Below are 60,106 nucleotides of genomic sequence, written 5' to 3'. Positions count from 1 at the left end.
GATGGAGAAACCAACATATTCTGTGGCAAAACTAAATTTACACAATATCTTCACATAAATCCAGCCCTATAATGGATAATAGACAGAAAACTCCAACACAAGAAGGTAAACTATACCCTAAAAAAGCAAGAAAGTAATCTTGCAACAAATCCAAAAGAAAATAGCCAACAAACATAATTCCAACTCTAAAATAACAGAAATCAACAATCATTTTTCCTTAATAACTCTTAATATCAATGGACACAATTCCCCCAATAAAAAGACATAGACTAACTGATTGGATACATAAACAGGACATAGCATTTTGCTGCACTCAGGAAACCCACCTCAGTGGCAAAGACAGACAGTACCTCAGAGTTAAAGGCTAGAAAAAAAATTTCAGGTAAATGGTCCCAAGAAACAAGCTGGAGTAGTCATTCTAATACCAAATAAAATCAAAATTCAAACAAAAGTTATAAAAAGATAAGGAAGGACACTTCATACTCATCAAAGGAAAAATCTACCAAGGTGAACTCTCAATTCTGAACTCCAAATGCAAGGGTACCTACATTCATAAAGGAAACCTTACTAAAGTTCAAAGCACACAAAGCAACTCACACAAAAGTAGTGGGAGATTTCAACACCCCACTCTCATCAATGGACAGATCATGGAAACAGAAAGTAAACACCCCACTCTCATCAATGGACAGATCATGGAAACAGAAAGTAAACACAAACACAATGAAACTCACAGAGGTTATGAACCAAATGTATTTAACAGATATTTATAAAACATTTCATCCAAAAAACAAAAGAATATATCTTCTTCTCAGCACCTCATCATGCCGTCTACAAAACTGGCATATAATTGATCACAAAACAGGCCTCAGTAGATATAAGAATATAGAAATAATCCCTTGCATCCTATCAGATCACCACAGACTAAGGCTGGTCTTCAATAACAAAAAATAAAATAAAATAAAAGGAAAACGAAGCCCACATACAAATGGAAGCGGAACAAAGCTCTACTCAATGATAAAGTGGTCAAGAAAGAAATTAAAGACTTTTTAGAATTTAATGAAAATGAAGGAACAACATACCCAAACTTATGGGACACAATGAAAGCTGTGCTAAGGGGAAAATGCATAGCTCTGAGTGCCTCCAAAAAGAAACTGGAAAGAGCATACATTAGCAGCTTGACAGCACACCAGAAAGCTCTAGAACAAAAAGAAGCAAACACACCCAAAAGGAGTAGAAGGCAGGAAATAATCAAACTCAGGGCTGAGTCAACCAAGTAGAAACAAAAAGAACTATACAAAATGAAAAAAAATAGGAGTTGGGTCTTTGAGAAAATCAAAGATAGATAAACTCTTAGCCAGACTAACTAGAGGACACAGATAATATCCAAATTAACAAAATCAGAAATGGAAAGGGAGACATAATGACAGAAACTGAGGAAATTCAAAATATCATCGGCTCCTATTACAAAAGCCTATACTCACAAAACTGGACAATCTGGAGGAAATGGACAATTTTCTAGACAGATACCAAGTACCAAAGTTAAATCAAGATTGCAAAAAAAAAATCTAAACTGTCCAATCACACTTAAAAAAGTAAAAGCCGTCATTAAAAGTCCCCCAACCAAAAAAAGCCCAGGACAAGATGGGTTTGGTGCAGAATTCTATAAGACCTTCAAAGAAAACCTCATTGATACACTTCAGATTATTATACAAAATAGAAACAATTGGAAACACTACCCAATCCTATCACCAAAATCAGGGACTAGACAAGGCTACCCACTCTCTCCCTACTTATTCAATATAATCTGGAAGTCCTAGCCAGAGCAATCAGGCAATGAAAGGAGTTCAAAGGGATACAAATTGGAAAGAAAGAAGTAAAAATATCACTATTTGCAGGTGATATGATAGTATACTTAAGTGACCCCAAAAGTTCCACCAGAGAACTACTAAGTCTGATAAACAATTTCAGCAAAGTGACTGGGTATAAAATTAACTCAAACAGATCAATAACCTTCCTCTACTCAAGGGATAAACAGACTGAGAAGGAAATTAGGAAAATAACACCCTTCACAATAGTCCCAAATAATATAAAATACCTCAGTGTGACTCTAACCAAGCAAGTAAAAGATCTGTATGATAAGAACTTCAAGTCTCTGAAGAAAGAAATTGAAAAAGATCTCATCAGATGGAAAGATAGCCCATTCCATTGGATTGGCAGGATTAATATTGTAAAAATGGCCATCTTGCCAAAAGCAATGTACAGATTCAATGCAATCCCCATCAAAATTCCAACTCAATTCTTCATAGCGTTAGAGAGAGTAATTTGCAAATTCATTTGGAATAACAAAAGACCCAGGATAGCAAAAACTACTCAACCATAAAAGAACTTCTGGGGGAATCACCATCCCTGACCTCAAGCTGAATTACAGAGCAATAGTGATTAAAAAAAACTGTATGGTACTGGTACAGGGATAGGCAGGTAGATCAGTGGAATAGAATTGAAGACTGAGAAATGAACCTACACACTTAGGTCACTTGCTCTTTGACAAAAGAGCTAAAACCATCCAGTGGAAAAAAGACAGCATTTTCAACAAATGGTGCTGGTTCAACTGGCAGCCAGCATGTAGAAGAATGCAAATCAATCTATTCTTATCACCCTGTACAAAGGTCAAGTCCTAGTGGATCAAGGACCTCCACATCAAACCAGATACACTCAAACTAATAGAAGAAAAAGTGGGAAGAGCCTAGAACACATGGGCACTGGGGAAAACTCCCTGAACAAAACACCAATGGCTTATGTGCTAAGATCAAGAATCAACAAATGGGACCTCATAAAATTACAAAGCTTCTGTAAGGCAAAGTACACTGTCATTAGGACCAAAATGCAACCAACAGATTGGGAAGAGATTTTTACAAATCCTACATCCAATAGAGGGCTAATATCCAATATATACAATAAGTTAGACTCCAGAAAATCAAATAACCCTATTAAAAATTGGGGTACAGAGCTAAGCAAATTAATCTCAGCTGAGGAATATCAAATGGCTGAAAAATACCTAAAGAAATGTTTACCATCCTAAGTCATCAGAAAAATGCAAATCATAACAACCCTGATATTTCACCTCACACCAGTGAGAATGGCTAAGATCAAAAACTCAGGTGACAGATGCAGGCAAGGATGTGGAGAAAGAGGAACACTCCTCCATTGTTGGTGGGATTGCAGACTGGTACAACCACTCTGGAAATCAGTCTGGAGGTTCCTCAGAAAATTGGACATTGAACTACCTGAGGACCCAGCTATACCTCTCTTGGGCATATATCCAAAAGATGCCCCAACATATAAAAAAGACACGTGCTCCACTATGTTCATCGCAGCCTTATTTATAATAGCCAGAAGCTGGAAAGAACCCAGATGCCCTTCAACAGAGGAATGGATACAGAAAATGTGGTACATCTACACAATGGATTATTACTCAGCTGTCAAAAACAATGACTTTATGAAATTCATAGGCAAATGGATGGAACTGGAAAATATCATCCTGAGTGAGGTAACCCAATCACAGAAACACACATGGTATGCATTCACTGATAAGTGGATATTAGCCCAAAAGCTCAGATTACCCAAGATAAAATTTACAGACCACATAAAGCTCAAGAAGGGTGACTAAAGTACAGATGCTTCACTCCTTCTTAAAGGGAGAACAAAAATATTCATAGGAGGAGATATGGAGTCAAAGTTTGGGGCAGAAACTGAAAAAACAGCCATTCAGAGCCTGCTTCACCTGGAGATCCAGCCCATATACAAACAACCACCCACAAAACCCAGACAACATCACTGATGCCAAGAAGTGCATGCTGACAGGAAACTGATATAGCCAGAGCATGACAAATACAGAGGCAAATGTTCACAGTCAAGCATGGAACTGAAAATGGGGTCTCCATTGGAGGGGTTAGAGAAAGGATTGAAGGAGTTGAAGGGGTTTGCAACCCCATAAGAACAACAATACCAACCAACCAGAGCTCCCAGGCACTAAACCACCATCCAAAGAGTACACATGGACAGACCTGTGTCTCCAGCAGCATATGTAGCATAGGGTGGCCTTGTTAAGCAGCAATGAGAGGAGAAGCCCTTGGTCCTGCCATAGCTGGACCTCCCCAGTTTAGGGGAATGTCTGGGAGGGGAAGCAGGAAGGGATGGGTGGTTAGGTGAGGGAACAACCTCACAGAAGAAGGGAGAAAGGAATGGAATAGGGAGTTTGTGGACAGGAAACTGGGAAAAGGGATAACATTTGAAATGTAATTTTAAAAATGTCCAATAAAAGGAAAAAGAAAAAAGAAATCCGAATCTTGCTTTTCCAGTGTGTTGGGGTATATAGGACTTTCTGTTGTGAGAGAACTGGGTTCTGATGATCCCGAGTAGCCTTGGTGTTTCTGTTGCTTAGGTTCCGGCCTCTCACCATCTGGTTATTTCTGGTGTTAATTGGTCTTGTTGTCTCTGACTGGAGCTTGTCCCTCCTGTGGGCCTTTGACCTTGTGATCTTAGGTATGTCACCACTCCTCGGAAACCAGTTTTCTCTGGGTGAGATTTGGGTATGGAGAGCTGTGGCACGCCTTGGCTCCAGGGTGCAGATGAAGACCCGAAGGATCCTGTCCCCTATTGCTCTCAGTTCCTGTGCCCTGTGTGCTCCTGGCAGAACCCTCTTTGAGCAGTTATTGGAGCAAAAGTGGTAGTCTCATCTGTGAGCTTAGAAGTGGCAGCACTCCTGGAAGACCAACTCTTTCTAGGTGGGATTTGGGTACTGAGGGCTTTGTGAGAGCCTTAACTCCAGGGAGACCGTATCTCCAGATGGAGACCAGAAGGATCCTGTCCCTGGCTGTTTTGTGGTTCCTGTTGAAAGTTGTTTTTAAATAAATAATTTTTACATTCCTATCACAGCCCCACCTCCACTCAGTACCCACATAGACTCTGTGAGAATTGAGGCCCCCTGGGTATCACCCCACCCTGGCAAGTCAAGTCACTGCAGTACTAGGGATATCCTTTCCACTGAGGCTAAACAAGGCAGCTCGATTAAAAGAACATGATCTACAGGCATGCAACAGATTCAGGGACAGTCCCCACTCCAGTTGCTGGCGGATCTACATGAAGACCAAGCTGCACATCTGTAACATATATATAGGGTACCTAGGTCCAGCCCATGCATGCTCTTTGGTTGGTGGTTCAGTCTCTGGGATGCCCAAAAGTCCAGGTTAGTTGACTCTGTTGGTCTTCTTCTGGAGTCCCTATCCCGTCCAGGGCCCTCAATCTTTCCCCAACTCATGCACAAGACTCCCTGAGTTTCATCTGATGTTTGGAAGTGGGTCTTGGCATCTGTTTCCATCGACTGCTGGGTGGAGCTCTCTGGGAATAGTTACGCTTGGCTACTGTTTGCAAGCATAACAATAAATATCATTAGTAGTGTCAGGTATTGGTTTTTGTCCATGGTAGGTCTCAATTTTGGCCAGTCATTGGTTGGCCATTCCCTCCTTCTCTGCTCAATCTTTGTCCCTAAATATCTTGTGCGCAGGACACATTTTAGGACCACGGGTTTGCAAGTGTGTTTGTGTCCTTATCTCTCTACTGGGATCCATATCCCTCACTGCTAGGAGACTCAAGTAGAGTCACTCCCATAGATTCTCTGGGGCATCCCCCTCTCCCAGGTCTCTGGCAAGTGCTAGAGATATGCCACCTTTCCCATGGCCAATTTCCTTTTTCTCTTCTCCACTCTCCCTATACCTGATCCCTTTGGCCCCATTCTTAGCACCATATCCTCTCCCTTCCAGTTCCCTCCATCCATCCACCTCTGGTAATTTATTTTATCTCCCCTTTTGAATAATGGTCAAGCATCCTCCCTGAGCCTTTAATGTTATTTGGCTTCTTTGGGTCTGTGGATTGTAGTGTGGCTATTCTGTACTTTATGGCTACTATCCACTTAAAAGTGAGTACATACCATTTATGTCCTTTTGGGTCTGGGTTACCTCACTCAGAATGATATTTTCTAGTTCCACCCATTTACCTGCAGAATTCATGTGGAGTAGTATTCTGTTGTGTAAGTCAACCCCATTTTTTTCTCCATTCTTCGGTTGAGGGACATCTGGGTTGTTCGATAGACTCTATTAATTTGGTTTATCATTAAATGTCTTTTCCTATCTATCATGATTGAAAGTTTTTCTGGGTAGTAAAGTCTGGATGGCATCTGCGGTCTCTTATAATTCATAAAACATTGGACCATGGCCTTCTGGGTCTCCATTGAGAAGTCAGGGGTTATTCTAAGATGTCTGCCTTTATTTCGTCTTTTCTCCTTGTACCTTTTAATACTCCTTCTTTCTTCTGTGCCTTAACTGTTCTGATTATTATGTGCCATGAGACTTTTTTTCTCATGCAGCCTATTTATTTGTTCTGAATGTCTATTCTACCGTGATAGCCACCTCCTTTTTCAGGGGTGGGGATTTTTCTTCTCTGATTCTCCTTGAAAATGTATTGTGCATCTTTGACCTGAGTGCCTTCTCCTTTCTCTATTTCTGATTCATAGGTTTGGACTTTTCAAAGTGTATTAGATTTTGTGGATGTTATTTGACTGTATCCTTTTACATTTAACATTTTCTTTGACCAAGTTATCCATCTTTTCTATCACATGTTCAATGGCTGAGATTCTTTCTTCCATCTTGTACGCTCTCTTGGGGAAATTTGCCTCTGACTTTCTTGTTTGAGTTACTAAAATTTTCACTTCCAGTTTTCCCTAAGTTGTTGTTGCTTTTATTGATTCTATGTCCACTTGCAAGTCATAGTTGCTTTCTTCATTTCATCTCATTGTTTGTGTTTTTATTGATTTCTTTAAGGGATTTATTCATTTTTTCTTTCAAGACCTCTAACATAGTCATAAAGTCTAATTCGAAGCCCTTGCCCTGTGCATCAGTTAGAGTGCATTTCTTGGAGCTTACTGGAGTTAACTTTCCGGGCTTTAATGGAAATACATCATCCTGACTGTTATTGTTCTTATGCTGGAATCCAAGCATCTGAGTTTGTGATCGTTGTAATCCTCAGTGCTGATATTTTGTCCTGTCTTCATTGGATAAGTGTTCTGTTCCTTGATTTCTATTGTCCTCTCTCATTCTTAGAAGAGTGGGGTGGCTGGGGGTAGGCTGGTAGAGAATGCTTCTGAGATCCTGCTAGAATTCCAGACAGAATGTGGCTTTTTTTCCCATCAGGTACTCCCAACTGGACATGGAGATGGGGGAGAAGAGGTGTGGAATGAGGACATCCACAGTAGGGCAGGAATCATGGTCATCAGGATCAGTCTGGTGCTCTGGGAATAGGGAAAAGAAGGAGGATAGGCCAAGCAGGTAGTCAGCTACAGAGCTGGGGCTAGGACTAGGAGGTGTTGGATTTAGAAGAGAGTCAGGACATTGGAAAACCTGAAGACTGCCAACCTGCTCCAACTTCCCTTTCTCTTTTCTTGAATACCAAAATCCCTTTTTTAGAAATCTTGAGATATGGAAGAGCTGTAATCCTCCGATAACCTGTCCTTCCATTGTATTAGTTAGATATTATCAGGATGAGAAGAGAAACATGGGAAATCCGACAATTGCATATTTGCTCCAGCTTCACTGCTCCTTTCTTTTATACCCATATTCCTTTATCAGAAATTTTGAGATGTGGAAGGGTTATAACCCTCTGATGCCTGTCCTTCCATAGAATTAGTTATCAGAATGATACCTTTCCTGGCATATTTGGCCCTCTGGGAAAAACTTGGGCCAGAGGTGACATGCAGGTGATATGAAGATAGTGGCTTGCATATGGATATGAAGACAACTGACATTGTGTCCACGGATTTCCTGTGAAATCACTGTTACCTCCATTCTAGACTTTCAGTTTTCCCTATAAAAATCCACCTGTGGCAGCTTCTCCATCTTGTTCGGTTCAGACAATTTGTATGATTTTTTTTAATCAACCAGAAAAATACTGTGGCACACAGCGCAGGCTGTGGGGGGAAACTGGGTGACCCAAAAGTAGATAATCAGATTTCAGGCTTCCTTTTGCTTCTCAGAGTTTGTGCTCAGCTCCCCCTGTGGCTTCTGCCACTGTGTCACCCAGAGCACAGTAGTACACGGCTGAGTCTGACGCTTGCACTGAGGCTTTCTGCAAGTGGAAGGACGTGGTTTCTTTATCATACGTAGCTTCGAAACCTCTGCTGCTTCCCTTGTTGTTGGCTGTTGTAACCTTCAAAAGGAGCTGTGGACCTTCTCCAGGGTGTTGGACATACCAGAAAAGAGTCGGATATGTTGTGGTTGAATAAGTGCAGTTTATAAAGAGAAACTTCCCTTCTGAAAGGGTCACTTGACCTTGTGTCTGGGTCACTGAATTTCCATGTGTCCTCTCTGGAGAAATAATAAGATAACTGTATCATATTAAAGACAAAGCTCTTAATTATATCAATTAAATATTTTTAGACATTGGACATTTAGAAGAAAGAGCACAAATTCTCAATCGCTTTACTTACCAAGCATGAGCACCAACATCACAGTCACAAAAGCTGGAGAAATGTTCATATTCAGAGTGATGCTATCAACTCTTCACATGAAGAAATGATGAAATGAAACTAAATGATGAACATATGAAGCTTATAGTTCACACGGATTATGATGTTCTGTTAGGAAACTCCACCCCCTGGTGGACAGAGACTAAACTAAGGTCTCTTCCGTGCCTCCCTCAATCAGAAATCTCCTGTCCTCAACAACAATTTTAAGATACATGTCAATCCATGAGCATGGAAGATCTTTCCATCTTCTGAGATCTTCTTCAATTTCTCTCTTCAGAGACCTGAAGATCTTGTCATACAGATCTTTTACTTGCTTGGTTAAAGTCACACCAAGATATTTTATATTATTTGGGACTATTGTGAAGGGCATCATTTCCTTAATTTCTTTCTCAGCCTGTTTATCCTTTCAGTAGAGGAAGGCTACTGATTTGTTTGAGTTAATTTTATATCCCAACACTTTGCTGAAGTTGTTTATCAGGTTAAGTAGTTCTCTGGTTGAACTTTTGGGGTCACATAAGTACACTATCATAGCATCTGGAACTAGTGATACTTTGATTTCTTCCCTTCCAATCTGTATCCCTTTGATCTCCTTCCCCTCTTTGATGGCTCTAGCTAGGACTTTGAGTACTATATTGAATAGTAGGGAGAGAGTTGGCAGCCTTGTCTAGTCCCTGATTTTAGTGGGATTGCTTCAATTTCCTCTCCATTTAGTTTGATGTTAGCTACTGGTTTGCTGTATATTGCTTTTACTGTTTAGATATGGGCCTTGAATTCCTGATCTTTGCAGGACTTTTATAATGAAGGGGTGTTGAATTTTGTCAAATGCTTTCTCAGCATCTAATGAAATGATCATGTGGTTCTTATCTTTGAGTTTCTTTACATAATGGATTACATTGATGGATTTTCTTTTTTTTCTTTTTTTTAAATTTATTTAATACTTAATAATAATTCTTTGGTTTCCAGGCAAACATCCCCCTTCCCCCTCCCCTTCTTTATGGGTGTTCCCCTCCCAACCCTCCCCCCATTGCTGCCCTCTGCCCAACAGTCTAGTTCACTGGGGGTTCAGTCTTAGCAGGACCCAGGGCTTCCCCTTCCACTGGTGCTCTTACTAGGATATTCATTGCTACCTATGAGGTCAGAGTCCAGGGTCAGTCCCTGTATAGTCTTTAGGTAGTGGCTTAGTCCCTGGAAGCTCTGGTTGCTTGGCATTGTTGTACATATGGGGTCTCGAGCCCCTTCAAGCTCTTCCAGTTCTTTCTCTGATTCCTTCAACGGCGGTCCTATTCTCAGTTCAGTGGTTTGCTGCTGGCATTCGCCTCTGTATTGGCTGTTTTCTGGCTGTGTCTCTCAGGAGCAGTCTACATCCGACTCCTGTCGGTCTGCACTTCTTTGCTTCATCCATCTAGTCTAATTGGGTGGCTGTATATGTATGGGCCACATGTGGGGGAGGCTCTGAATGGTTGTTCCTTCAGTCTCTGTTTTAATCTTTGCCTCTCTCTTCCCTGCCAAGGATATTCTTGTTCCCCTTTTAAAGAAGGAGTGAAGCATTCACATTTTGATCATCTGTCTTGAGTTTCGTTTGTTCTAGGCATCTAGGGTAATTCAAGCATTTGGGCTAATAGCCACTTATCAGTGAGTGCATACCATGTATGTCTTTCTGTGATTGGGTTAGCTCACTCAGGATGATATTTTCCAGTTCCAACCATTTGCCTACGAATTTCATAAACTCGTTGTTTTTGATAGCTGAGTAATATTCCATTGTGTAGATGTACCACATTTTCTGTATCCATTCCTCTGTTGAAGGGCATCTGGGTTCTTTCCAGCTTCTGGCTATTAAAAATAATGCTGAGATGAACAAGGTGGAGCACGTGTCTTTTTTATATGTTGGGGCATCTTTTGGGTATATGCCCAAGAGGGGTATAGCTGGATCCTCAGGCACTTCAATGTCCAATTTCCTGAGGAAACTCCAGACTGATTTCCAGAATGGTTGTACCAGTCTGCAATCCCACCAACAATGGAGGAGTGTTCCTCTTTCTCTGCATTCTCGCCAGCATCTGCTGTCACCTGAGTTTTTGATCTTAGCCATTCTCACTGGTGTGAGGTGAAATCTCAGGGTTGTTTTGATTTGCATTTCCCTTATGACTAAAGATGTTGAACATTTCTTTACATTTTTCTCAGCCATTCGGCATTCCTCAGCTGTGAATTCTTTGTTTAGCTCTGAACCCCATTTTTTAATAGGGTTATTTGTCTCCCTGCGGTCTAACTTCTTGAGTTCTTTGTATATTTTGGATATAAGGACTCTATCTGTTGTAGGATTGGTAAAGATCTTTTCCCAATCTGTTGGTTGCCGTTTTGTCCTAACCACAGTGTCCTTTGCCTTACAGAAGCTTGGCAGTTTTATGAGATCCCATTTGTCGATTCTTGATCTTAGAGCATAAGCCATTGGTGTTTTGTTCAGGAAATTTTTTCCAGTGCCCATGTGTTCCAGATGCTTCCCTAGTTTTTCTTCTATTAGTTTGAGTGTGTCTGGTTTGATGTGGAGGTCCTTGATCCACTTGGACTTAAGCTTTGTACAGGGTGATAAGGATGGATAGATCTGCATTCTTCTACATGTTGACCTCCAGTTGAACCAGCACCATTTGCTGAAAATGCTATCTTTTTTCCATTGGATGGTTTTGGCTCCTTTGTCAAAAATCAAGTGACCATAGGTGTGTGGGTTCATTTCTGGGTCTTCAATTCTATTCCATTGGTCCATCTGTCTGTCTCTGTACCAATACCATGCAGTTTTTATCACTATTGCTCTGTAATACTGCTTGAGTTCAGGGATAGTGATTCCCCCTGAAGTCCTTTTATTGTTGAGGATAGCTTTAGCTATCCTGGGTTTTTTGTTATTCCAGATGAATTTGCAAATTGTTCTGTCTAACTCTTTGAAGAATTGGATTGGTATTTTGATGGGGATTGCATTGAATCTGTAGATCGCTTTTGGTAAAATGGCCATTTTTACTATATTAATCCTGCCAATCCATGAACATGGGAGATCTTTCCATCTTCTGAGGTCTTCTTCAATTTCTTTCCTCAGTGTCTTGAAGTTCTTATTGTACAGATCTTTTACTTGCTTGGTTAAAGTCACACCGAGGTACTTTATATTATTTGGGTCTATTATGAAGGGTGTCGTTTCCCTAATTTCTTTCTCGGCTTGTTTCTCTTTTGTATAGAGGAAGGCAACTTATTTATTTGAGTTAATTTTATACCCAGCCACTTTGCTGAAGTTGTTTATCAGCTTTAGTAGTTCTCTGGTGGAACTTTTGGGATCACTTAAATATACTATCATATCATCTGCAAATAGTGATATTTTGACTTCTTCTTTTCCGATCTGTATCCCCTTGATCTCCTTTTGTTGTCTGATTGCTCTGGCTAGAACTTTAAGAACTATATTGAATAAGTAGGGAGAGAGTGGGCAGCCTTGTCTAGTCCCTGATTTTAGTGGGATTGCTTCAAGTTTCTCTCCATTTAGTTTAATGTTAGCAACTGGTTTGCTGTATATGGCTTTTACTATGTTTAGGTAGGGGCCTTGAATTCCTATTCTTTCCAGGACTTTTATCATGAAGGGGTGTTGAATTTTGTCAAATGCTTTCTCAGCATCTAATGAAATGATCATGTGGTTCTGTTCTTTCAGTTTGTTTAGATAATGGATCACGTTGATGGTTTTCTTTATATTAAACCATCCCTGCATGCCTGGGATGAAGCCTACTTGATCATGGTGGATGATTGTTTTGATGTGCTCTTGGATTCGGTTTGCCAGAATTTTATTGAGTATTTTTGCGTCGATATTCATAAGGGAAATTGGTCTGAAGTTCTCTTTCTTTGTTGTGTCTTTGTGTGGTTTAGGTATAAGAGTAATTGTGGCTTCGGAGAAGGAATTCGGTAGTGCTCCATCTGTTTCAATTTTGTGGAATAGTTTGGATAATATTGGTATGAGGTCTTCTATGAAGGTTTGATAGAATTCTGCACTAAACCCGTCTGGACCTGGGCTCTTTTTGGTTGGGAGACCTTTAATGACTGCTTCTATTTCCTTAGGAGTTATGGGGTTGTTTAACTGGTTTATCTGTTCCTTATTTAACTTCGGTACCTGGTATCTGTCTAGGAAATTGTCCATTTCCTGTAGATTTTCAAGTTTTGTTGAATATAGGTTTTTATAGTAAGACCTGATGATTTTTTGAATTTCCTCTGAATCTGTTGTTATGTCTCCCTTTTCATTTCTGATTTTGTTAATTTGGACACACTCTCTGTGTCCTCTTGTTAGTCTGGCTAAGGGTTTATCTATCTTGTTGATTTTCTCAAAGAACCAACTTTTGGTTCTGTTGATTCTTTCTATGGTCCTTTTTGTTTCTACTTGGTTGATTTCAGCTCTGAGTTTGATTATTTCCTGCCTTCTACTCCTCCTGGGTGTATTTTCTTCTTTTTGTTCTAGAGCTTTTAGGTGTGCTGTCAAGCTGCTGACATATGCTCTTTCCTGTTTCTTTCTGCAGGCACTCAGCGCTATGAGTTTTCCTCTTAGCACAGCTTTCATTGTGTCCCATAAGTTTGGGTATGTTGTATCTTCATTTTCATTAAATTCTAAAAAGTTTTTAATTTCTTTCTTTATTTCTTTCTTGACCAGGTTATCATTGAGTAGAGCATTGTTCAATTTCCACGTATATGTGGGCATTTTTCCCTTATTGTTATTGAAGACCAGTTTTAGGCCGTGGTGGTCCGATAGCACGCATGGGATTATTTCTATCTTTCTGTACCTGTTGAGGCCCGTTTTTTGACCAATTATATGGTCAATTTTGGAGAAAGTACCATGAGGAGCTGAGAAGAAGGTATATCCTTTTGCTTTAGGATAGAATGTTCTATAAACATCTGTTAAGTCCATTTGGCTCATGACTTCTCTTAGTCTGTCGACATCACTGTTTAATTTCTGTTTCCATGATCTGTCCATTGATGAGAGTGGGGTGTTGAAATCTCCCACTATTATTGTGTGAGGTGCAATGTGTGTTTTGAGCTTTAGTAAGGTTTCTTTTACGTATGTAGGTGTCCTTGTATTTGAGGCATAGATATTTAGGATTGAGAGTTCATCTTGGTGGATTTTTCCTTTGATGAATATGAAGTGTCCTTCCTTATCTTTTTTGATGACTTTTAGTTGGAAATTATTTTATTTGATATTAGAATGGCTACTCCAGCTTGCTTCTTCTGACCATTTGCTTGGAAAGTTGTTTTCCAGCCTTTCACTCTGAGGTAGTGTCTGTCTTTTTCTCTGAGGTGTGTTTCCGGTAGGCAGCAGAATGCAGGGTCCTCGTTGCGTATCCAGTTTGTTAATCTATGTCTTTTTATTGGGGAGTCGAGGCCATTGATATTGAGAGATATTAAGGAATAGTGATTATTGCTTCCCGTTATATTCATATTTGGATGTGAGGTTATGTTTGTGTGCTTTCATTCTCTTTGTTTTGTTGCCAAGACGATTAGTTTCTTGCTTCTTCTAGGGTATAGCTTGCCTCCTTATGTTGGGCTTTACCATTTATTATCCTTTGTAGTGCTGGATTTGTAGAAAGATATTGTGTAAATTTGGTTTTGTCATGGAATATCTTGGTTTCTCCATCAATGTTAATTGAGAGTTTTGCTGGATACAGTAACCTGGGCTCGCATTTGTGTTCTCTTAGGGTCTGTATGACATCAGTCCAGGATCTTCTGGCCTTCATAGTTTCTGGCGAGAAGTCTGGTGTGATTCTGATAGGTCTCCCTTTATATGTTACTTGACCTTTTTCCCTTACTGCTTTTAATATTCTTTCTTTATTTTGTGCGTTTGGTGTTTTGACAATTATGTGACGGGAGGTGTTTCTTTTCTGGTCCAATCTATTTGGAGTTCTGTAGGCTTCTTGTATGTCTATGGGTATCTCTTTTTTTAGGTTAGGGAAGTTTTCTTCTATGATTTTGTTGAAGATATTTACTGGTCCTTTGAGCTGGGAGTCCTCACTCTCTTCTATACCTATTATCCTTAGGTTTGATCTTCTCATTGAGTCCTGGATTTCCTGTATGTTTTGGACCAGTAGCTTTTTCCGCTTTACATTATCTTTGACAGTTGAGTCAATGATTTCTATGGAATCTTCTGCTCCTGAGGTTCTCTCTTCTATCTCTTGTATTCTGTTGGTGAAGCTTGTATCTACAGCTCCTTGTCTCTTCTTTTGGTTTTCTATATCCAGGGTTGTTTCCATGTGTTCTTTCTTGATTGCTTCTATTTCCATTTTTAATTCCTTCAACTGTTTGATTGTGTTTTCCTGGAATTCTTTCAGGGATTTTTGTGTCTCCTCTCTATGGGCTTCTACTTGTTTATTTATGTTTTCCTGGAATTCTTTCAGGGATTTTTGTGTCTCCTCTCTATGGGCTTCTACTTGTTTATTTATGTTTTCCTGGAATTCTTTCAGGGATTTTTGCGATTCTTTCAGGCATTTTTGCGATTTCTCCCTGTAGGCTTCTACTTGTTCTCTAAGGGAGTTCTTCACGTCTTTCTTGAAGTCCTCCAGCATCATGATCAAAAATGATTTTGAAACTAGATCTTGCTTTTCTGGTGTGTTTGGATATTCCATGTTTGTTTTGATGGGAGAATTGGGCTCCGATGGTGCCATGTAGTCTTGGTTTCTGTTGCTTGGGTTCCTGTGCTTGCCTTTCGCCATCAGATTATCTCTAGTGTTACTTGTTCTGCTATTTCTGACAGTGGCTAGACTGTCCTATAAGCCTGTGTGTCAGGAGTGCTGTAGACCTGTTTTCCTCTCTTTCAGTCAGTTATGGGGACAGAGTGTTCTTCTTTCGGGCATGTAGTTTTTCCTCTCTACAGGTCTTCAGCTGTTCCTGTGGGCCTGTGTCTTGAGTTCACCAGGCAGCTTTCTTGCAGCAGAAAAGTTGGTCTTACCTGTGGTCCCGAGGCTCAAGTTCGCTCGTGGGGTGCTGCTCACGGGCTCTCTGCAGCGGCAGCAACCAGGAAGACTTGTGCCGCCGTTTCCGGGAGCTTCAGTGCACCAGGGTTCCAGATGGTCTTTGGCTTTTTCCTCTGGCGTCTGAGATGTGTGTGCAGAGAGCAGTCTCTTCTGGTTTCCCAGGCTTGTCTGCCTCTCTGAAGGTTCAGCTCTCCCTCCCACGGGATTTGGGTGCAGAGAACGGTTTATCCGGTCTGTTTCCTTCAGGTTCTGGTGGTGTCTCAGGCAGGGGTCCTGCCGCTCCTGGGCCCTCCCCCACGGGAGCCCAGAGGCCTTATACAGTTTCCTCTTGGGCCAGGGATGTGGGCAGGGGTGAGCAGTGTTGGTGGTCTCTTCCGCTCTGCAGCCTCAGGAGTGCCCACCTGATCAGATGGTTGGGTCTCTCTCTCACAGGGTCTGGGGGCAGAGAGCTGCTGCGGGCCGGGATCCGCGGGTGTGGGACTTCCGGTAAACACAGAGCGTGCCCGGTCCTAGAGGAATTCTGCTTCCCTGTGTCCCAAGCTCACCAGGCAGCTTTCTTGCAGCAGAAAAGTTGGTCTTACCTGTGGTCCCGGGGCTCAAGTTCGCTCGTGGGGTGCTGCCCACGGGCTCTCTGCAGCGGCAGCCTTGTGTTGATGATTTTAAGTCTTCCACTCTGGTTTGATCTTTGTGCAGTTTTGGATGGGGTATCTCATATAAATTTCTTTTTTTTTCTTTTTATCTCATCTGTATTTACCTTTTTAAAGCAGAATGTGATGGGCATTGTTATTTCCACATTCACAAGCCTTGCTGAGTTACAAGACCTAGGGAAACTTAGGGTTTTGTTCTCGATACTTTGGAAAACAAGCCACTTGGGGAATTCTTCTGTCAAGTTGCTTTAGCTTGTGTTTACTTCTAAGACTAGTACATGCAGAATTCAGAATTAACTACAGGGAATGAATAAAATTTTAAGATGAAACTTAAGTCATCTTAATTTGGTCTACTAAGGAATCTAGCTCAACAGCTAAACACTTCAGACCACATAGTTAACATTAATAGTAGGTTACATTACGTCTTACAACAACATTCTATCAACCTCTTGAGTCAAAACTATAGTATCACAGTATCACATGTAGAAATGTTTATCTTCCCCTTAGTTTTCATGCCACACAGATGTTTTAAATGTTAACCAAAATAAACAAAAATCATGGAAAATATATTATCAGAAGGATTGAAGGTAAGCATCAAACACATAGTTCTGGTGAAGCCTAGTCTACTTCTTCCATGCGCAATGTGTCATCATCTCCTTCCAGGGGTAGCATTTCTTCAGTTACAGCAGCACTGGTATCATCCACAGTAGGATCATCCTCATCAATACCTAGACCAAACTTGATCATCCTGTAGGTCCTATTAGCATGGGTCTGTGGATCTTCCAGACTGAAGCCGGAAGACAGGAGTGCTGTTTCATACAGCAAGATGACCAGATCTTTCACAGACTTGTCATTCTTGTCAGCCTCTGCCTTTTGCCTTAAGGTTTCAATAATGGAGTGGTCAGGGTTTATCTCCAGGTGTTTCTTTGCTGCCATGTAGCCCATTGTTGAGTTGTCTCCATGTTTGCTGTCCAGCCATATGTGCTTGTGACGATACAGCATGGGAATGTCACCAATCGGTTTGACACAATCACCTTTTCAACCTTTTTCTCCAAAATATCTTTCATAATTTTGCAGAGGTTCTCAAATTTTGTCTTTTTCTCTTCCTGTTTCTTCTTTTCCTCTTCATGTTCTAGAAGTTCCAGTCCTCCTTTGGTAACTGACACCAAGGTCTTGCCCTCAAATTCCTTCAGTTGTTGCACACAATACTCATCAATGGGTTCAATCATGTAGATTACTTCTAAGCCATGCTTTCGGAGATGTTCCACAAAGGCTGAGTTAGCAACCTGGTCCTTGGTCTTGTGCTTCTGGTTTTCCTTCATCCTGGTGCAGCAGTCCTTCAGAGAAACATCTCATGCCCAGAAGCAGATGTGCAGTATCTCAACAGCTCTGAAAGCTTCTTCTGATTTTGAGAGTCTTCATGAATTCCAAGCTTTATATTTTTTGAGAACTGCTCATAAAACTTTTTGTAGTTCTCTTTCTCTTCAGCCAGTTCAGTAAATAGTTCTAGGCATTTCTTGACCAAATTCTTCCTGATAACTTTCAGAATTTTGCTTTGTTGCAGCATTTCACGGGAAATATTTAGAGGGAGATCCTCAGAATCCACCACCCCTCTGATGAAATTCAGATACTCGGGAATTAACTCCTCACAGTTATCCATGATAAAAACTCAGCGAACATACAACTTGATGTTGTTCTTTTTCCTTCTGTTTTCAAACATAACAAAAGGAGCGCATCTTGGGACAAAAAGAAGAGCCCGGAATTCTAATTGTCCTTCAACAGAAAAAATGTTTTACTGCCAAATGTTCTTCCCAATCATTGGTTAAGCTCTTGTAGAACTCTTCGTATTCTTCATTAGTAATGTCATCAGGATTTCTGGTCCAAATCGGCTTTGTTTTGTTGAGTTCTTCTTGATCAATGTACTGTTCCTTTATCTTCTTCTTTTTCTTCTTGTCACCATCCTTCTTCTCTTCTTCTTCTTCTTCTTCTTCTTCATCAGAACCAACATCTTCTATTTCAGGCTTGTCATCAGACTCCTTTTCTTCTTTTTCTTTCTCTTCCTCTTTCTCTTCCTTTTCTTCAGCCTCATCATCACTGATTTCCTTGTCACGTTCCTTCTCCACAAAGAGAGTAATGGGGTAGCCAATAAACTGAAAATGTTTCTTCACAATTTCTTTTATTCTCCTTTCCTCCAAATACTGTTTGGTCTTCTTTCAGATGCAAGATAACCTTTGTTCCATGACCCATTAGTTCACCTGTGTCAGTCCTCACAGTGAAGGATCCCCCAGCTGAGGACACCCAGGTGTAATTCTCATCATCATTATGCTTCGTGATGACAGTCACTTCCTCAGCAACCAAATATGCAGAGTAAAAACCAACACCAAACTGGTCAATCATAGAGATATCTGCACCAGCCTACAAAGCCTCCATGAAGACTTTGGTGCCTGACTTGGCAATAGTGCCAAGGTTATTGATCAAGTCAGCCTTGATCATTCCAATGCCAGTATCCACAATAGTGAGGGTTCCGTCTTGTTTGTTGGGAATGAGATTAACGTGCAGCTCCTTCCCTGAGTCCAGTTTACTAGGGTTGGTCAAGCTCTCATATCTGATCTTATCCAGAGCATCTGAGGAGTTGGAAATGAGTTCCCTCAGAAAGATCTCTTCGTTCGAGTAGAAAGTGTTGATGATCAAGGACATTAACTGGGCAATTTCTGCCTGAAAGGCAAAGGTCTCAACCTCCTCCTCCTCCATTGGTTGGTCTTGGGTCTGGGTTTCCTCAGGCATCTTGGCTGAATGAGCATGCACGAAACGTGACTAACTACACCGGAACACTGAAGCAACTGGCCTCATATAAATTTCTTCACAGGGACTTTTTATTCAGTATTCTCATCATCAAAATCATCAACTTCTTCATCATTCTCATCACCTTTATAAAGTCTTTTTCTGTGAAACTTTGTTACCACCTTCAGGGGCAGAGGACTTTTCAGACCTAATTAAGCATTTTATGTCCTCTTCATCTTCAACTTCTGACTTTGCATCTCCCTCTGTAGCTACTAGTCACTGTCCACTAATGTGCACAGACCCTGAACCACACTTTAACACCATAGGTAGTATGATCTCAAAGCCCCCAACAGACACTGTTGGTTGTACACACATTTTTACAGTTGCCAGTGTGACGTTTACTGAATTGCCTCTATAGTTCATTGCTTCTAACTCTGTGACCTGTAATTCATCTTTTAACCCTACCCCTAAAGTGACCGTTCTTAATGTTTAACGGTGTTCATTTTTATCCCTATACAATTTAAAGTGATAATCTTTTCATCCTTTAGTTCAAAATGAAAGAGGTAGTTCTGAGGCCCAAGAGCGCTCATGTTCATGTCTGCAAGTGTTATATGAGGTAGAGGCACACACTTTGGTATGAGAGAAGTTAGCTGGAAAAATTGTCTACTCCTCCTCAGGACAGACATACAGAGAGAATCTTGCCAAGACCCATATTTCTTTTTAGAAATTTTGAGATATAAAAGTCTGCATCCCTCTGATAATCTTCCATAGTATTAGCTAGATATTATCTAAATGACACCAATCCTGGCATATTTGCCCTCTCTGTCAGGCTGGACGTGACAAGCAATGGGAAAAAAATGACTTGCATGTGGAGGTGAAGACAACTGATCATGTAAATGTTTTCATGGCTTTAGTGTGAAATCACTGTATGAAAAAAACATTGCTGTGTTTTTAGTTCCTATGGTTTTAGTTCCTTGTATTAAAATCCAGCCCTACTGTCATCTATTTTCTGTTCTGCTCTAACCATTTGTATGATTTTCATCAACCAGCAATAGGGCACACAGCACAGACTGTGGGGGAAACAGGGTTACACAAAATGTATGTGATTAGAAGTCAGGTTGTCTTTTGCCCCTCAGAGTTTGTGCTCAGCTCCCCGTGTGGTTTCTGCCACTGTGTCACCCAGAACACAGTAGTACACAGCTGAGTCTGACTCTTGCACTGAAGCCTTCTGCAAGTGGAAAGATGTGGTTCTTTTTTCATATGTAGCTTCAAAACCTCTGCTGCTTCCCTTGTTGTTGGCTGTTGTAACTTTCAAAAGGAGCTGAGGACCTTCTCCAGGGTATTGGACATACCAGAAAAGAGTCGGGTACCCTGTGCTTGAATAAGTGCAGTTTATAAAGAGAAACTCCTCTTCTGAAAGGGTCACTTGACCTTGTGTCTGGGTCACTGAATTTCCATGTGTCCACTCTGGAGAAATAATAGGATATTTGTGTCATATTAAAGACAAAGCTCTTAATTATATTAATTAAATAATTTTTAGACATTAGACATTTTAAAAAGAAGAGCACAAATTCTCAATCGCTTTACTTACCAAGCATGAACAGCAACATGACAGTCACTAAAACTGGAGAAATGTTCATCTTCAGAGTGATACTCTCAACTCTTCACATGAAGAAATGATGAAATGAAACTAAATGATGAACCTTTGAAGCTTATAGTTCACACAGATCATGATGTTCTGTTAGGAAACTCCACCCCCTGGTGGACAGAGACTAAACTAAGGTGTCTTCTATGCCTCCCAACAGTCAGAAATCTCCTGTCCTCAACACCAATTATAAGACACAGGTCAAACTTCAAAGGGCCCTTATCAATCTAAAGAATATAACAATGGCCATTAGCAGACTGACTGTCATCATGCTTGGGATTCTACTTGACATGAGAGTGTTTCAGTAGAGCAACTGATGGAATTTCTGCTTTGGTCTGTGCCATAGGATGAATTGAATGGCAAGAAGCAGATTTTATCAGTTTATTTTCAATGATTGAAATATGAATGAGATACTATGTGGGCCTGGAGTCATGGAATATATAAAATCACGTATTGCTCTCACAGAAGACCCAGGTTTGATTCCAGAAACCCACATGGTAATTAACAACCACCTGTAACTACGGTTCCATGAAAATTGACTCCTGTCCTCTGTAGGGACTAGGAACACAAACAGCACATAAACACAAATCCAGCCAAAACGCTAATACACATAAAACAGAGTAAATAAATTTTTTAACATTTGTTAAATTTTTAATGGAATAAAGTAATTATGACCTGCCCTAAGAGTGTGTAGTCTGCTCTTTTTACCCTGTAGAAACGTGAAATATGGGTTAGTACTGCCCACTTAGCACATCACTGAAACAATATTTTCAGATTAACTGCACAAGACAGACACAAAAAAAGGGAAAAATTAATAAATAGCATGTATGTCTCATAGGTTATACCATATTTCGCATCAATTATACGGTATTACTCTTTTTTCCTTAGCACATTTTTGTGTCATTATCGGCAGTGGTACCTGCAGGCAGGAAACATAAAAGTAATGATCATTTGAGACACTTGTGACTCTTCCAGAGGACCTGCAGAGGGCATCCCCAGCAACCAGTTTACATAAGTGACTTCAACAAAGATCCATCCTTAAGTGTTAAAACTTCCACTCATGAGTCTGGTCTTCATGGCTGCCATGTTTCTGTGAGACTTCCTTCAATCCTTTAATTTGGTTTTTCAACTTTTTCCTCATTGACAGAATTTGTCTTTGTATACAGCCATTACTTCTCAACTTTATGCACATCTTTTTCCCGATTCTTCTTGTTTTTAAATTATAAATGTTATCTGTAAATGACAGCATTTAGCGCAAAATCTTTTTCTCTTACCATTCAAGGTAATGACTGTTGAGCCCGTCTGCTTTTCCCTCTCCAGCAACTCTTGCAGTTGCTTCAGAATGTGCTCTTCTTCAGTCAGTCCCTAGATAAGATGCATTTGTGTCAGATGAATGACAATAATCAGTTTCTTATTTATTTTTATTTTTACAACTTCATGGCCATACACTTATGAGCATGTTGACATGCTGAATGTGTACATCATATATTCAAATCTCTCAAGTGCAATGAGAAATTATTGCTTGTCCCTAAAAACAGCCATGTCACCATTGTAACCACAAGCTCCTCTTGCTCATCAGATTAGTCATTTAGCACATAGTAATTCCAATACAGATATACCTCTCCCAGCAGCCCTTTACTTAGAAAACAATATTCTATCTCAGTTCTGACTTGATTTCTCTGTGTTACAAGTATATAGTCTCTTCAACAATAGTATCTTATCAATTAGTTACTTTACATAACCAAGAGAAAAGGCTATATATGTTGTTTTGGATATGTAGGGACAATAACTCACATCGAGATATCACATACCTGTGTCCAAAATTTTCATGTAAGAACGTATGAATTCTTTTAGTGATATCTGGAACCTTGCTGCATTATGGTACATGTTGTACTAGTCACTCTTCATTAAAATTATTTTTCTTGGCCTGGCCCAGGATCTCACCAGGTCCCACAGTTCTCTATACCCAAATCCCATGGGGGAGAGAGCTGGAATCTCAGAAAGGCAGACAATCCTGAGAGCTCATGGGAGAACACCACTACTCCTCACATTCCTGGCCCAAAAAATAATTGCCTAGAGCCCTCTCAGCACATGAGTCTTCAGGTGCAAAATACTTCCAGTCTCTGCCTGTGCCCAGAGCTGAAAGCTAGTCGCCAGGAGCCCTGAAACATCTGGAAGCAGAGGTAAGACACCACTACTTCTCTGAGGGACCTTGCTGGAGCCCTCAGGACATACAAACCCAGAGGCAGTGTGGGACAAGACCCTTCTGGTTTCTCCCTGTGCCAGGAGCTAACCCAATCCCACAGCTCTTGGCACCCAGATCCTGCTGGGAGAAAGCCAGTCTCCAGGAATGCTGAAACACAGGTTTACAGGAGGGTCAAGCAAGTGTCAGAGACAGCAAGAACAGCTAACACCAGAGACAACCAGATGGCAAGAGGCAAGCACAGGAAACTAAGCAACAGAAATCAAGACTACTTGGCATCATCAGAGCACTTAAGTTCTCTCACCAAAATAAATACTGAATATCCAAACACACCGGAAAAGGATGATTTGCATTTAAAATCACATCTCTGGATGATGATAGATGCCTTTAAGGAGGACATAAATAACTCCCTTAAAGAAACACAGGACAACCATGTAAACAATAGAAGCCCCTAAAGAGAAAACACAAAAATCCCTAATGAATTACAGGAAAACACAACCAAACAGGTGAAGGAATTGAACAAAACCATCCAGGATCTAAAAATGGAAATAGAAACAACAAAGAAATCACAAGGGGAGACAACTCTGGAGATAGAAAACCTAGGAAAGAGATCAGGAGTCACAGACACAAGCATCACCGACAGAATATAACAGATAGAAGAGAGCATCTCAGGGGCAGAAAATACCATAGAAAACATTGACACAAGAGCCAAAGAAAATGTAAAACATGAAAAGCTCCTAACCCAAAACATCCAAAAAATACAGAACACGATGAGAAGATCAAACCTAAGGATAATAACTATAGAAGAGAGTGAAGATCGCAACTTAAAGGGCCAGTAAATATCTTCAACAAAATTATGGGAGATACTTTTCTATCATAAAGAAAGAGATTCCCATAGACATATAAAAAGCCTACAAACAGATTGAACCAGAAAAGATTTTCCTCCTGTCACATAATAGTCAAAACACCAAATATACAAAAAAAAAGAAAGAATATTAAAAGCAGTAAGGGACAAAAGTCAAGTAACATATAAAGGCAGACCTAACAGAATTACACCAGATTACTCACCAGAGACTAGGAAAGTCGGAAGATCCTGGATAAAAGTCACAGATACACTCTGTGATGGTTTGCAGATGCCTGGCCTGAGGAAGGGCACTATTAGAAGTTATGGCATTAAGACTGAACCCCCAGTGAACGTGATTGTTAGGGGGAGGGTGGTAATGGGGGGAGGATGGGGAGGGGTTAGGGGGATGTTGGCCTGGAAACCGGGAAGGGGAATAACAATCGAAATGTAAATAAGAAATACTCAAGTTAATAAAGATTAAAAAATTAAGTACAAAAAAGGAATAAAAGCAGAAAGATAAATCGGAAAAAAAAGAAGGTATGGTCTTGTTGGAGGAAGTGTGTCATTGTGGGATGGGCTTGGAGAACCTCCTCTTAGCTCCTCCTATGATACTGAGTCTGTTCCTGGCTTCCTTTGGGTAAAGATGTAGAACTCAGCTCCTCCTGCACCATGCCTGCCTGGATACTGCCATGCTGCAGCCATGATGATAATGGACTGAACCTCTGAACTTAAAAGCCAGACCCAACTAAATGTTGTCCTTAATAAAATTTACATTGCTCATGCTGTCTGTTCATAGTAATAAGACCGTAACTAAGACATACACCTTGATTTTCATGTGGGAGCCCTAACAGCAGAAGCAGGGGCTCTTTCTGACTCTGATGCCTGCCTTTGAATCCCTTTCTCCCAGTTGAGTTGGCATGCCTGGCCTCAATAGGGGAAGATATGCCTAATCCTACTGCAGGGTGATATCCACGGGAGGTCTCTCTATCTCTGAAAAGCAAGGGAAGGGCTGTGGGTGGAAGAGTTGTGGAACTGGAAGGAGAAGAGGGAAGGGGAGCTGTCATCTGGATGTAAAGCAAAGTAATTAATGAAAGAAAAGAAATCAAGTGACAACAGAGAGTGAGGAGGATGATGGGAAACAGGAGGCCATCATTCTTCATTGCTAGAAGCATAAACTGTTATAAAATCCTTTAGAAATGGGTGTGAAGCTTTCTCAGACCTAAATGCTGAAGTCTTATGCAGCTCAGATATGTAATTGCTGAGTATGTATCTGAAGGACTCTGTGTCTTACTTCAGAGATGCTTGCTCAATCTTACTTATTGCAATTGTATTCAAAATTGCTAGGGAATGAAGGAATCCTACATGTTTATACACAACATGTGGTGAATCACACTGCCTAGTGCTTGTCTGTCAACAAACCAACATCTGCACATTAGGAATGTATATATGCTTCTCACATGCTGTTGTAAAACCATGGGAAAAAAAGTGGAAAATATTTCAACCAAACCAAAGTGTACCCTTCCCTTCAGGATTGCTTAATATCAAACTGTTAAAAAGCTGTCCAATCAATGAAGCCCTCTCTACTTGTACTCTTAATTCCTATTGCATACAGGATAGAAGCAGAATGTCTCCACTGGGTAGAGTGTGCTCTGCCTCAGGTCTTCTCAGTACAGTAGGTTTGTGTGCAGGCTGCAGGTGGCTGGGGATCACTGTGTGCTCACTCACTGCACAGAAGTAGACAGCAGAGTCACTGGGTTGGGAGTCATTGATGTGCAGGGAAACATGCAGGCTGGCTTTATTGAGGTGAGCTGTGAATCTGCCTTCTTGCTTGTCACCATTGGAGACGATGGACATCAGGACCTTGGGGCCTTCCCCAGAATGCTGTCTGTACCACCAGAAAGAATAAGAAGAACTATCACTGAAAGTGCAGTTGAGAGAGGATGTGTCTCCCTCTGAGACAATGAGGGATTCTGGGCTCTGCTGCACCTTCTGCTGGCTGCTCACCCCTGTGGAGAAAAACAAAGGTCAGATAATCAAGAAGGGATACGAAAAGATGCAAGCCCTTCAGAAGGGTCTTTTCATGGGCCTCTTGCCCCTAACTAGAGATTAAAACATCTGGGTTTCTACCATTTGCCTGGAACAGAAAAGAACTTTACATCTCACACCTGGATCCCAAAGGAATTTCCAAACTTACCATTGAGCTGGAGTAACAGGACGACTAGTAAAACACTGAAGGATTTCATTCTCTCCTCTCTTCACTGAGGATTCAGATTCTCAACCCTGAACTCATATAGTCATATTCAAGTTTCCAGGTCCCCTATTTTAGGAAACAGGAAACAGAGCTTTGCTAGCAATCAGAAAAGTGACTCTTCACCCCCTAAACAGCATCAAGCCTTTCCTCCAGTCCTCCCTCTACACCTCACTCTTCCTGCCCACACCATCCCCTTTCTCCCTTTCTCTGTGAGAATATTGCTCAACACTGCCACCTTGTGGGCTCATGATCCTTAGCAAGGAAAGAGTCAAACCATAAAAAAGTAAAGTACTGGACAGTTGAGCTGGAATATTGAAGAGACATTAGTTCCAGGTCAGGGTTGGGAGTGAGGTGAGTTTGTGTGTACACAATCAGAAGATGTCTCCTTTCTCAGTAGTAATAAGTATTGCACACAGTCAGTCAGTCTTGTGCACTGAAAAATCACTATGAAACATCAGCCATGGAAATCTAAGTGAGGATCTAATATATAGCATAGCTCTAACCCTTGTCACTCTCATTCAAATCCATCTTCAAACTTACAAATGTCTGGGCAGACTCTAAACAGGGTCAGAAACTAGGCCAGAGCCTAGAAAGGTCTGGAATTCTTCAATCCATTTGGAGCCAAGAGGACATTTGTGTGTAACAAACTGAACTTGGGTTGGTCAAGGAAAGATGGAGCTGTGTTGTACACCTAAACTCAAAATACAACCTAGACAACTTGTTCATTTCTCTAAAAGTATTATTCTATTTTCTTCAATAAAGTCCTGCTGAGTAGGTATGGATCTGTGGAAATTCTAGATCTCATGTCTTTCTCCCTCCCTCTTTCTGACTGTCTGACTCTCCTCAATCTCTCCCCTTTCTCCCTTCTCTCTCCTCTTCCCAATCCCTTTCACATTATCTCACTCCATTTCTAACATAGTTTTCGAGCCATATATACCAGAGGAATAGCTATACCAGAGCTGAAGTAGGTCCACATGGAAACAAATCAATAAATAACTGTCCTGCAGGACTCTGTGAGACTCCATGTCCTGTAGTGTAGGAGTAAGAAAGTAGTTTGTAGACTGAAGCTCCCGGAAGGGACGGCACAGGTCTTCCTGGTTGCTGCCGCTGCAGAGAGCCCCTGGGCAGCACCCCACGAGCGAACCTGAGCCTCGGGACCACAGGTAGGACCAAATTTTCTGCTGCAAGAAAGCTGCCTGGTGAGCTTGGGACACACGGAAGCAGAATTTCTCTAGGACCAGGCACGTTCTGTGTTTACCGGAAGTCCCACACCCGAGGATCCCGGCCCGCAGCAGCTCTCTGCTCCCAGACCCGGTGAGAGAGAGACCCAACCGCCTGGTCAGGTGGGCACTCCTGAGGCTGCAGAGCGGAAGAGACCACCAACACTGCTCACCCCTGCCCACATCCCTGGCCCAAGAAGAAACTGTATAAGGCCTCTGGGCTCCCGTGGGGGAGGGCCCAGGAGCAGCAGGACACCTGCCAGAGACACCGCCAGACCCTGAAGGAAACAGACCGGATAAACAGTTCTCTGCACCCAAATCCCGTGGGAGGGAGAGCTAAACCTTCAGAGAGGCAGACAAGCCTGGGAAACCAGAAGAGACTGCTCCCTGCACACACATCTCGGACGCCAGAGGAAAAAGCCAAAGACCATCTGGAACCCTGGTGCACTGAAGCTCCCGGAAGGGGCGGCACAGGTCTTCCTGGTTGCTGCCGCTGCAGAGAGCCCCTGGGCAGCACCCCACGAGCGAACCTGAGCCTCGGGACCACAGGTAAGACCAAATTTTCTGCTGCAAGAAAGCTGCCTGGTGAACTCAAGACACAGGCCCACAGGAACAGCTGAAGACCTGTAGAGAGGAAAAACTACACGCCCGAAAGCAGAACACTCTGTCCCCATAACTGACTGAAAGAGAGGAAAACAGGACTACAGCACTCCTGACACACAGGCTTATAGGACAGTCTAGCCACTGTCAGAAATAGCAGAACAAAGTAACACTAGAGATAATCTGATGGCGAGAGGCAAGCGCAGGAACCCAAGCAACAGAAACCAAGACTACATGCCATCATCGGAGCCCAATTCTCCCACCAAAACAAACATGGAATATCCAAACACACCAGAAAAGCAAGATCTAGTTTCAAAATCATATTTGATCATGATGCTGGAGGACTTCAAGAAAGACATGAACACACTTAGGGAAGCACAGGAAAACATTAATAAACAAGTACAAGCCTACAGAGAGGAATCGCAAAAATCCCTGAAAGAATTCCAGGAAAACACAATCAAACAGTTGAAGGAATTAAAAATGGAAATAGAAGCAATCAAGAAAGAACACATGGAAACAACCCTGGATATAGAAAACCAAAAGAAGAGACAAGGAGCTGTAGATACAAGCTTCACCAACAGAATATAAGAGATGGAAGAGAGAATCTCAGGAGCAGAAGATTCCATAGAAATCATTGACTCAACTGTCAAAGATAATATAAAGCAGAAAAAGCTACTGGTCCAAAACATAAAGGAAATCCAGGACTCAATGAGAAGATCAAACATAAGGATAATAGGTATAGAAGAGAGTGAAGATTACCAGCTCAAAGGACCAGTAAATATCTTCAACAAAATCATAGAAGAAAACTTCCCTAACCTAAAAAAAGAGATACCCATAGACATACAAGAAGCCTACAGAACTCCAAACAGATTGGACCAGAAAAGACACACCTCCCGTCACATAATTGTCAAAACACCAAACGCACAAAATAAAGAAAGAATATTAAAAGCAGTAAGGGAAAAAGGTCAAGTAACATATAAAGGGAGACCTATCAGAATCACACCAGACTTCTCGCCAGAAACTATGAAGGCCAGAAGATCCTGGACTGATGTTATACAGACCCTAAGAGAACACAAATGCCAGCCCAGGTTACTGTATCCAGCAAAACTCTCAATTAACATTGATGGAGAAACCAAGATATTCCATGACAAAACCAAATTTACACAATATCTTTCTACAAATCCAGCACTACAAAGGATAATAAATGGTAAAGCCCAACATAAGGAGGCAAGCTATACCCTAGAAGAAGCAAGAAACTAATCGTCTTGGCAACAAAACAAAGAGAATGAAAGCACACAAACATAACCTCACATCCAAATATGAATATAACGGGAAGCAATAATCACTATTCCTTAATATCTCTCAATATCAATGGCCTCAACTCCCCAATAAAAAGACATAGATTAACAAACTGGATACGCAACGAGGACCCTGCATTCTGCTGCCTACAGGAAACACACCTCAGAGACAAAGACAGACACTACCTCAGAGTGAAAGGCTGGAAAACAACTTTCCAAGCAAATGGTCAGAAGAAGCAAGCTGGAGTAGCCATTCTAATATCAAATAAAATCAATTTCCAACTAAAAGTCATCAAAAAAGATAAGGAAGGACACTTCATATTCATCAAAGGAAAAATCAACCAAGATGAACTCTCAATCCTAAATATCTATGCCCCAAATACAAGGGCACCTACATACGTAAAAGAAACCTTACTAAAGCTCAAAACACACATTGCACCTCACACAATAATAGTGGGAGATTTCAACACCCCACTCTCATCAATGGACAGATCATGGAAACAGAAATTAAACAGTGATGTCGACAGACTAAGAGAAGTCATGAGCCAAATGGACTTAACGGATATTTATAGAACATTCTATCCTAAAGCAAAAGGATATACCTTCTTCTCAGCTCCTCATGGTACTTTCTCCAAAATTGACCATATAATTGGTCAAAAAACGGGCCTCAACAGGTACAGAAAGATAGAAATAATCCCATGCGTGCTATTGGACCACCACGGCCTAAAACTGGTCTTCAATAACAATAAGGGAAAAATGCCCACATATACGTGGAAATTGAACAATGCTCTACTCAATAATAACCTGGTCAAGGAAGAAATAAAGAAAGAAATTAAAAACTTTTTAGAATTTAATGAAAATGAAGATACAACATACTCAAACTTATGGGACACAATGAAAGCTGTGCTAAGAGGAAAACTCATAGCGCTGAGTGCCTGCAGAAAGAAACAGGAAAGAGCATATGTCAGCAGCTTGACAGCACACCTAAAAGCTCTAGAACAAAAAGAAGCAAATACACCCAGGAGGAGGAGAAGGCAGGAAATAATCAAACTCAGAGCTGAAATCAACCAAGTAGAAACAAAAAGGACCATAGAAAGAATCAACAGAACCAAAAGTTGGTTCTTTGAGAAAATCAACAAGATAGATAAACCCTTAGCCAGAATAACGAGAGGACACAGAGAGTGTGTCCAAATTAACAAAATCAGAAATGAAAAGGGAGACATAACTACAGATTCGGAGGAAATTCAAAAAATCATCAGATCTTACTATAAAAACCTATATTCAACAAAACTTGAAAATCTTCAGGAAAGGGACAATTTCCTAGACAGATACCAGGTATCGAGGTTAAATCAGGAACAGATAAACCAGTTAAACAACCCCATAACTCCTAAGGAAATAGAAGCAGTCATTAAAGGTCTCCCAACCAAAAAGAGCCCAGGTCCAGACGGGTTTAGTGCAGAATTCTATCAAACCTTCATAGAAGACCTCATACCAATATTATCCAAACGATTCCACAAAATTGAAACAGATGGAGCCCTACCGACTTCCTTCTACGAAGCCACAATTACTCTTATACCTAAACCACACAAAGACACAACAAAGAAAGAGAACTTCAGACCAATTTCCCTTATGAATATCCACGCAAAAATACTCAATAAAATTCTGGCAAACCGAATTCAAGAGCACATCAAAACAATCATCCACCATGATCAAGTAGGCTTCATCCCAGGCATGCAGGGATGGTTTAATATACGGAAAACCATCAACGTGATCCATCATATAAACAAACTGAAAGAACAGAACCACATGATCATTTCATTAGATGCTGAAAAGCATTTGACAAAATTCAACACCCCTTCATGATAAAAGTCCTGGAAAGAATAGGAATTCAAGGCCCATACCTAAACATAGTAAAAGCCATATACAGCAAACCAGTTGCTAACATTAAACTAAATGGAGAGAAACTTGAAGCAATCCCACTAAAATCAGGGACTAGACAAGGCTGCCCACTCTCTCCCTACTTATTCAATATAGTTCTTGAAGTTCTAGCCAGAGCAATCAGACAACAAAAGGAGATCAAAGGGATACAGATCGGAAAAGAAGAGGTCAAAATATCACTATTTGCAGATGACATGATAGTATATTTAAGTGATCCCAAAAGTTCCACCAGAGAACTACTAAAGCTGATAAACAACTTCAGCAAAGTGGCTGGGTATAAAATTAACTCAAATAAATCAGTTGCCTTCCTCTATACAAAAGAGAAACAAGCCGAGAAAGAAATTAGGGAAACGACACCCTTCATAATAGACCCAAATAATATAAAGTACCTCGGTGTGACTTTAACCAAGCAAGTAAAAGATCTGTACAATAAGAACTTCAAGACACTGAGGAAAGAAATTGAAGAAGACCTCAGAAGATGGAAAGATCTCCCATGCTCATGGATTGGCAGGATTAATATAGTAAAAATGGCCATTTTACCAAAAGCAATCTACAGATTCAATGCAATCCCCATCAAAACACCAATCCAATTCTTCAGAGAGTTAGACAGAACAATTTGCAAATTCATCTGGAATAACAAAAAACCCAGGATAGCTAAAGCTATCCTCAACAATAAAAGAACTTCAGGGGGAATCACTATCCCTGAACTCAAGCAGTATTACAGAGCAATAGTGATAAAAACTGCATGGTATTGGTACAGAGACAGACAGATAGACCAATGGAATAGAATTGAAGACCCAGAAATGAACCCACACACCTATGGTCACTTGATTTTTGACAAAGGAGCCAAAACCATGAAATGGAAAAAAGATAGCATTTTCAGCAAATGGTGCTGGTTCAACTGGAGGTCAACATGTAGAAGAATGCAGATCGATCCATGCTTATCACCCTGTACAAAGCTTAAGTCCAAGTCGATCAAGGACCTCCACATCAAACCAGACACACTCAAACTAATAGAAGAAAAACTAGGGAAGCATCTGGAACACATGGGCACTGGAAAAAATTTCCTGAACAAAACACCAATGGCTCATGCTCTAAGATCAAGAGTCGACAAATGGGATCTCATAAAACTGCAAAGCTTCTGTAAGGCAAAGGACACTGTGGTTAGGACAAAACGGCAACCAACAGATTGGGAAAAGATCTTTACCAATCCTACAACAGATAGAGGCCTTATATCCAAAATATACAAAGAACTCAAGAAGTTAGACCGCAGGGAAACAAATAACCCTATTAAAAATGGGGTTCAGAGCTAAACAAAGAATTCACAGCTGAGGAATGCCGAATGGCTGAGAAACACCTAAAGAAATGTTCAACATCTTTAGTCATAAGGGAAATGCAAATCAAAACAACCCTGAGATTTCACCTCACACCAGTGCGATTGGCTAAGATCAAAAACTCAGGTGACAGCAGATGCTGGCGAGGATGTGGAGAAAGAGGAACACTCCTCCATTGTTGGTGGGATTGCAGACTGGTAAAACCATTCTGGAAATCAGTCTGGAGGTTCCTCAGAAAATTGGACATTGAACTGCCTGAGGATCCAGCTATACCTCTCTTGGGCATATACCCAAAAGATGCCTCAACATATAAAAGAGACACGTGCTCCACTATGTTCATCGCAGCCTTATTTATAATAGCCAGAAAATGGAAACAACCCAGATGCCCTTCAACAGAGGAATGGATACAGAAAATGTGGTACATCTACACAATGGAATATTACTCAGCTATCAAAAACAACGAGTTTATGAAATTCGTAGGCAAATGGTTGGAACTGGAAAATATCATCCTGAGTGAGCTAACCCAATCACAGAAAGACATACATGGTATGCACTCATTGATAAGTGGCTATTAGCCCAAATGCTTGAATTACCCTAGATCCCTAGAACAAACGAAACTCAAGACGGATGATCAAAATGTGAATGCTTCACTCCTTCTTTAAATGAGGAAAAAGAATACCCTTGGCAGGGAAGGGAGAGGCAAAGATTAAAACAGAGACTGAAGGAACACCCATTCAGAGCCTGCCCCACATGTGGCCCATACATATACACACACCCAATTAGACAAGATGGATGAAGCAAAGAAGTGCAGACCGACAGGAGCCGGATGTAGATCGCTCCTGAGAGACACAGCCAGAATACAGCAAATATAGAGGCGAATGCCAGCAGCAAACCACTGAACTGAGAATAGGTCCCCTATTGAAGGAATCAGAGAAAGAACTGGAAGAGCTTGAAGGGGCTCGAGACCCCAAAAGTACAACAATGCCAAGCAACCAGAGCTTCCAGGGACTAAGCCACTACCTAAAGACTATACATAGACTGACCCTGGACTCTGACCCCATAGGTAGCAATGAATATCCTAGTAAGAGCACCAGTGGAAGGGGAAGCCCTGGGTCCTGCTAAGACTGAACCCCCAGTGAACTAGTCTATGGGGGGAGGGCGGCAATGGGGGGAGGGTTGGGAGGGGAACACCCATAAGGAAGGGGAGGGGGGAGGGGGATGTTTGCCCGGAAACCGGGAAAGGGAATAACACTCGAAATGTATATAAGAAATACTCAAGTTAATAAAAAAAAAAATTAAAAAAAAAAAAAGAAGAAAGTAGTTTGTATCAACACAGCTAAATAGCAGGTGTTGGGTCCTGCTTCGGTGACCTGATATTGAGAGCTTATTTTTAGACATATTTAGGAGGACTATTTGGTGAAAACTTCACAGGTGATAATTAACTTATCCTGTGTATAGAAAAAAGCATAATAAATATGCTTAAGGCACAAAGTAAGCTAAGTAAAGATTGGTCCTGAAATCATTGGAACCCCTTCTGTAAAGATGGTTTGAGTAGAGTGAGAAAAGCAATCTTATGATAATGGTATGGAGCTGGGGAAGGAACTGAAGTGCCAAGATCACCAGGCTATGAACTACTTCATTTCCCAGACTTTTGGGCACATAACAGATTATGAGTTGCTTCCTTTAAAGGACCTGAAAGGCAGGTCCTCCTGGTTGCTGCCCTCATGGAGAGCTCAAAAGCAACACCCCATGAGCAAACCTGAGCCTCGGGACCACAGGTAAGACCAATGTTTCTGCTCCAAGAGGCCTGACTGGTGAACTCAGGACAGAGGCCCACTGGAACACCTGAAGACCTGTAGACAGGAAAAACTACATGCCCAAAAGCAGAACACTCTGTTCCCATAACTGGCTGAAAGAAAACAGGAAAACAGGTCTACAGCACTCCTGACACACAGGCTTATAGGACGGTCTAGCCACTGTCAGAAATAGCAGAACGAAGTAACACCAGAGATAATCTGATGGCGAGAGGCAAGCGCAGGAACCCAAGCAACAGAAACCAAGACTGCATGGCATCATCGGAGCCCAATTCTCCCACCAAAGCAAACACTGAATATCCAAACACACCAGAAAAGGAAGATCTAGATTTGAAGATCATATTTGATCATGATGCTGCAGGACTTCAAGAAAGATATGAAGAACTCCCTTAGAGAAATGCAGGAAAACATAAATAAACAAGTAGAAACCTATAGAGAGGAATCACAAAAATCCCTGAAAGAATTCCAGGAAAACACAATCAAACAGTTGAAGGAATAAAAAATGGAAATAGAAGCAATGAAGAAAGAACACAGGTAAACAACCCTGGATATAGAAAACCAAAGGAAGAGACAAGGAGCTGCAGATACAAGCATCACCAACAAAATACAAGAGATCGAAGAGAGAATCTCAGGAGCAGAAGATTCCATAGAAATCATTGACTCAACAGTCAAAAATAATGTAAAGCAGAAAAAGCTACTGGTCCAAAACATACAGGAAATCCAGGACTCAATGAGAAGATCAAACCTAAGGATAATAGGTATAGAAGAGAGTGAAGACTCCCAGCTCAAAGGACCAGTAAATATCTTCAACAAAATCATAGAAGAAAACTTCCCTAACCTAAAAAAAGAGATACCCATAGACATACAGGAAGCCTACTGGACTCCAAATAGATTGGACCAGAAAAGAAACTCCTCCCATCACATAATAGTCAAAACACCAAATGCACAAAATAAAGAAAGAATATTAGAAGCAGTAAGGGAAAAAGGTCAAGAAACATATAAAGGCAGACCTATCAGAATCACACAAGACTTCTCACCAGAGACTATGAAAGCCAGAAGATCCTGTACAGATGTCATACAGACCCTAAGAGAACACAAATGCCAGCCCAGGTTACTGTATCCTGCAAAACTCTCAATTAACATAGATGGAGAAACCAAGATATTCCATGACAAAACCAAATTTACACAATATCTTTCTACAAATCCAGCCCTACAAAGGATAATAAATTTTAAATCCCAACATAAGGAGTCAAGCTACACCCTAGAAAAAGCAAGAAACTAATTGTCTTGGCAACAAAACAAAGAGAAGAAAAGCACACAAACATAACCTCACATCCAAATATGAATATAACAGGAAGCAATAATCACTATTCCTTAATATCTCTCAACATCAATCGTCTCAACTCCCCAATAAAAAGACATAGATTAACAAACTGGATACACAATGAGGACCCTGCATTCTGCTGCCTACAGGAAACACACCTCAGAGACAAAGACAGACACTACCTCAGAGTGAAAGGCTGGAAAAAACTGTCCAAGCAAATGGTCTGAAGAAGCAAGCTGGAGTAGCCATTCTAATATCAAATAAAATCAATTTCCAACTAAAAGTCATCAAAAAAGATAAGGAAGGACACTTCATATTCATCAAAGGAAAAATCCACCAAGATGAACTCTCAATCCTAAATATCTATGCCCCAAATACAAGGGCACCTACATACGTAAAAGAAACCTTACTAAAGCTCAAAACACACATTGCACCTCACACAATAATAGTAGGAGATTTCAACACCCCACTCTCATCAATGGACAGGTCATGGAAACAGAAATTAAACAGAGACATAGACAGACTAAGAGAAGTCATGAACCAAATGGACCTCTGCGAACTGACTGATTGACCCATGTTGAAAGCCAAGGCTACCTTGTCTACAGACGGGAACAGTTCTCTTCATGAAGGTCAGAGATGAGTGGGTGATACCATGGTGGACAACACAAATGTCATCTGGGATGGCTGAACCTCTACCCCCAGCACATCAGCACAGATGCCTTTGCCATCTCTTGGATGCCCTGATGAAGCCAACAACTGTGAGTATTATTCATTGCCCAGAACATCAGGAGGGAAGAGATTCAGTGGCATGGGGCAATAACAAAGCAGATCAAGTGGCTCGAGAAATGGCTTTGCAGGAGCCTATCCTGGTTGCAGACCTGCAAGAGACAACCACTGGGAACTGGGATCGGACTAAGAGATGGCCTCACTTAGAATGTACAACAGAAGAAAAGGCCCAAATTGCTTAGAAGAAAAAGGACAATGGTACACTTGAGGGAAAGCTATACTCCCCAGAGGACAAACAAAAGACTCACTTTGCCAAATACATAAATGGACTCATTTAAGAGATAAGAAGCTTATCCACGTTCAGGTATATGTAATAGACTTTAAGATTTTAGCCAGAGAGACAGTAAAAAAGTATAAGGTATGTCAGCAAGTAAATGCTTAACAAGCAAACAGGGCAAAAAGACCTAAAAAGTTAGTGAGAAGTTGAAGTAAACTTCACTGAGAAAATATGGTCACAAGTATCTCATAGTGCTTGTAGATACATTTCAGGAATAGATAGAAGCTTTCCCCACCAAGCAAAAGACAGCCTTGGTAGTCATCAAGAAGATACTGGAAGAAATCTTCCCCCAATTTGGAGTGCTTAAGGTAATCAAATCAGATAATGGCCCTGCTTTCATTGCCAAGGTAAACCAGAGTGTGGCCAGGTATTTAAAGGTCAATTAGAAATTACATTTTATCTACAGACCTCAAAGTTAAGTACAAGAAGAGTAAATAAATAGAACTCTAAAAGAGACCCTGACCATATTGACTTTGGAGACTGGTGCAGACTGGGTGGCACTCCTTCCCTCTTGCTCTCTTCAGAGCAAGAAATACCCTTTCCAGATTCAGCCTTATCCCCTTTGAGATCTTGTATGCGGTCTCAGTTCCTCTGAATAGATTAGATGATGCTATTAAACCAACATGTCATAGTAATAATGATTTGTATCCCAAGCTAAAAGACCTACAGTTGATACAGAAAGAAATCTTGTCAGGGCTGGCAGCAGCCTGTGCCTGAGGACCCCTGAGACATCTCACAAGTTCCAGGTCAGAGACTTCACTACATAGGAGGACACCAAACCCAGACACTCGAGCCTCGCTGGAAAGGACCATACCTGATGCTGTTGACCACCCTGACAGCCATCAAGTCTCAGCCCTCACCAGCCATGTACTAGTTATTGGGGCTGAGAGCTGGGACCTAGAGGGACACTCGGATCTTCAAAAAGCCCCCTAGACTTGCACATCAGATAAGTGGATACATCAGAGATGTGACTGGGAGGTTGCTATAATGCTCCCTTGAGGAGTGTGCTTTAGAAACAAGAATTTCATGTTTCCCCTGGGTTCCATCGAGATTAGGTCCCCCAATCGTAGGTGTTGGGGTAGGCTTGATTTCTTTTGCAAATGATGTAACATCTTCTTACTATGAAGGCATTGCATATGTTAGTACTCCTAACACTTCTTGGGACTGTGCCTCAGGGACCACAAGCTGTATAAGTTTAGAAGTTCTAAAAGGCAGTCATGACTTTTGTGTGTAGGTTCCACTAGTGTCCAGATTGGAATCCTGATGCTAAAGACTTAGTAAGACACAAAGGGGTGTTGAGAATTACTCTGACAATTATCTTAGAGATGAATTTAGGTGCTGCAAGGGCAGCTACAAGGACATTTGCTGTTGTCCTGCAACACAAGGCTTATGGAGAATTCAGAACTGCCATTGACTTAGATATAGAAAGAGTAAAAAAGACTTTTTGGCTGACCTCCAAGAATCCCTAACCTCCCTCTCAGACATAGTCCTTCAGAATAAGAGAAGATTAGACCTGATATTCTTTAAAAAAGGAGGTCTGTGTGCTACACTAAAAGAAGAATTTTTTTTGTAGACAATTCAGGAGTCATTAAAGACTCCATGAGTAAACTTAGAGAAAGGTTAGACAAAAGACAGAGAAGCACATCAGGGATGGTTCGAGAGCTGGTTTAGTAGATCTCCTTGGATGACTAGTCTGATATCTTCCCTTATGGGACCCTTCTTAATTTTGCTTCTGTCTCTGATTATAGGTCCATGTGTGTTAAATAAACTAGTTACCTTCATTAGAGAAAGAGTGAGTGCTGTTCAGATTTTGATGTAATGGCAGCAATATCATGTTTTACAAGGTCGAAAAAATCAATATTATAAAGATACTGATATTTAGTGCTATGATTATAACTAGCCACTAAAAGAAGTGGGGAATGAAAGGTAGAAGTTTTAACGTTGCCCCCCCCCCAAGACAAAAGTTTAGAGCAGAAGAATTGCACCAGCCAGTTCGGCAACTCTCTCCCAGGAACTAGCTGACCATAAAGTTAGATTAAAATCTTAAAGAACAATCTTGAGAAACAGGAAGCTTCTCCCAGGAACTGCAGACCATAAAGTTAAACAATCTTGAGAAACAGGGAGTTTCTCCTTGTGATTTTTCACTGGTATACTCGACATTTTCCAATGACGCCATCCCTACCCCCTTAGGTGGTAGTTTTTGTGGTTTCTTCCCTTAAATACCTCTTCTTCCAGGTACTGGTGGTCAAACCCCTCTGCCCCTGCGCGGAATACGAGTCTCAACCCCAATGCACTTGTTCCTATCAATAAACCTCGTGTCAGTTACAGCAAGGATAGCCTTACATGAGATCCTGGGGAGTCATATCATCCAGAGACTTGAGTGAGGGTCTCCCCACTCCAAGGGTCTTTCAGACCAACCCCCTGGGTTTCAGATTCAATGTTTCCCTATAGATATCTGTGAGCAATAGGAATTCCCTGCCTCCAAAACTGTCACATGTTGAGCTTTGAGATCTTGCAGAAACTGGTGACTAAATCCAACTCAAGAGCCATGTAATCAGCACCTACAACACAAGGTTTGATCAGACCTTCCATTCCCACCAACATGTAGAAAGGGAAGAGATGAGGGAAAGATGCTCATACTCAACCTGTTTACTTCAAGAGTACATTATCCATGACAATGATAACAATGTCATTTTCTCACTAAATATCAACCCTAAAGAATGGGATAATCAGGGCACATGGTTAATCCCAGAGGGCATACAGACTTGGGAGGCTGACACCAGATTTCTCACCAGAGACTATGAAAGCCAGAAGATCCTGGGTAAATGTCACAGATATACACTGTGATGGTTTGCATATGCTTGGCCCAGGAGTGGCACTAGTAGAAGGAGTGGCCTTGTTGCAGGGAGTGTGTCACTGTGGGGTGGGCTTCGAGACCCTCCTCCTAGATGCAGAACTCAGCTCCTCCTGCACCATGCCTGTCTGGATGCTGCCATGCTCCACCCTGGATGATAATGGACTGAACTTCTGAACCTATAAACACAAATTAAATGTTGTCCTTTATAAAACATAATTGGTCATGGTGTCTGTTCACTGCAATAAGACCTTAACTAAGACATACACTTTGGTTTTCCTGAGGGACCCCTAACAGCAGAAGCAGGGGCTCTTTTTGACTCTACTGCCTGCCTTTGAATGCTTTTCCCCCAACAGGGCTGCCTTGCCTGGCCTCAAAAGGGGAAGAAGTGCCTAATCCTACTGCAGGTTGACTTCCATGGGAGGTCTCTCTTTCTCTGGAAAGAAAGGAAGGGGTGGGGGATGGAAGACTTGTGGAATTGGAAAGAGAAGAGGGAAAGGGAGCTGTGATCTGGATGTAAAGTAAATTAATTAATAAAAGAAAAAGAAGTCAAGTGACAACAGAGACTGAGGAGGATGTTGGGAAACAGGAGGCCATCATTCTTCATTGTTAGAAGCATAAACTGTGATAAAATCCAATAGAAATGGGTGTAAAGCATTCTCAGACCTAAACTCTGAAGTCTTATGCAGCTCAGATATGTAACTGCTGAGTATGTATCTGAAGGACTCTGTATCTTACTGCAGAGATGTTGGGCCCTACCTTGGTGTTTCCCTCCCACCTCACTGAGCCTTTTAGCCTGCTATAGCAAGAAATTGTTTACACCCTTGGGAGCTGCTCTTAGCCCCTGATTTGGGGCTGGGATTCTCCATGGCACCCTTCCTCCCCACCCAGCCTTCCTGCTTGTTGTTGTTTAAGAAGTTGTTTATGACCCTGATTGGGCCCAGGACTTTCCACCACACAGACTTTTCTTGTTTTCCTGGTTAGGGATTTTCACCTGCCTTGTTGTTTTCCATGGATTTTGCCTCTGATATATAAGGAGATCTCAGTAAAGCCTTGGTGGCACTCGCTGAAAACGGGTGACCTGTGTACATGTTTTCTTTCAATCCCGCAGACCTATGCCCGATATTCACACACTGGCGGCGCAGGTGCCGACACACAGATGCTTTCTCAATCTTATTTATTGTGACTCTATTCAAAATTGCTAGGGAATGAAGGAATCCTAGATGTTTCTCAACAAAAGAATGGATAATGAGAACTTGGTGGAGATGAAAATCTATCTCCAGATAGATACATAGACACATACAAAAACAGATGATAGATAGATAGACATAAAGACAGATGAATGTTATTCAAAAAAATGAAATTATAAAATTTACATGAAACTGTAAAATGTAAAAGTACTGGGGTTATTCAAATTCAGAGAGACAAACACATGCAAAGAACAGCTTCTAATTTTTATTTCTATTGAGAAGGCTATGCTAACTCCATGGCAAATTTCAAATTGGAAGTTAAGAAGACTAGGCGTAAATCTGGAAAGTCCACTGAAGCCCAGGCATGTCAATTACTAAAAAAAGAGAAAGGAAAAGAAAAGAAAGGAAAAGAAAAGAAAATCCAGGCTCCAGCCTTTAGACCCTGTTAGTGGTTCCAGAATGCCTGGAGATAGAATAAGATAAAGCTCATTTGCCTGAGAGTTCTTCAGCAATGGTTTCCAACTTCATGCCCCAGAATTCCACTACGCTTTAAATCAAGCCTGCAAGCTCACTTGGCTGACTCTCTATCTTGGTAATGGGAGACCCCAACATCCTGGACTTCTGAGGAATAAAAGACTCTCTGCCTTTACATACTATTTCAATCTGGAGTATCATTCTTCTGCAAATCATGGACCTTACAATATATATGCATGTGAACATGAGTGTGTGTGGATGCCATGAAATGAAAGAAGTGCCTACAAGAGGAGAAAAAGAAGCATTGAGGAAGATGAATAGGAAAGAATTAGAACCAAGATATAGAAGGAGAAGAGGAGACACTGGGAGCAAGAAGGTTTACCTGGGATTAGGGAACTGGGAGAGGACAGAAGGGATTAGCTTGGAGCAGGCTTAACAAAAATAAATATGGACGAAAACTCCATTGAGAAACCTGCCACATTGTAAACTAGTTTTTTTAAAGGAAAACAAATACTTTTTAATTGAAAGATTTTAAAAATCAAGGAAAGTACATTGCTGTAAAGATGAAGGTGGTCTTTACAGAAGGACATGTGGTGAGTCACACAGCCCAGTGCTTGTCATTCAACTCACCAATGTGTGCACAAGAAAAGTGTGTATATGCTTCTCACATGCTATTGTAAAATCATCAGCATGTGAGAAGAGAAAACTGGAAAATATTTCAACCAAGTCAAAGTGTACCTTTCCCTTCAGGATTGCCTAAATTCAAAATGTTAAAAAGCATTCCCAATCAATGAACACCCCTACACTCTAATTCTTAATTCTCATCGCATACAGAATAGAAACAAAATGTCGCCAGTGAGTAGTATGGGCTCTATCACAGGTATTTTGGGTCACAGTAGTTTGTGTGCAGGCTGCAGGTGGCTGACGATCACTGTGTGCTCACGGCACAGAAGTAAACAGCAGTGTCACTGAGCTGAAAGTCTCTTATGTGCAGGGAAAAATTCAGGCTGGCTATATTGAGGTGAACTGTGAATCTGCCTTCTTGCTTGTCACCATTGGAGAAGAGGGACATCAGGGCCTTGGGGCCTTTCCCAGAATGCTGTCTCTACCACCTGAAATACAGAGAAGCACTAGCACTGAAAGTGCAGTTGAGAGAGGCTGTGTCTCCCTCTGGGACAATAAGGGTTTCTGGGCTCTGCTGTACCTTCTGCTGGCTGCTCACCCCTGTGAAGAAAAATAAAGGTCAGATAATCAAGAAAGGATGCATATGAATGCAAACACTTCAGAATGGATTGTCAATTGGCCTCCCATCCCTAACTAGTGATGAAAACATCTGTGTTTCTACCATTAGCCTGGAGCTGACAACAATGTTACATCTCACACCTGGATCCAGAAGAAATCGACAAACTTACAGTGTAGCTGGAGCCACAGGAGCACTAGTGAAACACTCAAGGATTTCATTCTCTCCTCTTTTCTCTTCACTGAGGATTCAGATTCTCAACCCTGAACTCAGATAGTCACATACAAGTTTCCCCCTCTCCTACTTTAGGAAACATGAAACACAGCTTTGCTAGAAATCAGGAAAGTGAGTCGTCACCGCCTAAACAGCACCAAGCCTTTCCTCCAGCCCTCTTTCTACCGCTCCCTCTTCTTCCTGCCCAACCCTCTTTCCTCTTCTCTCTCTTTTGAAAATTATGTTCAACACTGCCACCTTGTGGGCTCATGATCCTTACCAAGAAAAGAAAAACACTAAACTCCTCTAATGTAACCATTAAATGGTAAAGTACTAGACAGTTGAGCTGGAGTACTGAAGAGGCATTTGGTCCACATCAGGGTTGGGAGTGAGGTGAGTTTGTGTGTACACACTCAGCAGATGTCTCCTTTCTCAGTAGTAATAAGTATTGCACACAGTCATGTGCCCTGAAAAACCACTATGAAACATCAGCTATGGAAATCTAAGTGAGGATCTTATCTATAGCATAACTCTAACCCTTGTCACTCCCATTCAAATCCATCTTCAAGGCTAACAAATGTCTGGACAGACCCTAAACAGGGTCTGAAACTAGGCCAGAGCCTAGAAAGGCCTGGAATTCTTCAATCCGTTTGGAGCCAAGAGGCACACTTGTGTGTAACAAACTGAACTTGGGTTGGTGGAGGAAAGATGGAGCTGTGTTGAACACCTAAACTCAAAATACAACCTAGGCGACTTGTTCATCTCTCTAAAAGTTTTATGCTCTTTCCTTGAATAAAGTCCTGCTGAGTAGGTATTGATCTGTGGAAATTCTAGATCTCATGTCTTTCTCCCTCCCTCTTTCTGCCTGTCTGGCTCTCCTCTACCTCTCCCCTTTCTTCCTTCTCTCTCCTCTTCCCAATCCCTTTCACTTTATCTCACTCCATTTCTAATAGTTCTCAAACCATATATACCAGAGGAATAGGAATGCCAGAGCTGAAGTAGGTCCACATGGAAACAAACCAAGAAATAACTGTCCTGTTAGACTCTGTGAGACCCCATGGCCTGTACAGTGGGGGTAAGAAAGCAGTTTGGATCAACATAGCTAAGTAGCAGGTCTTGGTTGCTGCTTTGGAAACCTGATATTGAGAGTTTATTTTTAGACATATATAAGGAGGACAATTTGGTGAAACCTTCACAGGTGATAATTAACTTATCCTGTGTATACAATAAAGCATAATAAATCTGCTTGAGGCACATAGCAAGCTAAGTAAAGGTTGGACCTGACATTATTGGACCCCCATCTGTAAAGATGGATTCAGTAGACTGAGAAAAACAAGCTTATGATAATGGTGTGGCACTGGGGAAGGAACTGAAGTGCAAAGATCACCAGGCTCTGAACCACTTCTGCTCCCAGACTTCTGGGCACATAACAAATTATGTGTTCCTTCCTTGAAGGAACAGCCATCTGGGTTTCATATTCCAGTTCCCCCATTCATATCTGTGAGCAATAGGAACTCTGTGCCTCCAAAACTGTCCCATGTTGGGCTTTGAGACCTTACAAAAATGGGTCTACTTAAGAGCCATGTAATCAGCACCTACAAAACAAGGTTTGATCAGACCTTCCATTACCACCAACAAGGGGAAAGAAAAGAATGAAGGAAAGATGCTCATACTCAAATGGTTTACTTCAAGACTGCATTATCCATGACAATGATAATAATGTTATTTTCTCCTTCAGTATCAGCCCTAAAGAATGGGATAATCAGGCCATGTGTTTATCCCAGAGGGGATTCAGGCTTGGGAGGCTGATGGGAGAGGGTGAGAATAAAGAAAATAACAAATACCATGCCCTTGGGAAATTTTCAAACAGGAAATAATTTGAAGCAGAGTCTTTGTAAAATGTACACCTCTGTTGGAAGACTCTGCTATTAAGGTCACAGTTCACAATGTCTGTATAATCTCTCTGAGCACACAGAAAAAAAGAAAACTCCCTTTCTCAGTGTGCTTCCTCTTCTCTGCTTGGTCTTATCTGGAGAGTGACTCTAAGAACAGGTGCCTGACCTTATCTAGAGGATGACCCTGCACAAAGCTTCCGACAATCACTACAGGTTTTAGCACTCAACCCTGTGACCAATCAGCCTTTCACCCCAAAAAATATCGTTGGAGGAAAGTCATGTTACATTGCCAGATTACAGTTTCAGCTTCCTCTCTCCCAATAGGAACCTACCCAGCAGATTTATAGAATTCCATTGGTAAAAGCATCTCTGCCCTAGCCAGTAATGTATATCCATTGTGGAAATCAGAACCCACTCCCCAAGATCTATATAACCTTTGTTCACCTGGAATACGGTTAAGCTGTCCCTCAGAGGCAGACACAAATTTCAATCCTTCAATATTCACACTGTCCAAATCCGGTCCTGTCCTGTCCTGTCCTGTCCTGTCCAGTCCTAGGCCCCCCTTCCCTGTGGGCAAACAGCCACTGGAGATGGGGAAGAGGAAGGATCACACACTTCCCAGGAAGAGATATGCCATACAACAAGATAAACTCAAAAGAGCAGGAGAAGAACTAGTTAGAGATACACAGCACTTTCCTTTGTCACAGTGAACCTGAAACAAAACAGCATGGTGTGGATACTAAGGAGGGGGATCAATATGTAAAATTGTGGGAGTTACAAAGTAATCACAGAGTCAAATTGTTTTAATGTTTTAGTGCTATGAACAGCCACCATGACCAACACAACTCTTACAAGGAAAACTTTTAATTGGAGCTGGCTTACAGCCTCAGAGGTTCAGTCCACTATCATTGTGGTAGGAGCATGTCAGTGTCCAGGCAGGCAGGTACAGGAGGAGCTGAGTTCTACATCCTCATCTGAAGTCCAGTAGGAAAAGACTGACTTCCAGGCAGTCTTAAAGATCACACCAACACTGATACACATCCTCCAACAAGACTATACCTACTCCAATAAGACCACACCTCCTAATAGTGCCACTCCCTGGGAGAAGCATATTCAAACCACCACACAGATGAAATCCTAAATTACAAAAGTTTAAACTTCTGAAAGAAAGTAAGAATCCTAACATTATGTGCTGAAAGCACAGTGGGGGAGAGAGGACTCCCCTTGGTGTAGCTTCATACAAAAGTGAAAACAAGAGTTTCAATAATATCCACAGATGTAAAAATCTGATGCTCTGCAAAGTTATAATTTATGGTGAAAGATCTGTGACCTTGCCACATTATGGTACATGTTGTACTAGTCACCCTCCATTAAAATAGTTTCTCTTGTCCTGGGCCAGGATCTTACCAGGTACCACGGCTTTCTATACCCAAATCCCATGGGGGAAAGAGCTGGAATCTCAAAAGTGCAAACAATCCTGAGGGCTCATGGGAGACCACCACTTCTATCCACATTCCTGGCCCAAAAGGAAATTGCTTAGAACCCTCTCCACACAGGAGCCTTCATGGCCAGAATCCTTCCAGTCTCTGCCTGTGCCCAGAGCTGAAAGCTAGTCTGCAGGAGCACATACACATCTGAGAGCAGAGGTAAGAACACCATTTCTGCTCCAAGAGACCAGCCCAGAGCCCTCAGGACACACAAATCCAGGAGCTATCTGGGACAAGAAGCTTCTGGTTTCTGCCTGCACCAGGAGCTGACCCAGTCCACTGCTCTCTGCACCCAGATCCTGCTGGGAGAAAGCCAGTCTCCAGGAATGCTGACACACAGGTTTACAGGAGGGTCAAGCCACTGTCAGAGACAGCAAGAACAGCTAACACCAGAGACAACCAAATGGCAAGAGGCAAGTCCAGGAAACTAAGCAACAGAAACCAAGAATACTTGACATCATCAGAGCACTTAAATTTTCCCACCAAAGTAAATACTGGATATCCAAACACATTGTAAAAGTAAGATTTGAATTTAAAATCACATCTCAAAATGATGATACAGAACTTTAAGAAGGACATAAATAACTCCCTTAAAGAAATACAGGACAACATATGTAAACAAATAGAAGCCCTTAAAGAGAAAACACAAAACTCCCTTAAAGAATTACAGGAAAACACAACCAAAGAAGTGAAGGAATAGAACAAAACCATCCAGGATCTAAAAATGGAAATAGAAATAATAAAGAAATCATAAGGGAGACAACTTTGGAGATAGAAAACCTAGGACAGAGATCAGGAGTCATAGACACAAGATTCACCAACAGAATGCAAGAGATAAAAGAGAGAATCTCAGAGGCAGAAGATACCATAGAAAAATTTGAAACAACCGTCAAAGAAAATGTAAACCAGAAAAATATCCTACCCAAAACATCCAAAGATGCAGAACACAATAAGAAGATCAAACCTAAGGATAATAGGTATAGAAAAGAATAAAGACTCACAACCTAAAGGGCCAGTAAATATGTTCAACAACATTATAGAAGAAAACTTCTCTAACATAAAGAAAGAGATGCCCATAAACATGCAAGAAGCCTACAGAACTCCAAACAGAATAGACAAGAAAAGATTTTCTTCCTGTCACATAATAGTCAGAACACCAAATACTGAAACCAAAGAAAGAGTATTAAAAGTAGTATGGGAAAAAGGTCAAGTAACATAAAAAAGGAAGACCTATCAGAAATACACCAGATTCCTCACCAGAGACTATGAAAGCCAGAAGACAATTGGTAAATGTCACAGATAAACACTGTAATGGTTTGCAGATGCTTGGCCCAGTGAGTAGCACTACTAGAAGGCATGGCCTTGTTGGAAGAAGTGTGTCACTGTGGGATGGGCTTGGAGACCCTCCTCAGACCTCCTCCTAGAATACTGAGTCTGTTCCTGGCTTCTTTGGGTAAAGATGTAGAACTCAGCTCCTCCTGCATCATGCCTGCCTGGATGCTGCCATGCTCCACACTGGATGATACTGGACTGAACCTCTGAACCTGTAAGCCAGCCCCGATTAAAGGTGGTCCTTTATAAACCTTACATTAGTCATGTAAGTTTCATGGTGTCTGTTCAATACCAATAAGACTCTAACTAAGACATACACCTTGGTTTTCATGTGAGAGCCCTAACAGCAGAAGCAGGGGCTCTTTCTAACTCTACTGCATGCCTTTGAATGCTTTTCCCCCAACAGGGCTGCCTTGCCTGGCCTCAATAGAGGAAGATGAGCCTAATCCTACTGCAGGGTGATATCCATGGGAGGTCTGTCTTTCTCTGAAAAGAAAGGGAGGGGTGGGGAATGGAAGAGTTGTGGAACTGGAAAGAGAAGAGGGAAGGGGAGCTGTGATCTGGATGTAAAGTCAATTAATTAATGAAAAAAAAGAAATCAAGTGAAAACAGAGAGTGAGGAGGATGTTGGGAAACAGAAGGCCATCATTCTCCATTGCTAGAAGCATAAACTGCGATAAAATCCAATAGAAATGGGTGTGAAGCATTCTCAGACCTAAACGTTGAACTCTGATGCAGCTCAGATATGAAATTGCTGAGTATGTATCTGAAGGACTCTGTATCTTACTGCAGAGATGCTCCCTCAATCTTATTTATTGTGACTCTATTCAAAATTGCTAGGGAATGAAGGAATCCTACATGTTTATCAACAAAAGAATGGATAATGAGAACTTGGTGCAGATGAACATCTATCTCTACATAGATACACACATAAATAGATGATAGATAGACATATAGACAGATGAATATTATTCAGAAAATGGAATTACAAAATTTGCATGAGAATGCAAAATGTACAAGTACTGGGGGTTTTCAAATTCAGAGAGAAAAATGCATGTAACCATAAGCTTCTAATTTTTCTTTATATTGTGAATGCTAGGCTATCTCCATGGCAGACTTCAAATCGGCAGCTAAGGAGACTACGTCTAAAAGTTGGGAAGTCTACTGAAGCCCAAATTAGTCAATTACTAAAAAAAAAAAAAAAAAAAAAAAAAAAAAAAAAAAAAACCCAGGCTCCGGCCTTCAGGCCCTGATAGCGGTCCCAGAATGCCTGGAGATAGAGAAGGTAAAGTTCATTTGCCCCAGAGTTCCTCAGCAATGGTTTCCAACCTTCATGACCCAGAATTCCACTGTGCTTTCAATCAAGCCTACAAGCTCACTTGGCTGTCTCTCTCTCTTAGTAATGGGAGACCCCAACATCCTGGATTACTGAAGAAGAAAACAATATTGTGTTTCCTATTTAAATCTGGAGTATCATTCTTCTGCAAATCATGGGCCCTTACAATACACATTCATGAAAAATGAGTATATGTAGATGCAATGAGGCGAGAGAAGTGCCCACAAGAGGATAAAAGAAGCATTGAGGAAGATGTGAATGGGAAGGAAATAGAATCAAGATATAGAAGGAGAAGAGGAGACACAGACACGGGGAGTAAGAAGGTTTAAGAGGGATTAGGGAACTGTGAAAGGACAGAGGGGATTAGCTTGGAGGAAACAAAAAATTTAATATTTAATTTAACAAAAAATTAAATATGTATGAAACTTCCATAGAGAAACCAGCCACATTGTAAACTAAATTTTAAAAAAAAGGAAAGGAAGAAAGAAAAACACGTATTTTTTTTAATTGAAAGCTTTTAAAAATCAAGGAAAGTATAGGACTGGACAGGTGAAGGTGGTCTTTATAGAATGACTTGTGGTGAGTCACATCCCCCAGTGTTGTGTTTCAACAAACCAACATCTGCACCTTAAGAATGTATATATGCTTCTCACATGCTGTTGTAACACCATCAGTATATGAAAAGAGAAAAGTGGAAAATATTTAGAGAACCTTTCCCTTCAGGATTGCTTAATATCAAAATGTTAAACAGCTTTCCCAATCAATGAAGCCCTCTCCACTCTAATTCTTAATTCTCATCGCATACAGAATAGAAGCAGAATGTCTCCCCTGGGTAGAGTGTGCTCAGTCTCAGGTCTTCTTGGTACAGTAGGTTTGTGTGCAGGCTGCAGGTGGCTGGGGATCACTGTGTGCTCACTGCACAGAGGTAGACAGCAGAGTCACTGGGTTGGGAGTCATTGATGTGCAGGGAAACATGCAGGCTGGCTTTATTGAGGTGAGCTGTGAATCTGCCTTCTTGCTTGTCACCATTGGAGAAGATGGACATCAGGGCCTTGGGGCTTTTCCCAGAATACTGTCTGTACCACCAGAAATACTGAGAAGCACTATCACTGAAAGTGCAGTTGAAAGAGGCTTTGGCTCCCTCTGAGACAATGAGGGATTCTGGGCTCTGCTGCACCTTCTGCTGGCTGCTAACCCCTGTGAAGAAAAACAAAGGTAAGATAATCAAGAAGGGATAGAAAAAGATTCAAGCCCTCCAGAAGGTATTTTCATGGGCCTCTTTCCGCTAACTAGTGATTAAAACATCAGTGTTTCTACCATTTGCGGGGAACAGGAAAGAACTTTACATCTCACACTGGATCCCAAAGGAATTTCCAAACTTACCATTTAGCTGGAGCCACAGGACCACTAGTGAAACACTCAAGGATTTCATTCTTGCCTCCTCCCTCTTCAGTGAGGATTCAGATTCTCAACCCTGAAGTCAGATAGTCGTATACAAGTTTCCACCTCTCCTACTACAGCAAACAGGAAAGGCAGCTTTGCTATTAATCAGGAAAGTGACTCTTCACCACCTAAAGAACACCAAGCCTTTCCCCCAGCCCTCCCTCTTCCCCTCCCTCTTCATCCTGCACCCTGCCTTTTCCCCCTTTCTCTCTCTTTTGAGAATATTGCTCAACACTGACACCTTGTGGGCTCATCTTCCTGACCAAGGAAAGAGTCAAACAGAATAGTCTTCTAATGTAACCATTAAAAAGTAAAGTACTGGGGGCTGGGGATTTAGCTCAGTGGTAGAGCGCTTGCCTAGGAAGCGCAAGGCCTTGGGTTCGGTCCCCAGCTCCGAAAAAAAGAACCAAGAAAAAAAAAAGTAAAGTACTGGGCAGTTCAGCTGGAGTATTGAGGAGACATTTGCTCCACGACAGGGTTAGGAGAGAGGTGAGTTTGTGTGTACACAATCAGCAGATGTCTCATTTCTCATTAGTAATAAGTATTGCACACAGTCATGTGCACTGAAAAATCACTATGAAATATCTGCCATGGACATCGAAGTGAGGGTCTAGTCTGTAGCATAACTCTAACCCTTGTCACTCCCATTCAAATCCATCTTCAACACTTACAAATGTCTGCACAGACTCTAAACAGGCTCTGAAACTAGGTCAGAGCCTAGAAAGGCCTGGAATTCTTCAATCCGTTTGGAGCCAAGAGCACACTTGTGTGTAACAAGCTGAACTTGGGTTGGTGGAGGAAAGATGGAGCTGTGTTGAACACCTAAACTCAAAATACAACCCAGGCTATTCATCTCTCTAGAAGATTTATTCTCCTTTCTTCAATAAAGTCCTGCTGAGTAGGTATTGATCTGTGGAAATTCTAGATCTCATTTCTTTCTCCCTCCCTCTTTCTGACTGTCTGGCTCTCCTCGACTTCTCCCCTTTCTTCCTTCTCTCTCCTCTTCCCAATCCCTTTCACGTTATCTCACTCCATTCCTAACATAGTTTTCAAACCATATATACCAGAGGAATAGCTATGCCAGAGCTGAAGTAGGTCCACATGGAAACAAATCAAAAAATAACCGTCCTGCAGGACTCTGTGAGACTCCACGGCCTGTAGAGTGGGGGTAAGAAAGCAGTGTGGACCAACACAGCTAAGTAGCAGGTGTTGGGTCCTGCTTCAATGACCTGATATTGAGAGCTTATTTTTAGACATATTTAAGGAGGACAATTTGGTGAAACCTTCACAGGTAATAATTAACTTGTCCTGTGCATGAAATAAAGCATAATAAATCTGCTTGAGGCACAAAGTAAGCTAAGTAAAGATTGGACCTGACATCATTGGACCTCCTTCTGTAAAGATGGATTCAGTAGACTGAGAAAAACAAGCTTATGATAATGGTGTGGAGCTGGGGAAGGAAGTGAAGTGCAAAGATCACCAGGCTCTGAACCACTTCTGCTCCCAGACTCCTGGGCACATAACAGATTATGAGTTGCTTCCTTTAAAGGTCCAACCCTCTGGGTTTCACATTCAATGTTCCCCTAAAGATATCTGTGAGCAGTAGGAATTCCCTGCCTCCAAAACTGTCCCATGTAGAGCTTTGAGATCTTGCAGAACAGGTGACTAAATCCTACTCAAGAGCCATGTAATCAGCACCTACAACACAAGGTTTGATCAGACATTCCATTACCACCAACATGTAGAAAGGGAACAGATGAGGGAAAGATGCTCATACTCAAACTGTTTAGTTCAAGAGTACATTATCCATGACAATGATAACAATGTTCATTTCTCACTAAATATAAACCCTAAAGAATGGGATAATCAGGGCACATGGTTAATCCCAGAGGCATAAAGACTTGGGAGGCTGACACGGGAGGCTGACACAAGAGGCTGACACCAGATTTCTCACCAGAGACTATGAAAGCAAGAAGATTCTGGATAATTGTCACAAATATACAAAGTGATGGTTTGCATATGCTTTGCCCAGAAGTGGCACTACTAGAAGGTGTGGCCTTGTTGCAAGAAGTATGTCACTGTGGAATGGGCTTGGAGACCCTCCTCCTAGATGTAGAACTCAGCTCCTCCTGCACCATGCCTGCCAGGGGGCTGCCATGCTCCACCCTGGATGATACTGGACTGAACCTCGGAACCTATAAACCAAGCCAAATTGAATGTTGTCCTTTATAAACTTTATATTGGTCATGGTGTCTGTTCATGGCAATAAGACCTTAACTAAGACATACACCTTGGTTTTCTTGAAGGACCCCTAACAGTTGAAGCAGGGGCTCTTTCTGACTCTGCTGTCTGTTTTTGAATGCTTTTCCCCCAACAGGGCTGCTTTGCCTGGCCTCAATAGGGAAAGAAGTGCCTAATCTTACTGCACATTGATATCCATGGGAGGTCTCTCTTTCTCTGAAAAGAAAGGGAAGGGCAGTGGGTGGAAGACTTGGAACTGGAAGGAGAAGAGGGAAGGGGAGCTGTGATCTGGATGTAAAGTAAATTAATTAATGAAAGAAAAGAAATCAAGTGACAACAGAAAGTGAAGAAGATGTTGGGAAACAGGAGGCCATCATTCTCCATTGCTAGAAGCAAAAACTGTGATAAAATCCAATAGAAATGGGTGTGAAGCATTCTCAGACCTAAACACTGAACTCTTATGCAGCTCAGATATGTAACTGCTGAGTATGAATCTGAAGGACTCTGTATCTTACTGCAGAGATGCTCCCTCAATCTTATTTATTGCCACTCTATTCAAAATTGCTAGGGAATGAAGGAATCCTACATGTTTATCAAGACAAGAATGAATAATGAGAAATTGGTGGAGAAGAACATCTATCTCCAGATAAACACAAAGATACATACATAAATAGATGATAGATAGACACATAGACAGGTGAATATTTTTCAAAAACATGATATTATAGAATTTGCATATGAATTCAAAATGTAAAAGTACTGGGGGTACTTCAGAGAGACGAATACATTCAAACATAAGCTTCTAATTTTTATTTATTTTGTGAACGCTAGGCTAACTCCATGACAGAACTCACATTGGCAGTTAAAGAGACTAGGCCTAAAAACTATGAAGTCTACTGAAGCCCAGGCAAGTCAATTACAAAAAACAAAAAAAAAAAAAACACCAAAAATAAAACACCCTGGCCCCAGCCTTCAGGCCCTAATAGTGGTTCCACAATGCCTGGAGATAGAGTAAGGTAAAGTTCATTTGCCCCAGAGGTCCTCAGCAATCGGTTCCAGCCTTCATGACCCAGAATTCCACTGTGCTTTAAATCAAGCCTGCAAGCTCACTTGGTTGTCTCTCTATCTTGGTAACGGGAGACTCCAGAATCCTGGATTCTGCAGAATAAAATACTAATTGCAATCACTATTGAAATATGGAGTATCGTTGTTCTACAAATTATAGGCCCTTACTCTATATATTCATGTGAATGTGAGTGTTTTGATGCCATTAAACGGGAGAAGCGCCCAGAAGAGGAGAAGAGAAGGATTGAGGAAGATGAATGGGAAGGAAATAGAACCAAGATATAGAAGGAGAAGAGGAGACACTGGGAGCAAGAAGGTTTAAGTGGGATTAGGGAACTGTGAAAGGACAGAGGGGATTAGCTTGGAGAAGGCTTAACAAAAAATAAATATGTATGAAACTTCCATAGAGCCACATTGTAAACAAGGTTTTTAAAAAAAAGAAAAACAAATATTTTTTCAATATAAAGCTTTTAAAAATCAAGGAAAGCATAGGGCTGTCCAGATGAAGGTGGTCTTTACAGAATGATATGTGGTGAGTCCTGCCACCAAGCACTTGTCTTTCAACAAACCAACATCTGCACCTTATGAATGTATATATGCTTCTCACATGCTGTTGTAAAACCATCAACTAGTGAAAAGAGAAAAGTGGAAAATATTTCAAGCAAACCAAGTGTACATTTCCCTTCAGGATTGCTTAATATCAAAATGTGAAAAAGCGTTCCCAATCAATGAAGCCCTCTCTATTCTTACTCTTAATTCCTATTGCATACAGGATAGAAGCAGAATGTCTCCACTGGGTAGTGTGTGCTCTATCTCAGGTCTTCTCAGTACAGTAGGTTTGTGTGCAGCCTGCAGGAGGCTGGGGATGACTGTGCACTCACTGCACAGAGGTAGACAGCAGAGTCAGTGGGTTGGGAGTCATTGATGTGCAGGGAAACATGCAGGCTGGTTTTATTGAGGTGAACTGTGAATCTGCCTTCTTGCTTGTCACCATTGGAGAAGATGGACATCAGGGCCTTGGGGCTTTTCCCAGAATACTGTCTGAACCACCAGAAATAATCAGAAGTACTATCACTGAAAGTGCAGTTGAAAGAGGCTTTGGCTCCCTCTGAGACAATGAGGGATTCTGGGCTCTGCTGCACCTTCTGCTGGCTGCTCACCCCTGTGAAGAAAAACAAACGTAAGATAATCAAGAAGGGATAGGAAAAGATTCAAGCCTCCAGAAGGATCTTTTCATGGGCCTCTTTCCGCTAACTAGAGATTAAAACATCAGTGTTTCTACCATTTGCGGGGAACAGGAAAGAACTTTACATCTCACACCTGGATCCCAAAGGAATTTCCAAACTTACCGTTTAGCTGGAGCCACAGGAGCACTAGTGAAACACTCAAGGATTTCATTCTCTCCTCTTCTCTCCTCACTGAGGATTCAGATTCTCAACCCTGGACTCAGATAGTCACATACAAGTTTCCCCCTCTCCTACTTGAGGAAACAGGAAACACAGCTTTGCTAGCAATCAGGAAAGTGAGTCTTCACCGCCTAAACAGCACCAAGCCTTTCCTCCAGCCCTCCCTCTACCCCACCCTCTTCCTCCTGTAGCCCCTCTTTCCCCCTTTCTCTCCCTTTTGAGAATATTGCTCAACACTGCCACCTTGTGGGCTCATGATCCTTACCAAGGAAAGAGTCAAACAGTAAAGTCTTCTAATGAAACCATTAAAAAGTAAAGTACTGGACAGTTCAGCTGGAGTATTGAAGAGATATTAGTTCCAGGTCAGGGTTGGGAGTGAGGTGAATTTGTGTGTACACAATCATCAGATGTCTCCTTTCTCAGTAGTGATAAGTATTGCACACAGTCATGTGCGCTGAAAAACCACTATGAAACATCAGAATGGACATCGAAGTGATTGTCTTATGTATAGCATAACTTTAACCCTTGTCACTCCCATTCAAATCCACCTTCAAGGCTTACAAATGTCTGGACAGAACCTAAACAGGCTCTGAAACTAGGCCAGAGCCTAGAAAGGCCTGGAATTCTTCAATCCATTTGGAGCCAAGAGCACACTTGTGTGTAACAAGCTGAACTTGAGTTGGTGGAGGAAAGATGGAGCTGTGTTGAACACCGAAACTCAAAATACAACCCAGGCTGTTCATCTCTCTAAAAGATTTATTCTCCTTTCTTCAATAAAGTCCTGATGAGTAGGTATTGATCTGTGAAAATTCTAGATCTCATGTCTTTCTCCCTCCCTCTTTCTGACTGTCTGGCTCTCCTCCATCTCGCCCCTTTCCTCCCTCCATCTCCTCTTCCCAATCCCTTTCACTTTACCTCACTCCATTTCTAACATAGCTGTCAAACCATATATACCAGAGGAATAGGAATGCCAGAGCTGAAGTAGGTCCACATGGAAACAAATCAAGAAATAACCGTCCTTCGGGACTCTGTGAGACTCCACGGCCTGTAGAGTGGGGATAAGAAAGCAGTTAGGATCAACGCAGCTAAGTAGCAGGTGTTGGGTCCTGCTTCAGTGACCTGATATTGAGAGTTTATTTTTAGACATATTTAAGGAGGACAATTTGGTGAAAACTTCACAGGTAATAATTAACTTATCCTGTGCATACAATAAACATAATAGATCTGCTTGAGGCACAAAGTAACCTAAGTAAAGATTAGACCTGACATCCTTGGACCCCCTTCTGTAAAGATGGATTCAGTAGACTGAGAAAAACAAGCTTATGATAATGGTGTGGAACTGGGGAAGGAAGTGAAGTGCAAAGATCACCAGGCTCTGAACCACTTCTGCTCCCAGACTTCTGGGCACATTAACAGATTATGAGTTGCTTCCTTTAAAGGACCAGCCCTCTGGGTTTCACATTCAATGTTCCCCTAAAGATATCTGTGAGCAATAGGAAATCCCTGCCTCCAAAACTGTCCCATGTTGAGCTTTGAGATCTTGCAGAAACTGGTGACTAAATCCTACTCAAGAGCCATGTAATCAGCACCTACAATACAAGGTTTGATCAGACATTCCATTACCACCAACATGTAGACAGGGAACAGATGAAGGAAAGATGCTCATACTCAACCTGTTTACTTCAAGAGTACATTATCCATGACAATGACAAAAATGTTCATTTCTCACTAAATATTAACCCTAAAGAATGGGATAATCAGGGCACATGGTTAATCCCAGACGGACTAAAGACTTGGGAGGCTGACACAAGAGGCTGACACCAGATTTCTCACCAGAGACTATGAAAGCAAGAAGATTCTGGATAATTGTCACAAATATACAAAGTGATGGTGTGCATATGCTTGGCCCAGGAGTGGCACTACTAGAAGGTGTGGCCTTGTTGCAGGAAGTATGTCACTATGGGATAGGCTTGGAGACCCTCCTCCTAGATGTAGAACTCAGCTCCTCCTGCACCATGCCTGCCAGGGGCCTACCATGCTTCACCCTGGATGATACTGGACTGAACCTCGGAACCTATAAACCAAGCCAAATTGAATGCTGTCCTTTATAAAACTTATATTGGTCATGGAGTCTGTTCACCGCAATAAGACCTTAACTAAGACATACACCTTGGTTTTCTTGAAGGACCCCTAACAGTGGAAGCAGGGGCTCTTTCTGACTCTGCTGTCTGTTTTTGAATGCTTTTCCCCCAACAGGGCTGCTTTGCCTGGCCTCAATAGGGAAAGAAGTGCCTAATCTTACTGCACATTGATATCCATGGGAGGTCTCTCTTTCTCTGAAAAGAAAGGGAAGGGAGTGGGTGGAAAACTTGTGGAACTGGAAAGAGAAGAGGGAAGGGGAGCTGTGATCTGGATGTAAAGTAAATTAATTAATGAAAAAAAAGAAATCAAGTGACAACAGAAAGTGAGGAAGATGTTGGGAAACAGGAGGCCATCATTCTCCATTGCTAGAAGCAAAAACTGTGATAAAATCCAATAGAAATGGGTGTGAAGCATTCTCAGACCTAAACGCTGAAGTCTTATGTAGCTCAGATATGTAACTGCTGAGTGTGTATCTGAAGGACTCTGTATCTTACTGCAGAGATGCTTCCTCAATCTTATTTATTGCTACTCTACTCAAAATTGCTAGGGAATGAACGAATCCTACATGTTTATCAACAAAAGAATGGATAATGAGACCTTGGTGGAGAAGAACATCTATCTCCAGATAAATACATAGATACATACATAAATAGATGATAGATAGACACATGGACGGGTGAATATTTTTCAAAAAATGATATTATAGAATTTGCATATGAATTCAAAATGTAAAAGTACTGGGGGTACTTCAGAGAGACGAATACATTCAAACATAAGCTTCTAATTTTTATTTATTTTGTGAACGCTAGGCTAACTCCATGACAGAACTCACATTGGCAGTTAAAGAGACTAGGCATAAAAACTAGAAAGTCTACTGAAGCCCAGGCAAGTCAATTACAAAAAAAAAAAAAAAACCTGGCCCCAGCCTTCAGGCCCTAATAGTGGTTCCACAATGCATGGAGATAGAGTAAGGTAAAGTTCATTTGCCCCAGAGTTCCTCAGCAATCGGTTCCAGCCTTCACGACCCAGAATTCCACTGTGCTTTAAATCAAGCCTGCAAGCTCATTTGGTTGTCTCTCTGTCTTGGTAACGGGAGACTCCAGTATTCTGGATTCTGCAGAATAAAATACTATTTGCAATAACTCTTTAAATATGGAGTATCATTGTTCTACAAATTATAGGACCTTACTCTATATATTCATGTGAATATGAGTGTGTTTTGATGCCATTAAACGGGAGAAGCGCCCAGAAGAGGAGAAGAGAAGGATAGAGGAAGATGAATGGGAAGGAAATAGAACCAAGATATAGAAGGAGAAGAGGAGACAGAGGGAGCAAGAAGGTTTAAGTGGATTAGGGAACTGTGAAAGAACAGAGGGGATTAGCTTGGAGAAGGCTTAACAAAAAATAAATATGTATGAAACTTCCATAGAGAAACAGGCCACATTGTAAATAATGTTTTTTAAAAAAAGAAAAACAAATATTTGTTTCAATTGAAAGCTTTTAAAAATCAAGGAAAGCATAGGGCTGTCCAGATGAAGGTGGTCATTATAGAATGACATGTGGTGAGTCCCGCCACCAAGCACTTGTCTTTCAACATCTGCACCTTATGAATGTATATATGCTTCTCACATGCTGTTGTAAAACCATAAACTTGTGAAAAGAGAAAAGTGGGAAATATTTCAACCAAACCTTCAGGGATGCTTAATATCGAAATGTTAAAAAGCTTTCCCAATCAATGAAGCCCTCTCTACTCTTACTCTTAATTCCTATTGCATACAGGATAGAAGCAGAATGTCTCCACTGGGTAGTGTGTGCTCTGTCTCAGGTCTTCTCAGTACAGTAGGTTTGTGTGCAGGCTGCAGGTGGCTGGGGATCACTGTGCGCTCACTGCACAGAGGTAGACAGCAGAGTCACTGGGTTGGGAGTCAATGATGTGCAGAGAAACATGCAGGCTGGCTTTATTAATGTGAGCTGTGAATCTGCCTTCTTGCTTGTCACCATTGGAGACAATTGACATCAGGGCCTTGGGGCTTTTCCCAGAATACTGTCTGTACCACCAGAAATAATCAGAAGTACTAGCACTGAAAGTGCAGTTGAAAGAGGCCCTGGCTCCCTCTGAGACAATGAGAGATTCTGGGCTCTGCTGCACCTTCTGCTGGCTGCTCACCCCTGTGAAGAAAAACAAACGTAAGATAATCAAGAAGGGATAGGAAAAGATTCAAGCCTCCAGAAGGTATTTTCATGGGCCTCTTTCCCCTAACTAGTGATTAAAACATCAGTGTTACTACCATTTGGGGGGAACAGGAAAGAACTTTACATCTCACACCTGGATCCCAAAGGAATTTCCAAACTTACCATTGAGCTGGAGCCACAGGAGCACTAGTGAAACACTCAAGGATTTCATTCTCTCCACTTCTCTCCTCACTAAGGATTCAGATTCTAAACCCTGGACTCAGATAGTCATATAAAGTTTCCCCCTCTCCTACTTGAGGAAACAGGAAACACAGCTTTGCTAGCAATCAGGAAAGTGAGTCTTCACCACCTAAACAGCACCAAGCCTTTCCTCCAGCCCTCCCTCTACCCCACCCTCTTCCTCCTGTAGCCCCTCTTTCCCCCTTTCTCTCTTTTGAGAATATTACTCAACACTGCCACCTTGTGGGCTCATGATCCTTACCAAGGAAAGAGTCAAACAGTAAAGTCTTCTAATGTGACCATTAAAAAGTAAAGTACTCCAAGAACACATCAAAAACAATCATCCACCATGATCAAGTAGGCTTCATCCCAGGCATGCAGGGATGGTTTAATATACGGAAAACCATCAACGTGATCCATTATATAAACAAACTGAAAGAACAGAACCACTTGATCATTTCATTAGACGCTGAGAAAGCATTTGACAAAATTCAACACCCCTTCATGATAAAAGTCCTGGAAAGAATAGGAATTCAAGGCCCATACCTAAACATAGTAAAAGCCATATACAGCAAACCAGTTGCTAACATTAAACTAAATGGAGAGAAACTTGAAGCAATCCCACTAAAATCAGGGACTACACAAGGCTGCCCACTCTCTCCCTACTTATTCAATATAGTTCTTGAAGTTCTAGCCAGAGCAATCAGACAACAAAAGGAAATCAAGGGGAAACAGATTGGTAAAGAAGAAGTCAAAATATCACTATTTGCAGATGATATGATAGTATATTTAAGTGATCCCAAAAGTTCCACCAGAGAACTACTAAAGCTGATAAACAACTTCAGCAAAGTGGCTGGGTATAAACTTA

The 60,106-nt window shown here is 41.4% G+C and overlaps 4 pseudogenes and 2 gene segments (V, D, J or C); all 6 read right to left on the bottom strand.

The window, feature by feature from the left end:
- Nucleotides 1-16,717: 16,717 nt before the first annotated feature.
- Nucleotides 16,718-18,977, bottom strand: Hsp90aa1-ps15 (heat shock protein 90 alpha family class A member 1, pseudogene 15; annotated as a pseudogene).
- A 62-nt stretch (nt 18,978-19,039) lies between these two features.
- LOC108352987 (nucleophosmin pseudogene) lies at nt 19,040-19,570 on the bottom strand (annotated as a pseudogene).
- A 22,330-nt stretch (nt 19,571-41,900) lies between these two features.
- On the bottom strand, nt 41,901-42,554 carry LOC148000928 (T-cell receptor alpha chain V region 2B4 pseudogene; annotated as a pseudogene).
- A 6,876-nt stretch (nt 42,555-49,430) lies between these two features.
- On the bottom strand, nt 49,431-49,961 carry LOC120097173 (T-cell receptor alpha chain V region 2B4-like). The segment is given in 2 exon segments: nt 49,431-49,726; nt 49,913-49,961. Coding segments are annotated over 2 exon segments (345 nt in total).
- Nucleotides 49,962-54,028: 4,067 nt separating this feature from the next.
- LOC691106 (T-cell receptor alpha chain V region 2B4-like) lies at nt 54,029-54,742 on the bottom strand. The segment is given in 2 exon segments: nt 54,029-54,440; nt 54,628-54,742. Coding segments are annotated over 2 exon segments (387 nt in total).
- Nucleotides 54,743-58,657: 3,915 nt separating this feature from the next.
- Nucleotides 58,658-59,311, bottom strand: LOC120097174 (T-cell receptor alpha chain V region 2B4 pseudogene; annotated as a pseudogene). Its single transcript, XR_015638588.1, has 2 exons — nt 59,182-59,311; nt 58,658-58,995 (listed from the first exon to the last, which is right to left on the bottom strand). The product of XR_015638588.1 is annotated as a T-cell receptor alpha chain V region 2B4 pseudogene (transcript).
- Between the last annotated feature and the right edge of the window lie 795 nt (nt 59,312-60,106).

This window comes from Rattus norvegicus, chromosome 15 (assembly GCF_021556685.1).
Source record: "Rattus norvegicus strain SHRSP/BbbUtx chromosome 15, alternate assembly SHRSP_T2T, whole genome shotgun sequence".
Classification (NCBI taxonomy): Eukaryota; Metazoa; Chordata; class Mammalia; order Rodentia; family Muridae; genus Rattus; species Rattus norvegicus.
Note: the sequence above shows the minus strand (reverse complement) of the source record. Positions and strands in the feature narration are given on the sequence as shown.